At 51.7% G+C, this 71,145-nt stretch overlaps 1 pseudogene; it reads right to left on the bottom strand.

The window, feature by feature from the left end:
• Positions 1–29,051: 29,051 nt before the first annotated feature.
• On the bottom strand, positions 29,052–54,337 carry LOC144247011 (EF-hand and coiled-coil domain-containing protein 1-like; annotated as a pseudogene).
• Between the last annotated feature and the right edge of the window lie 16,808 nt (positions 54,338–71,145).

The following is a 71,145-nucleotide window of genomic DNA, read 5'->3' as shown; positions in this document are numbered from 1 at the left end:
CAACGCAGCATAAAATAAAGAGAAGCACAAGAAGAAGCATGCCTGCCATTAACCCTAGCCACCAGGCTGTTCCCTGACAGAATCCAATTCCGATGTCCTTCGGGGAATTGGGAACAGGTGCTGTGGGGCCGGCTGCATCTGTGGGAGCAATGAGGAGCGTGAGCCCGCGCTGTGCTGCACTGCTGAGCTGGCAGCACGGCGCATACGGCCAGGACGTTCTCTGTTTGCCCAGAGCTGGGGGCTGCAGGCACCTTGCCGCCCCTTGGCACAGTCTGTGCCCCCCAACAAAGCCCAGCAGGCCGGCAGGAGAGCCCGGGGCCAGTGCAGCTGCTTGGGCCGTCGTTCCTTGGAGTTACAGGGGCCAAACCCATCCCTGAGCAGCCCCTGCCAGCCCTGGCCCTCCCTGCCCCGTGACAGCTCCCCCAGCCCCAGGGGATATAGTCAGGCCCTCAGAAATTGATAGATTTAAAAGATTTGATCAGAGTACATGTCTGTCTGGTTCCTTGGCAGTGTTTTCAGATCTTCAGACCATCCAAGTGAGTTTGTAAAATCTTTCAGTAATTCTCTCCCCTTTAGTTTCATATTCTAGTTGAAACATGATCAGCACCTGGTGTTTTGTTATTTATTGCATGTATTTTGATTGCCTCTAAAATCTCTTGAAATTCTTCCACAAAAGGCTCAGCTTCTTAGGGAACAACCATTTATTGTTTGACGATTTCCATTTGTGTTCTTTCTCAGACTTACTCAGGTGTACTCGATATGTCTGTAAAATCACCTCCGATTCCTGGCGTGTGTATCCTGCTCCCATTCTCCAGCACACCGGGTAACCCTGAGAGGAGGTGTTTGCACTGTCTGTCCTGGCAGGAGGGCTGTGCTGACTCCTATGGATCTCACAGCAGCGCAGAAAGGAAAAGGGGAGCAGTGCAGCAACGCTGCTGAGTCAGCCCCTGATGTTTTAGTGACTCCTTCCTACCCCTGAGGCGGGGACTCCTCAGAGCACACACTGACTGCACTGGCTGCCTCCCAGCTCAGCCTCCTCTGGCCAAAAGAAATGCTAACCCATTGCTGCAATGCATGACTTACAATTCAAGGGAGCACACAATTCACTTGGTAATTTTACCATATAATGGAAGCTGTAGATTTGCTCATCAATGTCCCCTGCCTTACTCTGTTCTTAAAACCGCCAGGTATGCACTGAAAGATGTGTTGGATGTTTACTTGCAATACTTCACTGTCATGTTTCATCAATAAGCTTTAAGGTCCCAACTGCACCTTGCTGACCTTATGAAAATAACTCAAGTCTAAGAAGTATTTGTTACTGGAAAATTATTGTTCTCACATTGAATACTCATCACCACCGCTGCTGATGAGAGAAAGGAAATAAATTCTGAGATTGCACACTCTGCTTTTAAAGCTAGGAAGTATTAGGATACAGACCTCATTCACAACACAGGATGCAAAATACTCATTATCTACCTCTTATTTACTCAGTTGTAATTGTACTAACTGTAAACACATTGTACTCTTTAGTCATGGGCAATTTTATACATTCCTCCCTAATATCTCAGCCTTTACTGAACTTATCTTCTTAACATGTCTACAAAGAAAGCTTCCAACTTCACTGAGAGAAATAGTAAAGAAGATAAGCAACCCTCAGTATTTTGGGGAGCGATTTAAAGCGCAAGAGCTTGATTTGCCAACACCTTTAATATCACACATCTTTCTAGGCCCAGCTCCTATTAACTTAAATTGCAGCTGCATAGTTCAGCTCTTCTCTAAATCAGACCATACAATTTCATGATAGTTAATCAGAAAATGAGTAATACACGCACAGAAGCTGCAGGGAGAACTGAACTGTCCAGCAGCACACATTCCTCTGGGATAGAAAGTGGAACAGCATTGCTGAGGTACTGATAAATAAAACACGAGCTGAATAAATAGTGCAAAAAGTGCTCCTATGTAAAGAGAACGTCCTGTAAAAGTTTACTCGCTTAGAATAAATGAGAACTGGCTAACTTTGGAAATACCACCTAAATTAAAGCTGGGTAAACTTTTAGCCCATGTCCCTGGCTGGACAGCAAACTGATCTTCTGATAAGGATTTAAGGATCTTTTAAGGATCTCCAACATGCATGTGACCTTCCTGAAACCCATTCTCCTCATGCATACGTGTACCACGCTTCTGTCATAGGTAAGGACAAGCAGATCCTTCACACATGGAGCATCACTCATACAAGGAAAGGCTGGGACAATTGAGTTTGTTCAGCCTGGAGAAGCTTTAGGGTGACTTAATTGTGGCCTTCCAGTACCTTAAGGAATTGACAAAAACGATGGGGAGAGGCTATTTGCAAGGGCCTGGGGTTACAAGAAAAGGGAGGGTGGCTTCAAACTGAAAGAGAGGGGTTTGAGATTAGATGTTAAGAAGAAATTCCTCCCTGTGAGGGTGGAGAGGCCCTGGCACAGGTGCCCAGAGCAGCTGTGGCTGCCCCTGGATCCCTGGCAGTGCCCAAGGCCAGCGTGGACACTGGGGCTGGGAGCAGCCTGGGACTCTGGAAGGTGCCCAGGGCGGGGACGGGAGTCGGTGATTTAAGGCCCCTTCTGACGGAAACCATTCTGAGATGCTGTGGTAATGAATGAACAGTTTCTCAGCGTAGCTGCTAGCACCAGTGTGTCCGGGGAACAGGAAGGGGGCCAGGAAGGCCAATGGCACCTGGCTTGTTCCAGCACTGCTGCGGCAGCAGGACCAGGGCAGTGACCGTCCCTCCGTGCTGGGCTCAGCTGAAGCCACGCTTCGAGCCCTGTGTTCAACTTTGAAACCACAACATAACAGACATTGAGGTGCTGGAGCCTGGCCGGGGAAGGGGAAGGCTCTGGAGCACGACTCCTACGAGACACTTGGGGTCAGGCCCGGAGAAAAGGACATTTTTCAAACAGCCGGCGCCCAGCCATGGGTACCACGTGAGTTCCCCCGAGGGAGGGCGGCGTGGCCCCGGGGGTGGAGGGCAGGGGAGACCGTGCCCAGCCCCCGAGCCATCCTGCTCAGCCCCCAAGCCATCCTGCCCAGCCCCCGAGCCATCCTGCCCTGCCCGGTCCAGCCCAGCCCTGCCCTGCCCTGCCCGGCCCCACCGGTGGCAGCATGGCTCCCCCCGCGCCCGGGGCGCTGCCTCTCCTCCTCCTGAAGCGATGCGTGGAATAAATAAATAGACTCCACAACTCAATGTAGTTATGAAGTGGGTATGTATGACAACGCCCGGCACAAGTGAGATAGCTCTCCAAAATCTTGTGCCCCGAGCTGGAGTTTGTCTCACAATTTTATTCACAAAGGTGTTCCATATGCAATACATTACACAACTTTTCTATGCATATTCAACCCCTGGCCCCGCCTGTCTTCGCCTCTCATGCTAAATAGGTCCACGCCCTTCTGGGCATGCGTGGTTTTCTCTGGTGGTCTTTATGGGGATTTCTGGTGGTCTTCTGAGGCTGAAGCCATAGTCTTCCTCTGCATTGAACTTTTGAACTCTTCTCCTCTGCGCATGAGCTTTTGGTCTTCTGCTCTGTTATCTGGATAAGTCCATCATCCTTGACAGAGGGCCTCCTTATCTGAGTTCTTTGCATTCCTGGTCTTCTCTGGTATTTGTCTTTTTGCAAGAAGCTTTAAAGAATTTTTTCCTATGTCTTTTGCGCCATGGCAGAGGTTTTTTAAAATTCAACACATGATTCTACAAACATGATACATTCACTTTTGATACATTCATTTTGTTAGCTCAAGTGATCTCTGGAAGATCTCTTATTTCACTCCTCCTCCTGCACCTCGCTGCCTCCTCCAAGCTCAACACCCCAAGGTGCTGCTCCCTTTCACCTGCGGCGCCCGCGTCAACTTCACGCTAGAGGCCAGCGAGGGTTGCTACCCTTGGTGAGTGCGGGTGCCGCCGCCCTTGTCCGTTCTCCCCCGCCGGCACCTGCGGCGGCTCCCGGCCCGCGGCGGGGCCTGACGGCTCCCAGGCAGCCGGGCCCTCTCCCACCGCTCCCACCTCGCTGCCGGCGGGTTTGGGCGGCCCGGCAGTGCGGGAGCAGGCATGGAGATCACCCCGAAGGGGAAAGGTTGTTTGTTGTCTGCAGCAGGGGTTCAACCCGCTGGAGTGGGGCAGTGTCTGCAGGCCGGGCCCTGAGCAGGAGGTGCCTGCTTGTAAAGGAAGCTTCCCGCCATGGCTCCGTGCGCGACATGTGCCTCTCACTGCTGTGCACCCACCCACACACCCACACATATTCACCTGCCTCTCTCTGTACCTCACACACCCATCTCCTGCTCTCTGTACCCCACACACACACTGCCCCTGCTGCTCCAGGTACCGTGCCCACTGTGCCTCCACACCCGCACTGCTCACCCTGCCGCCCCGCACTCCCGCAGTGCCACCACACACATGGCCACAGTCCCAGGTGTGCGGGGACAGCGCCCAAAGTGCTGCTGCTCTGGAAATACCCCTTCCCTTGCTGTGCTCAGTCATGAAATACCCCTTCTCTTGCTGTGCTCAGTCATGAAATACCCCTTCTCTCACTGTGCTTAATCGTGAAATACCCCTTCTCTCGCTGTGCTCAGTCATGAAATACCCCTTCTCTCACTGTGCTCAGTCGTGAAATACCCCTTCTCTTGCTGTGCTCAGTCATGAAATACACCTTTTCTTGCTCTGCTCAGTCATGAAATACCCCTTCTCTTGCTGTGCTTGGTAATGAAATACCCCTTCTCTTGCTGTGCTCAGTAATGAAGGTCCTGCCAGCTTTGAGCTCAGGCTGTGGACATAAAGGAGTCATAGCTCAGTCAGGAGCCTCTCACCACTGCTGCAGGTGTAGGTAACAGCACCCTTAAGACTCCACCTGGGAACAGTGAAGTGGAGTTTCAAAAGTGAAAGCTGTCCCAGTTTTCTCAGTGTTGAGCACCTGGGATGTATTCCAGGAACTTCTGCCTGGGAACCCCCTTCCTGCCTGGCACAGGGGGGAGGACTGGGTAGTGTTGAGTCTGAGGCTGAAGCCAAATCCCACAGCATGGGCAAATTTAGAAAGCTCATGGTAGTCTTCATGTTAAGTGTTGCCAACTTGTTGTCCTTTCTTTCTGGGACTTGTTGTCCCAGAGCCCCGTGGTTCCAGAGCACCACCATGCCCGGGCAGGCAGTCCTGGAGCACAACTGCTGCAGCAGCAGTGGCAGTGGCAGCAGTGCTGCTCACAGTGGGACAGTGGTGGCAGCGAGAGCGGCGGGACTGGCACAGGGCAAGGCACCATGGCCCTTGCTCTGCACCTCCTCCTCCTGCTGCTCCTGGCCGTGGCCCTGCCTGCCAGGGATGCCAGGGCTGCTCCACTGGAAGTGCGGGGAGCAGGTGAGCCGGCAGCCTGGCTGCCCTTTCCCGGGACAGCGCTCCCTGCTCCCCGGGAAGAGCTGGGGATGGTTTTCCCATGGGCTTTAGGGAGGGTTTCCTCTGTGGGAGGGAGAGAGCCACCACGGGCTCTGGCTGCCCTAGTTTCCGCTCCAGGGATGTTGCACAGGGCAAGGAAATTGTGTGGAGAGTGGCCAGGAGCCAGCCCAGAGCTCCCCAGGCTCCTGTGCAGCTTTGGCCTTGTCCATTGCCACCTGGCTCCCACAGCCTTGCAGTGCCCACCTCCCTGAGGCAGAAGAGGATCCCAGCAAAACATTGAAATTGGTCTGATCTGGGTTCCTTTCTAGATTGGGATCATTACTTGGATGATTGGGAAATGTTTGTGAATGATGGTTTGGTGACCTTGCCAGATGCTGAACACAAATTCTCAATGTACCTTGTGTGACAGTGTAATCACTGTCAATCTGGCAAGAGCTCTCTTCTACCATTTCCCATAAGTTCTTCTAAAGGTTGATGGATTCAGGAAAATATGCTATGCTCCTTTCTCAAGTCCTGAATGATCCCACAGGATCACTGTCAGTGGGAGGAAGGAGAATTTAGCTGTCCATCTTCCTCCCATGTGCAATGCCAGAGTGTCCTTCCATGTGCTCTGTGCAGCCCCAGAGAAGAGCAGAGAGGGAAGGGGCTTGGGCCCAGGGCTGTGCCCCGGGGCTGAGCCTTGGATGCAGCCTGAGGATCTCTTACAGTGTCACAGGAGCTGTTCTGTCCTGCCTTTCTTTGAAGATAACCCTGCTGGTAAAAGTGATCTGGCTTCCCAACCCACGTTCAGGATTGAGCCTCTGGGAGATGCTGAGGGTAGGTCAAGGCCTTTCCCCCTGCGAGAGCTGCCAGCTCAGAGCCCAAAGCTCGGCCAGGGGGGCATCGCTGCAGGTGCCAGGACAGAACCATGCACGTGTGTGCCCTCGCCCTGGGCCATCCCCTCACCGCTCCTGTGGCTCAGTGCTGCCCGTGCAGATCTGCAGAGATGGCAGAAGCTTCTGTGGCTCTTGAGTTACAGGTGTGGCTGCAGAGAGGATATTTCCTGCTCATCTACTGATTCCTACACTGAAGCGTGGCTCCCATTGCAGGAGTGAGTAGTGTGTTCCTGCTGCCCCTCAGGTTGAACCATGGTTTTGTGGGATTCATTCCTGGGAAATGGAATTACATTTCTCTAAGGTCCTCCAATGGGAAAGAACAAAGCTACAAGAAACCCCATGAGCCATCTGAACACATGAGGCAAATGCTGAAGGAAATGGAAGAGGCCGGACAAGGTGGGTGCATTTCCCTCAGCCTTCCCCTGGGACTCAGCAGCCGGGGCCTTTCCCTGCACATCTGGACAGGCCGTGCCCGGCACAGCGGGAAGGGATCCATGGCAGCCTCGCTGCCCCGCTGCTGCTCTCACGGCTGCAGGGCTGTTTCCCAGCCTGGCCTGGCTGCAGCTTCTCCCCAGCCTCTGCAGGAAGGCATTTGGCACACGCTGACAGGGAGCCCCAACTGCACCACGAGCCATGCACACCCTGATGTCCCCTGCAATTTCCCAGTCTCCAGGAAGATCAGGAGGAGTGGTGGCTTGGAAAAGAGAGAGCCCTGTCACAGCCCCAAGAGCCTGGGCCTTTTCGTGATCCTTATCCATGTCTTTGACAAGTATTGCCTCCTGAAGTTTCCACCTCCCCAGTGTGTAATGCTTTCATCTGATTCAGCTGTGCTTCTTCCTTTCTCAAGGGATGGAAAGAGACGCTCCATGGAGGGCAGCATTTCCTGAAGGAAGGGAGGCAATTCCAGGTATGGGCACAGGCACAGGAGGTAATTGCTGTGCTGGCCTCAGCCCTTGGTGAAGCTGTGTGGCAGAAGCTCATCTCCAAGGGCCTGACCTGTGTGAGAGGTTCTGACTGTTCCTTGGCCTGTCTGAGCTGACCGAGCAGAGATAGGCAAGAAGGAATAGTTGTGGCACTGCCTGCTGCACATTTCCTCAGGAAATTAGTGAGGGTTTCCTCTGTGCGAGTCAGAGAACCACCATGGGCCCCGGGCAGGTTCAGCAACCCCTCCAGGGATGTTGCACAGGACCTGCAAAGAGGGTGGAGAGTGACCAGGAGCCAGTCCAGGGCTCTCCAGGCCCCTGTGCAGCTTTGGCCGTGGCCTTTCACATCTGGCTCCCACTGCCTTACCTGACCCCCTTGCAGTGCCCAGTTCCCAAAGGCAGAGGGAGACCCCAGAACACCATGGAAATGCTTCTGATCTGTGCTTCTGTCTAGATTGGGATCATGACATGGCTTATCTGGGAGGCCTAGCACAAGACAGTTTGAAATCTTAGGAGAATTTTGGAGGCAAGTCCTCAATGTCCCTTTTCCTGACAGAACAATCAATGTCCATGTTGGAAGACCTCAATCATGTGCCATTTTCTTAAGAGTCTGAAGGTTGTTGAGATTGGGAAACCCTGCCCTGCTCCCTTCACAAACTCTGAGTGATCCCACAGGATCACTGTCAGTGGGAGGAAGGAGCATTTAGCTGTCTGTTTTCTTCCTGTGTGCAATGCCAGTGTGTCCTTCCGTGTGCTCTGTGCAGCCACAGAGAAGAGCAGAGAGGGAAGGGGCTGGGCCCAGGGCTGTGCCCCAGGGCTGAGCCTTGGGTGCAGCCTGAGGATCTCCTACAATGTCACAGGAGTTGTTCTGTCCTGCCTTTCTTTGCAGATAACCCTGCTAGCAAAAGGGATCTGGCTTCACAGCCCACGTTCAGGATTAAGCCTCTGGGAGATGCTGAGGGTAGGTCAAGGCCTTTCCCCCTGCGAGAGCTGCCAGCTCAGAGCCCAAAGCTCGGCCAGGGGGGCATCGCTGCAGGTGCCAGGACAGAACCATGCACGTGTGTGCCCTCGCCCTGGGCCATCCTCTCACAACTTCTGCGGAGGCCTGGCAGGTGTTGGGAGAAGGCAGGGCCCTGGCCCAGTCTCAAAACCCAGCTAATTTTCTGATCCTTAACCATGACTTTGAAAAGCATTGCCTCCTGAAGGTGCCAGCTTCCTGAATGGTGGATGGTTCCATCTGATCCAGATGTCTCTCTTCCTTTCCCAAGTAGTGCAACAAACATCTCTGCAGAAGGAGGCACGTCCCGGAGGAAGCAGTGGCTCAGTGCCAACCTCTGCTGCAGGAGGGAAGGCGATGCCAGGCATGGGCACAGGCACAGGAGGTGATTGCTGGGCCCGAGCTGGCAGGGGCTGCTCAGGGATGGGTTTGGCCCCTGTCCCTCCAAGCAGCGACGGCCCAAGCAGCTGCGCTGGCCCCGGGCTCTCCTGCCAGCCTGCTGGGCTTTGTTGGGGGGCACAGCCTGTGCCAAGGGGCGGCAAGGTGCCTGCAGGCCCCAGCTCTGGGCAAACAGAGAACGTCCTGGCCGTATGCACCGTGCTGCCAGCTCAGCAGTGCAGCACAGCGCGGGCTCACGCTCCCCATTGCTCCCACAGACGCAGCCGGGCACACAACACCTGTTCCCGATGCCCAGAACAGCCTCATAAGTGGTTGCCATTGGGAAACACGTTGTTTTGTACAGTTAATGACAGGTCTTCTTTTTTTGGAGCTTTCCTTCATGTTCACCTGTGTTGGAGTCTTGTATTACTGGATGAGAATATGGTGAGTGTTTTGATATTCTCTCCTTCAAACAGCTTCTTTTAAAAGTCTAATGTAGATAGGAAGGATTTCAAGTGAGGCTGCAGTGGAGCTGTGGGCAGTCCATGGCTCTCCAAAGAACTCTGCTGAGGGTTCTCCTGCTGCCCAGTGCTTTCCTTGGCCTCTCCATTGCTGGGCCTTGTCCTGGGGGGCCGCTGGGGCTGCAGCCAGTGCTGGCTCCCCCTGAGGCTGCCTGGCCAGGAGCAGCCCCAGGGGCACAGGGCAGAGGCACAGCAAGTTCTCAACAGTGTTTGGGCAACACAGTTCAGGACAGGACACTGCTTTTTTACTAGTTCATGTAAAGCTTCATGGTAACAGTGACAAGCAAATTTAGTCCACTGCAGTGTTTAAAGAAATCCAACCAATGAAGGTTTGGCTTTGGCCCTGAGGCTTTGCACATTATGTGAGCTCTGCTCTGAATTGATTCCCACTCAGTCTTGGAGCCAGTTTTGGGTGAAGGCTCATCCCAGCCTTGACCCTTGGCAATTCTGGGCTCAAAGGGACCACCGAGGCTGCATTGCACATCACAGGGGTTCAGGGCTCTATTATCAAAGGGCTTTGAGACGTTTAAATAACTGCATTCTTTCTACATGGTTTTTTTCATGGACTTCCTTCCCTTTTTTAAAACTTAGTTTTAACAATCTTAGTTTTAAAAAAACCTGCTTTTCCAGAGGTTTTTCCTGTTATTTGATATAGTGAATGATGGCCTCATTACCCCATGGCTGAATTAGAAAGCAGTAGGTACAATAATATGAAATAATATTTACACTCTTATGTCTTTCACAGAGTCATGAAACGTATGTTGGTTTGATGTGACCAACAGAAGAGTTTTGCTCTGCTTTTAGTTCAAACAAGAAACAGCCCTAGAACCTGTTGAGAGGAGTCTCTTCACTTCATAGCTAAAGCAACCTGCCAGCGTTCTTTTTTTCCAGCCCTGGGCAGGAAGATAAAAATCTATCAGCAGACAATACCCAAGTGAAGTGACTGATAGGAATTCGGGATTTGGTCTGTTTGCTCCCTAACCCCGGAGTTCCTCAGAGCTGCAGCTCCCTGCTCTCTTTGCAGACAGAGGCTGGCTCTGGCTGACGGCCACGTGCCTGGCCTGGTGCACACCAGGTGCACACACGAGCTGAGGGATCCTCCCTGCACACCCCATCCTGGGAGAACCGAGTTCATTGAGGACTCTGGCACGGTGTTATGGCACGGCAGCAAAAGAAGGCAAAAGAAAGGCTAGAACTGGCACCATTCCAACCACTTTACACTTTGCCGTGTGTAATGGAGATAGGAACTACAAGGTTCCTGTTCATGCACAATTTGCTGTCTGAGAGCACTCAGTTCTCCAATCACAGGGGCTTGCAGGTCTGTGTCTGAGATAATTTTTAAAAACATAAACAACCTTTACGTGCAATACCTGTGTATCAAAACTTCACCATACAAATCACAAGGTCATTTCTACTGTTAAGGTTGATGAAAAAAAACCCAAAAAGCAAAAAACAAAAGCAAAACTGTGACCAAATAAAACAGGCAAACAAAACAAGCACCAAGAAAAAAAACAAAACCAACAGAAACATCCCCACAACTGCAGAAAAAGATAAAAATAGGTGAAGGAGGCAGAGATACAAGAGCAACCAATGGGCAGAGGAACTACCTGAAGGACAGCTAATGAAAAAGGAGCTAGTAAGTGGCTACGGCATCAAACTAGCTGGGGACCTGAGATACTGTTCTCACCCTTCTGAAAACAATCTGACATAAAAATGAACAGCAAATAAATGATGATGATTGTGATAACGGGAGTCTGCATGTTTAGCTTTAATATATCCATTGTGTGTGAGTTGTGTTTTCCTTGTTAAGTCACATCATCTGGCAAGGGTTTGTTTCTGTGCAAAGAAAAATACTGCAGTGGAAAAGGAGGCCGGCTTGGAAAACATTGAAAGCAAGAGCTAAAAAGGAAGTACCTGGTTTTAATATGTTGTTTGGTTGGTTTGCTGTTTGTTCATGGGTTTTTGGTCTGCCTTGGAAAGCAGCCCCTCAGATGTTAATGCACACAACATATTGTTTGTAAACGGCTGTCTTTGCAAAAAACCTGGCAGTTTTGTGATGCAAGACAGAAACAGCTTCCCTTGGGCTGCAGATGGAAGGCTTGGAAATGTGTTCCAGAAACTCCTGATAGGACAGAGTCGGATTAACACAATATAATGTGACAAAGTGCAAGATGTAAGTTATCCAATCAAATAATCAGAGTATTTAAATGCCAAGCAGCGGGAAAGGGCCCAGCACTGGAATGATAGGAAACAGACACAGAAGCTTAATGGACAAATTTCTCAGCCAAACCAGACCAGAAGCACTGGGAGCACAAAGGGAGACACCCAGGATGGTAGAAATAAATTCACTTTCATAGGAGGAGTTATTGATGGTTAATTATATGCCGTTATGGAATGTTAATTAATATAATGAGTTGACATATAATTAATATGGTACGTTATTGAGTTGAATGTACAGTTGTTTAAGTGTACGCATATGGCTACTAAACAGAGAAAGGGGGGTGTCAAGAAGGGGCAAGTGTAAGAATTTTCTAGAAAAGTTTACCACAAGGAGGCCAAGCAGTATTTTGATGAAGGCCCATGTCATCCAAGAACTGGCACTCCAAATATTAAATCAATTCAAAATGAAAGGGTAGGGGGAGGCGGCAGTGAGCTGGCCCCAAAGGTTCAACTCGGGTTTTGTCACGGACATTAGCCAAGTTCCTGTGCTTGTTTTCCCGGACAATTTGTAGTCAAAGAGCTTCAGTGCCTTTGATCAAATCAGTCCTAAGAGCAGCTTGGGTCTGGGTCAGCCATTTAGACCTGAGCAGGGACTGGGGTCTAGCCAACAAAAGAATATTAGCTGCAGGCCACCCATAGAGCTTTTCCTATTAATGAGCACAAAGCCTTGATTTTTGTAAACAGAGGGATGTTGGGAGGATTTTTGCACCATCAGGCCGAGGCACAAGGCTCTGTGCTCAGGGACAGTGGGCCCAAAGGTTTATAAGGTATTTTATCTCAGCTTTGAATAAACTTGGCCAAGTGTCCCTTTGCTGTGCTCAGAAGAGGAAAAAAACCCCCCTGCTGCTGCACAGCTCATGAGGGATCGCTGCACACCTTAGGAGAGGCCATAAATACTCCTGTGTGCCTCATGAGGGATCCCTGCACAGCTCAGCAGAGACCCCAGAATATCCCTGTGTTCCTCATGAAGCCCAGGCCCAGATGATCCCACTGAAGGAAATGTGTCCTCAGCCCAGGGACGCCCCATGGGCTCCCCCAGCCCCTCGGGGCCCCGCCGCCGGTCACAGCAGCTCCTGCCTGGCTCCTGCCTGCCCACACCGTGGGCATCCACGGCTGCTCCTGCCCATGGAGCTCAGCCAGTGCTGCTGCCGGGTGGGCTTTGCTGGTGGAACCACCTGGACATATCGCTGACAACTCAATTTCTTTATTTGAACATAAAACGTGGGCCAAGCCCTGCCCTGGCAGATGGGGCCTGCCCACCTTCAGTCATAGCAGGGGAGCAGGGCCAGGGGGCTCAGGGGCAGAGGGTCTCGTTGTGGAGGGGTGGGTTTTGGGAAGGGCTCAGGATGGTCCAGCAGCTCTGGAACACGGGTCAAGTTCTCTCTGCCTGAGTGGTTAGGCTCCTCTTCTGAAGATGCACTGGTGCTCCTCTGGAAAAGAGCAGTGGCTGAGGCCCCAGCTGCCAGTGGCACACAGGGACCCTCCTGCACAGCAGGGCCCAGAGCTGGCAAGGCTCCCCAGTGTGGTGGTGCGTGTTTTGGAAGTTGCTACAATGATTTATTATATCAGTTAGAAGTTCAATGTTAGGAAATATTGGTTGGTATATTCCTGGTACCCCCTATTTTTTGCCATCATAATGGTTTCTTCCAGGTTGTTCACTCCTAAATTTCCCCTACACTTAGCTGTCATTCAGAGTGTCAATCTTCCTGTTCCTCCCCTTTCAGCCTTAAATAGATGTGTCAATCCAAGTTGTGCTACCCACCTCCCCTGTCTGTCATTGTAGCCACCCCCATTTGGTTCTTGAAAATTCTCTGTCAATCATCCCTGTTCTTTTAGTTGGTTGGTCTTCTGAGGCTTCTCCCCTCCCCTTTCTCTTCCCCATTGGTTATAACCCATGATGTAATCACCCTGTACTCTGTCTCCATTGGTTATTCCATGTTGCCACCCTTTCACTCCCACACCCTTTATAAGTTGTAGCCAGCTCCCATTTGCCTCGGCACTTGTTCTTGACTTGTTTCGGTAATGCAGCCTCCTTGGACTGCATACAAGCGTCCTCTCCTTTATCCTTTTGTCTTGGCTCCTCGTAGCACCACAGTGCAAGCGTGACCATAGTGGAAACGTGACCCCTGCCGCTGCACACACTGCTACCTGGCAATCTCAGTAGAGACCCAGGGGCAGCCACTCTCCTAACACCCACCGGCCGCTCCGGGGGATTGTTAGCCGGCACTCTAATACCCAGGGGCTGCCAGAAGGTGTTACACCCCAGCACGGCTGGAGCGGCTGGCACACCTTGGCCCAGCTGCACAGCTGCCCCTCGAGGCCCCGGCGAGCAGGGGACGGCTCTGGGCAGCTCCCTGGCCAGGAGCGGCCCCCGAGCGCCTCTGCCTTTCAGGGGCAATCTCGTCCCCGCTCTTTCTCCTGCCCACCTTGCTGTGCCTCTGCCCTGTGCCCCTGGGGCTGCTCCTGGCCAGGCAGCCTCAGGGGGAGCCAGCACTGGCTGCAGCCCCAGCGGCCCCCCAGGACAAGGCCCAGCAATGGAGAGGCCAAGGAAAGCACTGGGCAGCAGCAGAACCCTCAGCAGAGTTCTTTGGAGAGCCATGGACTGGCCACAGCTCCACTGCAGCCTCTCTGGGAATCTTCCCTGTCTACCAGCATCCTCCACTGCAGCCTCACTGGGAATCTTCCCTGACTACCAGCAACCTTTAAAGGAAGTTTTTTGAGGTGGAGACCAGCAAAACAGTCTCCATTTTCTCTTCCAGCAATACCAGAATCGGGCAGAGCACATCATCAGGCAGAGTGCTGCTCCAGCCACAATGGCTGTAATCTTCATCAAAAAAGGTGTTCCCCAACAAAAATCTCTTTTCATGCTTTTCCAGATATTCTCAGCATATGTTGAGGTGCCAGCTGCATTTGTGGGAGCAATGGGGAGTGTGAGCCATCACTATTTTCCACTGCTGAGCTGGCAGTAGGGTGGATAGGGCCAGGATGTTCTCACTCTCTGTTTCCCCCAGAGCTGGGGCCTGCAGGCACCTTGCTGTCCCTTGGCACAGGACTGCTCAGTACCCAAAGCCCTGAGCCTGCATGCCATAATTGTTCTGTGCTGTGCTGCTCTGCTCCCAGCAATGTGTGACAAAGAGGTGGATAATGTCCTGTCAGCTGGTGCCAAATGCCTTCCTGCAGAGGCTGGGGAGAAGCTGCAGCCAGGCCAGGCTGGGAAACAGCCCTGCAGCTGTGAGAGCAGCAGCGGGGCAGCGAGGCTGCCATGGATCCCTTCCCGCTGTGCCGGGCACGGCCTGTCCAGATGTGCAGGGAAAGGCCCCGGCTGCTGAGTCCCAGGGGAAGGGGGAGGGAAATGCACCCACCACGGTGTCTCTCCAGATCACTCAGCATCTGGTCCAGATGTCTGGCTGCCTCCAGGGATTTCTTGTCTCCTATGTCTTGCTTCATCTCTCTAGGAGGACCTTAACAGAAAGGTGTTGCACATCTCCTTCAGGCCGCAGTGGCAGTGAGTGCCCCTGGGTGATTGGTGCCCTCCATAGCACTCCCTCAGCTCTGCCTTCCCACTCTGGAGCAGGGGAAGGGGCACCACGAGCCTGCGGTGGCCCCACACTGGGATGGAAGGAGCCCCTTGCGGGGTAGTCGGGGCAGAAAGGACTCCCTGGAGCTGCCAGCAGCTCTAAACCCAGCCCCAGCCAGGGCTGGGGCTTAGCAGCAGGAGCAGCTCAGGCTCCCTCGGGCTGGCAAAGGAGCTCTGAAAGGCTCAGCCTAGGGGCACAGACAGCCCTGGGCCTGGCCCCTTCCCTTTCTGCTCTTCTCTGGGGCTGCACAGAACACGGAATGACACTCCAGCATTGCACATGGATGGAAGATGGACAGCTAAATACTCCTTCCTCCCACTGACAGCAATGCTGTGGGATCACTCAGGGCTTGAGAAAAGAGCGGGACAAATTTTCCTGAATCCATCAACCTTAAGAAGAACTTAAGGGAAATTGTAGAAGAGAGCTCTTGCCACATTGACACTGATTATTCTGTCAGGAAAGGTACATTGAGAACTTGCCTTCAGCATCTGGCAAAATCTTCAGGCCATCATTCAGCAGCATTTCCAAACATCCAAGTCAGGATCCCAATCTAGAAGGGAGCAAAAACCAGAACCAGTTATTGGTGTGCTGGTATCCCCTCTTTCTGTGGGAACTGGGTGCTGCAAGGGGGTCGGGTAAGGCCGTGGGATCCAGATGTGGAAGGACAAGGCCAAAGCTGCACAGGGGCCTGGAGAGCAGGGAGTTTTGTGGGGAATGGGATCTGCCCTCTTTGGGAGGGAGCACACCCTGCCCAGCAGCTCTGTCCAAGGGCTGTGACACAGTCCCAGCCCAGCTGATCTCACAGCTTGGGGCATGAAGGGATTGGAGAGCAGCCCAGCCAAGAAGGACTTGGGGCTGCTGCCTGATGAGAGGCTGGACATGAGCCAGCCATGTGCATCCAAAGCACAGTGCCCAGTAGGTTGAAGGAGGTGATTGCACCACACTGCTCCGGTGAGACTCCACCTGGAATACTGTGGAAGATGTTTCATATTGCTGGCCGGGGATCTATGTACAAATCAGGAATGGGATAGGACTGCTGAGGAACACAAATCGACCTGTTTCTTTTCTAGCATCAGTCTCATTACATGGTTGTGACAATGGGCAGATGCCAGCAGCTCACATCCCTGGCAGCAGACAAAGAACTTAATGTTACAACGTACTTTGAAAGTTTTTTGACCTGTCATACAAAGCAAAAGTATAGTGACAATAGATTTATCCAACCACTATAAGCAGCACGTACCTTTTCTCTAAAAAATGCTTGCTTCTTTCCAATACAATACCTACTTGCATTTTAAGCCTTAAAACCCAATGTACAGAGCTCCATTAGTAAGCTTAGAACTTCCTACTATCTTGCTAGATATACTTTTCTGTAGCTTAGGGAGTTATTCTAGCCAAGTGTTAATACACAGAGCATTGTTCTATTTGTCCTTACTTTTCTATTTCTTATTTAATTTTTCTGCTGTTCTGTGGTTCTGTGACTCAAAACACACTCAAGCTAAGAAAGCCTCTGCAGATTTCATGACATGGGAAGGTTTGAATGATTCCACATGCTCATGGATAGCCAGGTTTGTCTCCACAAGTGAATTGTCCATGTGGCAGCTATGTCTTTTCCTTTGGGGGATTTATCAGAAATGCACAGAAAACTAACAAGCTAAGCATAAGCTTGAGGGATGCAATGAGTGCAACATATCACTAAAGGCATTGGTTCTGTTTTTGTAGTGTGTGTTGCAGGTGACCATAGTTTTTGCAGTTGGCAAGTAAAAATTTTCAGCTAAAGAACTAGCTGTGTGTCAGTGCTGTGAGCAAGCAAGGTGGCAGCTTGATCCTGGCCTGGATTCCTTCATGGGACTGTCTTAATGCTTCTTTTCTGTGGTTGTACTAGTCATGGAGTGACATGAGGAGTATACACAGTAACATCTGACTGTAGTTCAATACAAAAATTGAATACAGTTTGTCTTGCTCCAGTCTTTTGAGAAGACTCTTTTCCCTCCAGTCTTGAAAGTAACAGTTCTTGGTGCAGAACTGTTTTTTGATGACTTTTGTAGTCTTTGGCCATGGTCTGAAGAGCCGCTAGCCTTAAGTGACATGCTGGGCATCAAACCTGAGGCTTTGTGCAGGACACAGCATGGGGGCGGTTTCTCTGTGAAGGCTTTGGGGTTTATTTTTAAAGTCTTTAAAGGAGAAGGAAAATCTTTTCAGAGGCTTTGTACCAGGCATTAGATTTGGATTGGCATTATAGGCAGTGTCTTTGAGGTAGAGTAATTGTAAATTGACTTCACTCTTCACTGCTTCACTGTGAGAAGAGTGGTAACAGGAGAAGTTACTCTGGGGGATGTTTGGGATAAAGCATAAGAAGACAGGTGTGGAAGGACAAGAGATTTCCTAATAAGTTGTTGGTGTCTTTGGTACCAGGGCAAAAACACAAAAACAATGTGGAAACCCAATATAGAGAGAAAGGCACCCCCATACAAAATGTTCAGTACCCCATTTTATACACAAGTGGGTATCACAGAACAGAATGACAAAAGCAGTGCTGAAGTTTCATGCTTGTTATCCTCCTAACCTGAAAAGGCCTTGCAAGGATGTCTTTGGATTTTCAGATGCATTTTTTGATGGAAAATAGAGCCTTAGCTCCAGGCTTGAGCATTTGATTTGACTTTTATTTTTGCAATTGTTAGTAGGGGCTGTTTTTGTCTAAAGTAGTATCATTCCTGACACTGGTAACAGGGCATACAGTAGTTCCACTGTTGGGTGGGTATGCTGCCAGGGTTGTGCCCAGCATGGCTGGAGGACCTCCATGGAATCAGTTCTTTGTCACCTGTGGTTCAGTCAAATCAACCTGGCGTCTCTGCTGATGGTGCTCACGCCACTCCAAGGAGGTTGAGATGTCACATTCCCTCCTTAGATTCTCCCGCAGTGTTTAGAACTGTGTGCTGCGGGACCTCCCCCGGGATTGGCTCCTTGTCATCTGTGGTTCGATGAAAGAAGCTTGGCGTCCTTGCTGAAGGTGCTCACTCCTCCTTGGGGAGGCATGGATGCCCTGTTCAGTCTGTCTGTCATAGCATTCCATCCTCCTTGGATTCTCCATCAGGGGCAGCGTGCTGCAGAACCTCCGTGGGGTTCGGCTCCTTGTCATCTGTGGTTCTCTGTAAGAAAGCCGGCGCCTCTGCTGTTGGTGCCTGCTCCTCCCTGAAGAGGCACGGATGTACCAGTAATGCCTTAGAGCTCGTCCCTCATCGCGTTCCATCTCCCTTAGATACTCCGTCAATTTTTGGCTGGAAGATCTGTGTGACCTCTGCCGGGATCGTCTCCTTATTGCCCTCAGTTCTATGAAAGAAACCTGGTATTCTTGCTGACGGCGCTTACGCCGCCTTGAGGGGGCACGGACTTGCCGTTGGGTCCTTTGGCCCTTGTCACGAGCAGTGTTCTGAGCCCTGCTCTGCCGCTGTCTCCTGCTGCTTGAGTGGCTGTAGCCCTGGGCCTGCTGGACCCCGGTGCGGCCATTGTGATGCCTCCTTGGATACCTGCTTTGGCTCTTCTCTTGGGCCCTACCACGGCAGCTGCCACTGCGGCTGCCACCACGGCTACCACTACAGCTTCTGCTGCAAGACTTGTGGTGCTGTTGTCCTGGAGAATGATGCTGACATCCTTCTGTAGAGCGGGACCCAGCTCGCTCTCCTTGAATATGGCTGGCCGAGCTGACGGACTCCTCCATAGAGTGCACCTCAGAGTTACTGTCTCTCACCTTGTGGAATGTATGTGGGAAAGGTGACTGGCGTATCAGGCCTTCCACTCTTCTGTGGAACCACTCTACCACGCAGTAATAACAGAAAGGGCGCCAATGCCAGCTCACGGAGGCTCAGTCATTAATGCCAGCTCAGCAGATTGAGCACCTTTGGTTCTCAGAAGCACCTGGACGTGCAGCCCGGGACACCTGGATGGTGCTGGCAGCAGGGAAGAGGTGCTGCTTTCTGCCAGGTCTTCCTCTGAGGCTATTTTGCCCTGCAAACCAAAGAGATAAGCTGGTGTGGTTCCTGGTGCTGATGACAGTCTGCAGCCAGCAGCAAAGCTACTGAAGTTGAGCATTAAAGAACTGCCCACTCTGCCTCAGCACAGCACTTGGGCTGCCACCAATGCCAGGGACCATCCTGGGTCAGATGAGAAACACTTGAGTGTCTTGGCATGTTCTAGCTCTTGAGGCAAGATGGTAACTGACCTCTCTGATATGTGCAGGCAGGAGCTGGGACACTGGGAGAGGAATTCCTGGCCTCTCAGCAGCTGCAGACAGAGCCTGAGTGCATGGCAGATTGGGACCAGCACCCTAGACCCTGTCAGGATCCTTGTCCAGCAAATCCTCTCTGTGCCTTCAGAAAGCAGACAATGGGATGGAGGCCCTTTTTCTTCCCCCACATTCAGATGTCTGTACCCAGTGGAGGAGGCCAGACACTGTGGCCTTTTGGGGCTTCCCCAAGCATCCAGAAGGCTTGTTGTCACAGTGGGGCTTTCAGGTTCCACACCCAGAAGACACAAACTCCAGCCCTAAGAAATGAAAACTTCTAAGGCAGCTCATCTCACATGGCTGCTCCACTCAAGCAACATCCTAATGCCATATTTTTAATATAAATTCACAGGTTACACTGATGATACTCAGCCCTATGTTCTGTTTTAGAAATAAACCAACGCAAGGCATTTCTTACTTCTCAGTCTACTTTGCAGGTCAAAAGAGGTGACACTCCACTGGAGCAGTCTGTTCAGTGTGCAGCTCCCCACATAAGTAAAGATGGATATTCTGGAGTGTCCAGTAAGGGTTCAGAAGATGATGAAGGGTCCACGAAGACAGGCTAGGAGTGCTGCCTCCAGGCTGCTCAATCTGGAGAAGACTCTATAGGGGATCTTTTCCAATGTATACCAATAACTGAAGGGAAGGTACAAAGAAGCCAGACTCTTTTCAGGGGTGTCCAGAACACAGAATGTCTCTCAGAATATTGGGGAACTTTTTTTTACTGTGAGGGTGACCAAGCACTGTCAGGGTGCTTGTGAACTCTCCCTCCTTGGAGATGATACTCAAAAGCTGTCTGGCTATGGTCACGGGCTAGTCAGAAGTGCTTCCTGGCAGAAACCTGATGGCCCCAGTGTCCCTGCTGCCTTCTTCTGTGGTTCTGGGCTCACAGCTGGGCTCTCCTCACGATTCCTTCTCATTTGCTTTTCTCTCTGTGTTTGACCTTAAGTGCTGTGGGACCTCCCCTGAAATGGGCTCTCTGTTGCCTTTCATTCCCTGGAGGAAACTCAGTTCTCCATTACTGTTTCTTGTGCCTCCCATAATAAGCTGGGACTGGCTCTTCTGGGTTTAGAGTTCAGCCCTCATCATGGAGTGAAACCAATTAAAGTGCCACAGCTTGTCTCAGTCTTGGTAGATAAACAAACTGTTGTTCACATAAGTCTGATAAGCCCAGCTGAAGTAGTCTTTCATTAGCTTCAGCAAAGACGCTACTTTCATTCCGCAACTTCCGTGTACTCTCAGTCGAAAACAAAGCACGAGACTGGCACTGGTTGCACAGCATGGTAGACGATTCAAAGCATAGCATTGTTGTAGTAGATAGGGAGAGGCGAACGGAAGATTTCGGGATGTGACGGAAAGAAAGACCCCCATCCCCCTCTCACCCTGCAACATGTTATCCATTACCCCAAAGAATGTAACCACACCTAACCCAGTAGTCTTCCACTCCTGACTAACCCTAGAGACCCTGCCAACCCCCCCCTGACATAGCAGAGTCCCCAAGACTATTTAAACCCATGAGATAAGATAATAAAGGCTTTCGACCGTCCACCACATTGGTGTTCTGCGTGTGTTGTTAGCCCGAGTGGCCCAGGGGAGACTGGGCTGCCGTGCTGTTCCTTGCAACCAGGTCGCCGTTGTCTCCCATGAAGGCAACATAACTGGTGCCGAAACCTGGGAAAGATTAGCTCAGGTAGCGGGTGTCGCCTGGACAAGAGCAGCGGCCAGACCGGTGAAACCGTGTTCTCGGTGAGGGACACGTCCCCGGACCCGCAATCGTCATGGACGCCATCGCCAGGGTCGTAAGTGAGGTTCATAAGCAATGGGGAATTGAGTGTAAGCTCAAAGACTTTTATCTTGCTATAGCAAGGCTGCTTGAGCTTGGGGCAATTGAACGCCCTGTGGATGTTTTGCATCCGGAGATATGGGAAAAATGCACAGCCATGCTGGCCGAGGACACGAAATCCTCAGGCAGCGGCAAATGCCTTAAGGTGTGGGGCAAAGTAGAGAAAGCCCTACGCAAAGCACTAGAAGAGCAGGAGGCATGGAGCGCAGCGCGTACGTGTTTACTGGTTACACCCAAGCTAGGGGTAGGGGAGGCAACGCAAACCACCCCTGAGGGTGATCCGCCCGGGAGCAGGGATCCGGAGGGGCCCGGCGCGTCGCCCCCCTCCCCGGGCCGGGGCCCGGGGCCCCCCGCGGAAACCTCCCAAAAATCCGCGGCTTCCCCATCCGCCCCGCCACCGCCGGTCGGTGGCCCGCTGCCGGAGGTGCAGCAGCGCGCAGAGTTCTTTTGGTGGAGGCTGGCAAGGGAAGCCAGAGGCGCGGAGGCCACGGCTTGGGAGGAGATCCTACCCATGCCGCCCCCGTATCCCTTTGAAAATAGCACCGGCAGCCAAGGGGAGGGGCGGGGCACGGGCAGTCTCGGCACGAAGAGCCCAGAGGTGTGGAGTTTGACTAATGCGCGTGTGCGGGAGAAAGAGGAGGAGAGCGGCAGAGGGCACGGAGCCAATCGGCAGCCGTGCCTGACGCCGCCACCATGTAAGGGAGAAACCCCCCCCTGCAGGAGGCAGGGCGAGCCCAGGGGGCGGCAGTGGCGCCACCCCCGGGGGGAGGAGCGGGGTCGGAGCCGCACAAAACGGCACCGAGCCCCGGAAGTGCGCTGGCATTCGACTTCCGACTCGGAGTCCAGCAGCAGCTCCGGCAGCCCGGAAGAGCTGACGGAAGCCAGTTGGGAGTCTGAAATAGAGGGAACAGAGCCAACGCAATTTAAAACAAAACCAAGTAAAGCTTTAAGCTGCACCGAAAAGCAGCCACAATATGAACCAGCCCAGTTTACCGACTGGGGAGAAATAAAAATAGCCTGTGCTGAATGGTCCCCAGCGGCTGCCTTACAAGCCTTCCCGGTGAGGATCACCGGCCCGGAAGGGAACCAGCAGAGGGTATATACCCCGGTAAACCCAAAAGATGTACAGTCAATTGTCAAAGCCATTGCAGAAAAAGGAATTAATTTGGCCATGGTCTCCACATTAATCGATGGTCTTTTTAGTAATGACGACCTGCTTCCCTTTGATATTGAGCGAATAGGTCGCATGATACTTGATGGTGCCGGAATGATTGTGTTTAGACAGGAATGGGAGGATAATTGTACAAAGCTATTAGCCCAAGCATCTGGCGCGAGGCAGCCACTACGCGGATCGACTTTATCCAGGCTTATGGGAAAGCACGATGATATGATCACGCCTCAGCAACAAGCCACACAGATGCGGGCTGAGGAGGTCAGGGCGACCACTCGGGCTGCTAGGGAGGCTATTTGTGCAGCCTCCCGGGTCGTAGCCAAGCCGTCACCGTGGTCCACCGTGAGGCAAGCAGAGAGCGAAAGCTTCACGCAGTTTGTGGATCGCCTGCAGGCAGCGATAGACTCCTCTACCCTGCCGGCAGAGGCAAAGGGCCCCGTGGTAGCTGACTGCTTGCGCCAGCAGTGCAACTCTGTCACCAAAGATATCTTACGTTCCCTGCCAGCCGGAGCCAGCCTGGCTGACATGATCAGACATGTAGTGAGGGAAGAACACCTGACACCCATTCAGGCAGCCATACACACCCTGACCAGTGCCATGGCGTGTTTCAAGTGTGGTGAGGCAGGTCACATCGCGATGAGCTGTCCCCAGCCGGCACGGCAGCCCGCCACGGCGCCTCCACCCCAAACACGCCCGAGAGGAGCCTGTTGGAGCTACGGGAGGAAGGGGCACCTCGCCAAGGAATGCAGGTCCCGGCCCCAGGGAAACAGGAGAGGGAAGGGGCGTGCGGGCCGCACTCAGCCTCCTCCCGCCACGAATGCAAGGCGGCCCATCTATGCCAACCCCCAGTGGAACGGGGTGCCCTTATACCCCATACCCCCACAGGAGGCAGCCAGCTTCATACCCTCGCCAGCGAATTTCGCAACACAGCCTGCGGTACCTTCGTACCCACTACCGCCGCAAGCAGCACCCGTGCCGCAGGGTCAGCAGGGGACGCCCCAGAACGGGACCCCTGGGTGGCCCTGGCCATGAAAATAGGGAAGGAGCCCCCGAAGGTGTGGGGGACGTGCCGCCTTTATGGCAGTCAAGACCCCCATGTCATAGGGCTTCAGTTTTGGGCAGACACAGGAGCAGACTGCTCGATTTTTCCCCAAGCACTGTGGCCCCAACACTGGCAATGCAAAGAAGTCCCCCCAGTGAACAGAGTGAGAGGGCCGTCCCGGACTTAAAAATCACCAGACCCCGTATGGGTCGAGCAGTGGCCCCTGCCAAAGCCTCAGATGGCAGCCTTGCTAGAACTGGTCGACCTCGAGCTGCAAAAGGGTCACATAGAGCCCTCCACCAGCCCGTGGAACACCCCTGTGTTTATATGCTAGAAGCTACCTTTCTAACCCCAAATGAAACCAAACCAAACCGAACCTGACTAACTCCTGTTGACTTTGTTATGATGTTAAACCCCCTTTCTACGAAGGCATTGCTTTAGACACCCTCTTCAGTTACTCCACAGCCAGTGCCCCCGACCAGTGCAGATGGGACACTCCCTGCAGAGGAATCACCCTGAGTCAAATCACAGGACAAGGCAAATGTTTTGGCAATGCAACTTTAGCAAAGCAGAAAGGCAACTTCTGCACTAAAGTTGTCAAGCCCAACAGAAAGACCAATAAGTGGGTGGTCCCATCCGCATCTGGGATGTGGGTTTGCCAGCGATCCGGAGTGAGTCCTTGTGTGTTCCTTGCCAAATTTAATGACTCTATTGACTTCTGTGTCCAAGTTCTGATTGTTCCTAGGGTCCTGTACCACTCAGATGAAGAAGTGTACCACCTTTTCGAAGAACCTGACAGACTCCACAAAAGAGAAATAATCACAGGTATAACTATCGCAATGCTGCTCGGCCTGGGAGCAGCTGGTACAGCCACAGGTGTCTCAGCCATCGCAACCCAACAGCACGGACTCTCTCAGCTGCAAATGACCATCGATGAAGACCTGCAGAGGATCGAGAAATCCATCTCCTATCTAGAAAAATCAGTCTCTTCGCTTTCAGAAGTAGTTTTACAGAATAAGCGAGTACTGGACCTCTTGTTCATGCAACAAGGAGGACTGTGTGCAGCCTTGAAAGAGGAATGCTGCTTTCATGCAGATCATACGGAAGTCGTTAAAGACTCCATGGCAGAACTCCGAGATAGACTGGCTCAGAGAAAGAGAGACAGGGAAACCCAGCAGAGCTGGTTCGAATCCTGGTTCAATCAATCACCTTGGCTCACCACTTTAATTTCCGCCCTGGTAGGTCCACTGGCAATACTGCTTTTAACTGTTACCATAAAACCATGCCTGCTGAACAAGCTAGTCTCGTTTGTTCAGGCCCATCTAGAATGGGCGAACATTCTGTTCGTGGGCCAGCAACAAATGCTGTAAACCAAAAACTGCAAATACAGTCAGTTGCAAAAGCCTTCAAAACTCACCTTGCGAGATTTACTCAGATTTACCAAACCCCTTTTTTCCTCACCAAGTTACAAGTTTGTACCTCACTCCAGTGCCTATATCTATGACTACCTCATTTTATTTATGAAAAGGAGGGGGGAGATGCAGTAGATAGGGACAGGCGAACGGAAGATTTCGGGATGTGACGGAAAGAAAGACCCCCATCCCCCTCTCACCCTGCAACATGTTATCCATTACCCCAAAGAATGTAACCACACCTAACCCAGTAGTCTTCCACTGCTGACTAACCCTAGAGACCCTACCAACCCCTCCTGACGTAGCAGAGTCCCCCAAGACTATTTAAACCCATAAGATAATAAAGGCTTTCGACCATCCACCACATTGGTGTCCTGCGTGTGTCGTTAGCCCGAGTGGCCCAGGGGAGACTGGGCTGCCGTGCTGTTCCTTGCAACCAGGTCGCTGTTGTCTTCCATGAAGGCAACAGTATTTTATGACCTCCTTCACTGATCTATGTAATTACTGTGCTGCTGATTAATGCAGCAACATAAACCTTCTGTCAACATCTCTATTATGAAGTTTATTTCGATTCTAAATGACCTCACTTTTTATTTCTTACACTGGGATCAGAAATATGGTTGTTAAATTGTTCTATTCCCTCCAAGGCTTTTAAAGAGAAAAAGAATATGGACACTTGATTAAGTAATCCATTTCTAAGCCACCTTCAATGTAGTATAGAATACAGAACGAACTCATATTTGGCAAGAACAATTCTTGTCAAATCAATCCAATTTCCTTTTCTGACACGGCAAATGGCTCAATGGGTGAAAAAAGCAATAGATGTGACATTTTCACTGTAGTAATATCTCAATGTAAGGTGTTTTTATAAACAATACTTAGAAATCATGGGATTCTATTAGAATACATGGATGGTGTCACCTTGTGCTGCAGCAGAATTAGTGTGTGTGGGGGGGAAGGGAGACTAGGGAATAGTGGTTAATTATTTGCCCTCTGGGAATAATTCCTGGGCATTGCATAAAAATGGGACTTGCCTGACTTCCTAAACTGTCCTGTCATCAGGCACTGGCAATTACACACTTTTTATACAATACCAATGGTAAATATGCAATTTCTTGTGTCGTCTTTTTCCTCTGAAATGAATTGAGCTCAAGCTTTTCAGGAAGGAATTTACTGAAATTTACCTTTAAAGTTGAGCTGACTCACTAACTTGACCGGGAGTTAAAAAATAAAAGCTGAAAAACAGTCCAGACAGAAACCTGACACATGGATCAGAGCAGGAAGATCAGGATGGGCACCTGAAGAAAAGAACGATGAACTATTTGATCAACCAGGCTGGTTTAGGAACCCAATGATGTGACAGGGCCAGTTCAAACCCTGGCACAGGAACCTGTGCACTCAGAAAAAGTTCATGTTTAAGTCATACACATTTGCAGGAATATGAATCTGGAATATTAAATCAAGAATAGCTGATTTTAATTACACACTCCAATTTAGGACAATGTTTAATCACTTGCAGGTATTTAAACACCTTCTTGCCTGAATGCAAACTGTTGTTTCCTGCATTAGGGATTATAACTTCAGGTCATGGTTGGGATTTCAGATCTAAATTATAGCAAACAGGTCTCAGATGAAGGTCTAGAAGAGAGATTTAGATGCTAAAAGAGCTTTGAACATCTAAGCCTAAAGGAAGAAAGCATTTCCTTTATAAATATGAAACTATAAACAGGAGCAGTGTGTAAAGCTCATAGACTGGACTCATTCTTGAATATGATTCTCTCTGGACGAAACTGGACTTTAGCTGGAGGAAACCTGTGGCTCACCAAGCCAGTAAAGGTGAATTCTCAGGAGAGATACCTGCAATTGTCAATGCTTTCTGCAGGACACCCAAATCCCCCCCGTTCCTCTCCAGCACTACCTTGCAGCATTAGCTCTTGCCAAATCCAGACCCTGCTCACAAACTCTGTGTGGCACCTGGCAAGGGAGAAAACTGCTCACTGGAGTGGTGACTGAAACCCAGCCAGACTTTAACAGTACACATAAGAGCAACTGAAACACAAGCTGACTTAAACCAACAGGATGAGTGACACTCTGGCCAAGGGACAGGCAGAGCCTGTGGGCTCCCAGCTGTCCCTCCCTCTCCACACCTCAGCCAGCCCATCTCTTCCCGTCACCAAGCGCTTCCAGCAGCTCACCCGAGCCACAGCCATGGATGTCAGCTCCTGCACATCAGGAGAAAGGGATTGTCTCTGAGCAGGAGGCCTTTGGGCTGCCTGAGCAGCAGGGTGGGCAAGCAGAGGGAGTGGGACAAGCTGGGACAGCCAGGGCTGTGTGGGGCAGAGCTGCTGCTGAACCCTTTCCCCACCCTAACACACAGCTCTGCACTGCTCATTCACCATTTTCTGCCACTTGGGACACCTCTGTGCCACGCTGGGAACACGTGGAGCGATGGGATTCCATGTGTTATGGAATATGAGCACAGGCATGCAAGACACAATTATCATCATGCATCTCTAAGTTAAATTGTTTACACCAAGAGCTGTTTCACTGGATGGGGAGGTGCAGCTGCTTTGTGCCAACAGAGAATCTCAAAGGCTGGAAGCTGGCCTGGGCCTCTGCTCAATGTGCTACAGGGCTAAAAAAGGGGTGTACTTCCTAAATGGTCAGTCCAGCACCACTCCTGAGCTTGACAATCACTTTAAACGAGCATGCCATTTAAAACTAAGTATTATAAATGAAGGTTATTGTACAAGGAGCATATCATTTACATTTCTAAACTCACACTCTTTGTTTTGATGTAACCCACAAAGTTCCTGCTCTGCAAGGCCAGTGGACATAGTTTATTGCCTTTAAACCTGATCCAAGGTGATCTTTTTTATCCTTCACTGTACTTTGGAAAAGCAATTCCACGGGACAAGAACTCATCTTAAATCTTTGGTGCTCATGCCAAGGAGAACGTGACAGCCCTGACAAGCTGTGTGATCCCTTGTAGCACCAGGAGTTGTGTCATTCGTCCTTGACAGCCATCTTGAACATCACGTGTCCTCGCAATGGCTTTTAAATCCTACAGATGTTTAAAGAAATACTTATATTTTCTTTGATCTTCTCCAACCATGCAAGTATTAACATACACAATGCTGACAGAAAGACACTGGATAAAATGGTTATTTTTAGAATTTCCTCACTTCATTAAACAATACAATAGCTATGATGCCACAAATAACACACTATGAATTCTTCTTATAAGCAAACAGAGGAAGTGTGTGTTTAGGAAAAGGCAAGGACTTCAGAAGATGCAATTCATTAAACTACTAGATTTAGTACTGTAAGTAAAAATATATCTATAAATATGGTTTTGCTTTGGGTTAGTGAGAAGATAAACTAGATTTTATTCCATAGGTCAGTCTGAAACTTGGGCAGAAATGTCTTAACACTTAATAACCATCAGTGAGTCCGAGTTTTGTCGGAGATAAAAAGCAACAAAAGCACGTGACTATTAAATTAATGACCAACTTTCTGACTTCTGGAAGGATTTGTTGATGCTATTACAAAAGTGGGGTTTAGTTGGCTCTAGTGTTTTTCCTTTGAGATTCCCACTCTGTTAATTTTATGGGTTTAGGAACCTTTCAGCTCCTCTATTGCCTATTCTGTCAGCAAAGAAGCAATGAAGTCACAGCAAGTTTCAAAACACTGGCCAGAAGTTGTCCTTGTGTGCTTTTCCCCAATTCCGAGGACAAGTGGAAGAGCTTTCTATGAAATGGAGGGTCAGCCATCTGATTACAGCTGGCTTGGGATGGGACCTAAGGACCAGGAAATGCAGTGAAAAAAGGAAGTGTGTTGGAAATGGTTTCTGAAGAACTGTCAGCAATTTGCTTTGGGGCTTTCTTGAAGCATTACCATGTTGAGTTCTTGTGCTGTGTGTCTTGAGGAGTAACTTCAGCTCTCTGTAGATCAGTACCCTGACTTTGGCCTGGAAGACTCCCAGGTCTCCTGAAGACTCCTACCAAGAAAATGGATGAGCAGCTTCTAATTTCTCCCAGGCTAGATTTTACAAGGTGATTTGGAGACATCTAATAAGCCCCAACCAGTGATTCTCAAACTCACTTGTGTCCCAGCACAGTGATTTTATAGGCACTTTGTCAGACTCCAAACTACCTGTAGTGCTGCAGTTGTGATTCCAGCTGCTGGATGTATATTTGCAGATGTGGCACCTCGTTAGCTCTCACTTCCAGCTCCTTCACTTTGCCAAGACTGTTCAGGACAGCGTGTCTGGCCTCTTCCACCTTCCTCCTCATCTCTGCCTGCTCCCTCTTCAGGTTACGGTTGCAGTCTTCCAGGCTGACCAGAGCTTCCTGAGAGCTCTTCAGCTCCTTCTCCAGCTCCTGATTGGACCTGATGGCTTCTTCAATCTGCCCATCCCTGGAGCTCCGGATGAGCTCCATCTCCTCCAGGACACTTTGGAGGCACTTGGTCTGGGAGTGCTTCTGTGTTAATGGTCTCTTACCCCCTATGAAGCAGGATCCTTCTTCTGTATGGCTGGCATGGCTCTTCCGCAGCCCCACCTGCAATGACCAGGAGCACAAAGCAGGGAGAAAATGATAGGTTTTAATTAAGACTGAAAGTAGCTAGATTGGGCTTTGTTGGCTTTTTTTTTTTTAATCACATAGAGTTGATCAGCAACTAAAGCTACTTGACCTTTTGCCAAATACAAAAACAAGGAAACAATCTCTGGAAAGTAGTTTTTAATACCTAGCTATACATTCAATTTTCAAATTACTCACTATCATGTTATTGCACAAGTTTCTGTATAGCTTTAATGTCATCACTATGGTCTGTACTCAGGAGTCAAGAAGTCTGCTGAAAAAGATTTCCAATGAAGTTGTGTTCAGAAGAAGAGAGCAGGGAGCAGCTGGGGGTGTTCTGGAGCTCTCCTCTGTTGTTTTCATTTTTCCTGGAACCTCAGACTGGTGACTTCATGGCTGCTGCTGATTTCCTTTCCCTTTTTTAAAAACAAATGGTGGAAGTGTCTTTGACCTGCCTTGCTGGACATTGTGAAGAGAACTGTCATCTACTGCAAGTGAAGTTCTTACTTTAGGAAAAACCCTGTGGTGGTGCACATCCAGCATATGCTATCAGCACATCCTGACTGCACATGCAGTAGAAGAAGCAGCAGCATTGTACACGTGGGTTTGTTTAGCTGAGCTCCCCTACACTTTAAACAGAGTGCTCACCACAACTATAGCTAATGGCACACCGGTGCCATACCTTGCTCCTTAAAGCCTCCCTGTAACTCAACTTTGCAAAGCAAAGTTAATGCCGAGGCAGAACAGGCAACCGCGGTCTCGGTGCGGCAGTGGAGGGGCTATAAGCACCGACTTTCCGAGAGCAGCATCTCTCCCGAAGCACTCGGGCCCGGCCGAGCCGCCCCCGGGAGGCCGGTGCAGAAGCCGGCCCGGACTCACCTGCAGCGCCAGGCACCGCGCCCCGCTGCTCTGCAGGGCGGCGCGCAGGTCCTCCCGCAGCTCCCGCAGGTGCCGCTCTCCTCCCGCAGCCTGGCGATGCGCTCCTCGGCCGCTCCAGCGCCACCATCTCCTCGCAGCGCTCTGGGCAGCGGGGCCCCGGCGGCCGCCGCTCGGCGGGGGCTGCGCAGGCCGATCGGGGTCTCGATGTGCTCGCTCTCCCGGCCCGGCGGCAGCCGCGGCCCCGCGCGGGTGCTGAAGTGGCCGCAGAGCCGCGCGTGGAACTGGCGGAAGGTGAGCTCGGCCGAGAGCCCGTCCCACAGCCCCGCGCACTCCTCGGGCTCCGCCGCCTCCTCCAGCCCCAGCACCCGGCACAGCGTGCGGCAGTCCTCGCCGGGGATGCGGCCCGCCCCGGCGCGGTCCAGGCGGTGGGAGATCTCCTGCGGGTGCTGGTCCAGGCCGGTGGCCAGCACGGCGATCTCGTTCTCCACGCCGCGCTCCAGCCCGTAGTGGCAGGCAGGGCGCTGCCCAGCCACTGCGGGCGCCGGGCCGGCCGCCCGTAGGGGTCCCAGCCCTCCGGCGGCTCCATCGCCCCGCCCGGCCCGCGGCGCTGCCCGAGCATCCCGAGCGCCCGCCCGGCCGAGCGCTCGGCCCCGGCCCGCGGCGGGGCGGGACGGGCGGGGCGGGGCCGCCGCCGCTCCAGCGCCGCTCGCCGAGCGAGCGCCCGGCTCGCCCCGCAGCGGAGCCGCGTCCGCCTTTGTCCGGCACGGAAAGGGATTCCGGCAAAGCGGCCCGGTGCCGCCCCGCTCCGTTTGTCTGCCAGGCCCGCGACCCAAGTGCCTCTCTCATTTCTTAACTCCTTCCTCCCTTCTGCTTTCTCTTTAACGCAAGCAAGACAGCAGCATCACACAATCCACTTGGACAAGTAAAGCTCGTGAACGAGTCAGTGCTTCCACTAAATTAAAAACCCAATGTGCTTGAAAGCCGACCTTCTGTGCGCTCAGACCTCCTCAGCTCTGTCGATGAGGTGACTTTATGGTGCTGCTGTGTGGCTTTACAGAGGTCTGGGATAGAGAAGAGTAAGCGTTAAACTCGCTCAAAGGAGCTGCCCAAAGCAGTGACTTTAGTCTCTCTTTGGCTGGGGAGTACGATCGGCCTTGTGGAACGCAGGCAGCAGCACAAGCAGGGATCCTCCACCAGCACGGACATGCCACAAGCCAGGACAGAGGGGGACAGAGGGGACCATGGCCCCAGAGGGGACCGTGGCCCCAGAGGGGACTGTGGCACCAGCCATGCCCCGCTACCATGAACAGGGTGGCAAAGCCAGGTGCTGCTAACAGGCGGCATTAACAATCCAGGAAAGGCATCATGAGGAGCCAAGTTTGGGGACCATCCAAGGAGTCCTATCAAGAGGAAATAGTCTAATATTTTCTGTAGGCCAAAAAAGGAGCAAACCAAACCAGATGATATGTGACAAAAGTGAATTCAAGTTCATTTAAAGTGCTGCTCAATTCAGGGCTGGGTTTCTTTTGAGTGAACTGATGCTAAGAAATATTTTCTTTCATATGGTGGGGTTTCTCTGCAAACAGTCTTTGATGAGACATTTATGACCCCATTTGGTATTGCTCTTTTAAGATAAATCGAGAACCTGAGTAGCTTTGTTGAGGAATGAAGAATTGTTTGTAGCTCAGTTTTTTCTCAGGAAGAGCCTTACATTTTAGCACAGGAGGAAGGTAAGGTGAAGGTTTAAAAGCTTTCCCCTCCTGGAGTGAGACATTCTCAAGAGGAGTCTGTGAGGAGAAGTCCCCTCAAGAGAGGCCAGGGCTGTTTGCCTCCTCTGCAGGCTCAGTATTCTGGGAGTTCCACAAGCCTCAGCTGCGACTGTATTTTCCTCTGAATATTTCTTGTTGTGCAGTACACAGGGAGAATATTTTGTGCTAGATTCCCCTCTGGAATGGCTTTGAGGGAAATCTCAGTAATTCTGGTGATTTTTATGTCCAGATGAACATTTTATGACCAGTAAGGTAAAGGGAAGAAGTACTATGGAAAATTATTGCTAAAAATGTTAGTGGCACAAGCACACTAAAAACAAAGTTTAAAATGAAGATTTTTTTTTTTTTTTCCTGAAAAGTGGGGTAAAACATGCATTGCCAATAAAGTCTTTAAGAGATGTAGCCAGCAGCCAACTGTATGAAAACTGAAGTGGTAAAGGATGAGACAGGACAGGGAAGAAGCTTCAGCCCTTCCTGCTGAAGGTAGAACAGTATGAAAAGTGATTCTGCCTGATGTCTTAGGTAAGGCGTGTTATTTGTAAAGAAGAGCAGGTGCCCCAAGCTGTTGGTAGCCCATGCCCTGCCGTGGCTGGCCCAATTCCGGTCCTAGCTGGACCAGGGTGGTGGGCTCGGTGGGGGGAGGAGGTGGGGGGATCTCGGGAAGCTTCCGCATCACAGCCGGACTGGGGGACTGTGGGGCAGGCACGGAGTGCTAAGGCTCTGCTTTCTTGGGCAACTGCTGCTGCTCAGGCCATGTCTGACTGCTGCCAACTCAATGATCTCTGGGCTCCCTGGGGGCGAGGGGGAGTCACTCATTCTCGGCCAGGATGCTGGAGCTGCAGCAGCGCTGCTGTGGAGAGAGCAGTGGCTGAGGCCCCAGCTGCCAGTGGCACACAGGGACCCTCCTGCACAGCAGGGCCCAGAGCTGGCAAGGCTCCCCAGCACGGCTGGAGCGGCTGGCACACCTTGGCCCAGCTGCACAGCTGCCCCTCGAGGCCCCGGCGAGCAGGGGACGGCTCTGGGCAGCTCCCTGGCCAGGAGCGGGCCCCGAGCGCCTCTGCCTTTCAGGGGCAATCTCGTCCCCGCTCTTTCTCCTGCCCACCTTGCTGTGCCTCTGCCCTGTGTCCCTGGGGCTGCTCCTGGCCAGGCAGCCTCAGGGGGAGCCAGCACTGGCTGCAGCCCCAGCGGCCCCCCAGGACAAGGCCCAGCAATGGAGAGGCCAAGGAAAGCACTGGGCAGCAGCAGAACCCTCAGCAGAATTCTTTGGACAGCCATGGACTGCCCACAACTCCACTGCAGCCTCACTGGGAATCTTCCATGACTATCAGCAGCCTTTGAAGATGCTGGAGGGTAGAAATCTGCAACAACTTACTGTTTCTTTTCCTTCCACCATCGGAACCCAACACAGCACAGGACCATAGAAAGTGGCACAGTGATCAGTGTCACCACCTTGCCTATCATGCAGGACTTGCACACATCCTGGGGGCAGAAAACTCTTGGGGTGCTCGTTGCATTCTGGGCATTTGTTCTGGACTTGCCAAGCATTTCTGTGGGAGCAATGGGGAGCGTGAGCCCGCGCTGTGCTGCACTGCTGAGCTGGCAGCACGGTGCATACGGCCAGGACGTTCTCTGTTTGCCCAGAGCTGGGGCCTGCAGGCACCTTGCCGCCCCTTGGCACAGGCTGTGCCCCCCAACAAAGCCCAGCAGGCCGGCAGGAGAGCCCGGGGCCAGCGCAGCTGCTTGGGCCGTCGCTGCTTGGAGGGACAGGGGCCAAACCCATCCCTGAGCAGCCCCTGCCAGCCCTGGCCCTCCCTGCCCTGTGACAGCTCTAGGGGACAGTGTCAGGCCCTGTCAGGACACACTGGAGCAGTTACCTCCTGTGCCAGTGCCTGGAACATCCTGCCCTCCTGCAGTAAAGGCTGGCACTAGGCCACTGCTTCTTTCTGGAACAGCCACCTTCTTTACGGACTTTTGGTTCATTGCTTGGGAAAGAAAAGGCACAGCTGGATGAGATGGGACGGTTCCCCATCGGGGAGGTGCCATCTTCATAAGCCAATAATGGTCAAAGTCATGGACAAGGATCAGAAAATCAGATGAGCTTTTGGGATTGGACAGGACCTTCCCTTCTCCAATCCACCACCCCTCCTGATCTGCCTGGGGACTGGGAAATTGCAGGGGACATCAGGGTGTGCATGACCCATGGTGCAGTTGGGGCTACCTGTCAGCTGCTGCCAAATGCCTTCCTGCAGAGGCTGGGGAGAAGCTGCAGCCAGGCCAGGCTGGGAAACAGCCCTGCAGGCCGTGAGAGCAGCAGCGGGGCAGCGAGGCTGCCATGGATCCCTTCCCGCTGTGCCGGGCACGGCCTGTCCAGATGTGCAGGGAAAGGCCCCGGCTGCTGAATCCCAGGGGGAAGGCTGAGGGAAATGCACCCACCACGGCGTCTCTCCAGATCACTCAGCATCTGGTCCAGATGTCTGGCTGCCTCCAGGGATTTCTTGTCTCCTATGTCTTGGTTCATCTCTCTAGGAGGACCTTAACAGAAAGGTTTTGCATGTCTCCTTCAGGCCGCAGTGGCAGTGAGTGCCCCTGGGTGATTGGTGCCCTCCAAGGCACTCCCTCAGCTCTGCCTTCCACCCTGGAGCAGGGGCAGGGGGACCACGAGCCTGTGGTGGCCCCACACTGGGATGGAAGGAGCCCCTTGCGGGGCAGTCGGGGCAGAAAGGACTCCCTGGAGCTGCCAGCAGCTCTAAACCCAGCCCCAGCCAGGGCCAGGGCTTGGCAGCAGCAGCAGGAGCAGCTCAGGCTCCCTGGGGCTGGCAAAGGAGCTGTGAAAGGCTCAGCCTAGGGGCACAGACAGCCCTGGGCCCGGCCCCTTCCCTCTCTGCTCTTCTCTGGGGCTGCACAGAGCACAGGGAAGGAGACACTGGCATTGCACATGGGTGGAAGATGGACAGCTAAATGCTCCTTCCTCTCCCTGACAGCGATCATATGGGATCACTGTTGGGCTCTAGAAAGGAACAGGGTAAGTCTTCCAGAATCTTTCAGCCCTGAGATAATGTTAAGTCAAGTGGATCATAGGTGAGCTCTCGTCAGAATGACATTGATTATTCTGCCAGGAAATGCACACGGAGTACTTGCCTCCACCATGATCTACATTCTTCAAACTGTCCTTCACCAGATTTTCCATGTAAGCCATGTCACGATACCAGTCTAGAAGAGAGCAAAGACCAGAACCGTTTCCATGGTGAGCTGGGATCCCCCTCTTCCTGTGGGAACTGGGCACTGCGAGGGGGTCGGGTAAGGCTGTGGGAGCCTGATGTGAAAGAACACAGCCAAAGCTGCACAGGGGCCTGGGGAGTGCTGGGCTGGCTCCTGGTCACTCTCCACCCTCTTTGCAGACCCTGTGCAACATCCCTGGAGGGGTGGCAGGAGTACCCCAAGGGCCCTGGGGCCCTCTCCCTCCCACAGAGGGAAATGTCCCTAAAGTCCTGGGGAGAAGTGCAGCATGTAGTGCCGGAACCATTCCTTCCCTCCTGCACTCCCTCTCTGCCCCCCTCTGTTGGAACTGCTGCCCCAGCCCCAGGGCTCATACCCAGGCCCTCGCAGGACACCCTGGAGCCTTGCTCTCCCCCTCTGCCCTTTCCCCACCACGGGCACCCTGTGCAGTCGCTCCCAGGTTTCGGGAGGTGTCTCCCACAGAGGGACCCCAGCAGGACTGCTCAGTACCCGAGTGCCCTGAGCATAACAATTCCTCTGGGCTGTGCCGGCCTTGTCCGGCTGTGCCCGCACTGCCAAGCAGCAGAGAGGGCAGCTCAAGGCTCAGCAGGGCTCAGGCCCAGAGGCACAGCAATTTCCTCCTGTGACTGTGCCTGGCAGCGCCTCCCTTCCTGCAGCAGAGGCTGCCAACGAGCCACTGCTTCCTCTGGGAAACTCAGCCTTCAGCACAGCTTTTTGGTCCTCTGGAGCACGGAAATAGCACAACTGGATCACATGGAACCATTACACAGATGGGAGGGCGCATGTTCAGGAGGCAGTGCTTGTGAAAATCTTTTCTATGGATCAGGAACTCATATAAACTATTTGGGTAGTCCAGGGCCCTCCCTTTTCCAAGCTGCCATCCCACAGGATGTGCCTGGAGAAAGGGAAATTGCAGGGGATGTCAGGTTGTGCACGGCCCAAGGTGCAGCTGGGGCTCCCTGTCAGCTGGTGCCAAATGCCTTGCTGCAGAGGCTGGGGAGAAGCTGCAGCCAGGCCAGGCTGGGAAACAGCCCTGCAGCCGTGAGAGCAGCAGCGGGGCAGTGAGGCTGCCATGGATCCCTTCCCGCTGTGCCAGGCACAGCCTGTCCAGATGTGCAGGGAAAGGCCCCGGCTGCTGAGTCCCAGGGGAAGGCTGAGGGAAATGCACCCACCTTGTCCAGCCTTTTCCATTTCCTTCAGCATTTTCCCCATGTGTTTAGATGGATCATGGGGCTTCTTGTATGCTGGAGCTTTACTGTTCCCTGTCGGAGGACCTTAGAGCAAAACATTTCCATTTCCCAGCAAGGGATCCCACAAAACCTGTGTTCAGCCTGTGGTGTCAGCAGGGACACACTACTCACCCCTGTGATGGAAGCTGGGCTTGTGAGCAACATCCACCAAAGGACCTGGGAATGTTATTTGTGCAGCCACACCTGTAACTCAAGAGCCACAGAAGCTTCTGCCATCTCTGCAGATCTACACGGGCAGCACTGAGCCGCAGGAGTGGTGAGGGGATGGCCCAGGGCAAGGGCACACACGTGCATGGTTCTGTGCTGGCACCTGCAGCGATGCCCCCCTGGCCGAGCTTTGGGCTCTGAGCTGGCAGCTCTCGCAGGGGGAAAGGCCTTGACCTACCCTCAGCATCTCCCAGAAGCTCAGTGATGGGGATGGGTTGGGAAGCTGCACCACCTTCACCGACAGGTTCAGCTGCAAAGAAAGGCAGGACAGAACAGCTCCGTGACACTGTAGGAGATCCTCAGGCTGCACCCAAGGCTCTTCCCCGTGTCAGCACATAGCACACGGAATGACACTCTGGCATTGCACATGCCAGATGAGCAGCCAAATGCTCCTTCCTCTTACTGACAGTGATCCTGTGAGATCACTCAGGGCTTGAGAAAGGAGCAGAGCAAATTTTCCTGAACCCATCAACCTTTAGGGGAACGTATTGGTAGAAGGGAGCTGTTGCCACATTGACACTGATTATTCTGTCAGGCAAGGTACATTGAGAACTTGCCTTCAGCATCTGCCAAGGTCATCAAATCATCATTCACCAGCATTTCCAAATCATCCAAGTCACGATCCCAATCTAGAAAGGAACCCAGATCAGAGCCATTTCAATGTTGTGCTGGGATCCCCTTCTGCCTCAGGGAACTGGGCACTGCAAGGGGATCAGTAAGGCTGTGGGATCCAGGTGGCAATGGACAAGGCCAAAGCTGGACAGGGGCTTGTGAAGCTCTGGGCTGGCACCTGGTCACTGCCCACCCTCTTTGCAGTCCCTGTGCAACATCCCTGGGTGGGCAGATGGAGCTGCCTGGGGCCCATGGTGGCTCTCTCCCTCCCTAAAGCCCATGGGAAATCCATGCCCAGCTCTTCCCGGGGAGCAGGGAGCGCTGTCCCGGGAAAGGGCAGCCAGGCTGCCGGCTCACCTGCTCCCTGCGCTTGCAGTGGAGCAGCCCTGGCATCCCTGGCAGGCAGGGCCACGGCCAGGAGCAGAAGGAGGAGGAGGCGCAGAGCAAGGGCCATGGTGCCTCGCCCTGTGCCAGTCTTGCCACTCTCGCTGCCACCGCTGTTCCAATGTCGGCACTACTGCTGCCACCGCTGCTGTTGCCACAGCAGTTGTGCTCAAGCACTGCCTGCTCGGGCGTGGTGGTGCTCTGGAACCACGGGGCTCTGGGACATCTGTGACCTCAGAGCCTGCTCAGACCTCAGCCTGCTGTGACCCCAGAGCCTGCTGTGAGCTCATGGCCTTAGCTGTAGCCCCAGATTGTACCCCCTTCTATAAAAATGGAGTGCTCTGATTGTAAATGTTTTGCTTTATCCGAGGACCACTATTCAGCAAAACCTTTGTTTTGCCTGCTGATATTCCTGGTCAGGCTGTGTCCCTGCAGATGCTCTTAAACGCTTCCCTCTTTTCCCGGGCATGCCACTGGAAGAGGTCCAGGCCCAGATGATCCCACTGAAGGATATGTGCCCTCAGCCCAGGGATGCTCAGCATGGGCTCCCCCAGCCCCTCGGGGCCCCGCCGGCGGTCACAGCATCCCCTCGAGGCCCCGGCGAGCAGGGGACGGCTCTGGGCATCTCCCTGGCCAGGAGCGGGCCCCCGAGCGCCTCTGCCTTTCAGGGGCAATCTCGTCCCCGCTCTTTCTCCTGCCCACCTTGCTGTGCCTCTGCCCTGTGCCCCTGGGGCTGCTCCTGGCCAGGCAGCCTCAGGGGGAGCCAGCACTGGCTGCAGCCCCAGCGGCCCCCCAGGACAAGGCCCAGCAATGGAGAGGCCAAGGAAAGCACTGGGCAGCAGCAGAACCCTCAGCAGAGTGTTTTGGACAGCCATGGACTGGCCACAGCTCTACTGGATACTCACTGGAAATGTTTCCCACCTACATTAGACTTTTTAAAGAAGCTGTTTGAGAGAAAGATGATCAAAACACTCACCATTTTATCTTCCAGTAACACCAGATTACAACGCAGCATAAAATAAAGAGAAGCACAAGAAGAAGCATGCCTGCCATTAACCCTAGCCACCAGCCTGTTCCCTGACAGAATCCAATTCCGATGTCCTTCGGGGAATTGGGAACAGGTGCTGTGGGGCCGGCTGCATCTGTGGGAGCAATGGGGAGCGTGAGCCCGCGCTGTGCTGCACTGCTGAGCTGGCAGCACGGCGCATACGCCCAGGACGTTCTCTGTTTGCCCAGAGCTGGGGCCTGCAGGCACCTTGCCGCCCCTTGGCACAGTCTGTGCCCCCCAACAAAGCCCAGCAGGCCGGCAGGAGAGCCTGGGGCCAGCACAGCTGCTTGGGCCGTCGTTCCTTGGAGGGACAGGGGCCAAACCCATCCCTGAGCAGCCCCTGCCAGCCCTGGCCCTCCCTGCCCCGTGACAGCTCCCCCAGCCCCTGGGGATATAGTCAGGCCCTCAGAAATTGATAGATTTAAAAGATTTGATCAGAGTACATGTCTGTCTGGTTCCTTGGCAGTGTTTTCAGATCTTCAGACCATCCAAGTGAGTTTGTAAAATCTTTCAGTAATTCTCTCCCCTTTAGTTTCATATTCTAGTTGAAACATGATCAGCACCTGGTGTTTTGTTATTTATTGCATGTATTTTGATTGCCTCTAAAATCTCTTGAAATTCTTCCACAAAAGGCTCAGCTTCTTAGGGAACAACCATTTATTGTTTGACAATTTCCATTTGTGTTCTTTCTCAGACTTACTCAGGTGTACTCGATATGTCTGTAAAATCACCTCCGATTCCTGGCGTGTGTATCCTGCTCCCATTCTCCAGCACACCGGGTAACCCTGAGAGGAGGTGTTTGCACTGTCTGTCCTGGCAGGAGGGCTGTGCTGACTCCTATGGATCTCACAGCAGCGCAGAAAGGAAAAGGGGAGCAGTGCAGCAACGCTGCTGAGTCAGCCCCTGATGTTTTAGTGACTCCTTCCTACCCCTGAGGCGGGGACTCCTCAGAGCACACACTGACTGCACTGGCTGCCTCCCAGCTCAGCCTCCTCTGGCCAAAAGAAATGCTAACCCATTGCTGCAATGCATGACTTACAATTCAAGGGAGCACACAATTCACTTGGTAATTTTACCATATAATGGGAACTGTAGATTTGCTCATTAATGTCCCCTGCCTTACTCTGTTCTTAAAACCGCCAGGTTTGCACTGAAAGATGTGTTGGATGTTTACTTGCAATACTTCACTGTCATGTTTCATCAATAAGCTTTAAGGTCCCAACTGCACCTTGCTGACCTTATGAAAATAACTCAAGTCTAAGAAGTATTTGTTACTGGAAAATTATTGTTCTCACATTGAATACTCATCACCACCGCTGCTGATGAGAGAAAGGAAATAAATTCTGAGATTGCACACTCTGCTTTTAAAGCTAGGAAGTATTAGGATACAGACCTCATTCACAACACAGGATGCAAAATACTCATTATCTACCTCTTATTTACTCCGTTTGAATTGTACTAACTGTAAACACATTGTACTCTTTAGTCATGGGCAATTTTATACATTCCTCCCTAATATCTCAGCCTTTACTGAACTTATCTTCTTAACATGTCTACAAAGAAAGCTTCCAACTTCACTGAGAGAAATAGTAAAGAAGATAAGCAACCCTCAGTATTTTGGGGAGCGATTTAAAGCGCAAGAGCTTGATTTGCCAACACCTTTAATATCACACATCTTTCTAGGCCCAGCTCCTATTAACTTAAATTGCAGCTGCATAGTTCAGCTCTTCTCTAAATCAGACCATACAATTTCATGATAGTTAATCAGAAAATGAGTAATACACGCACAGAAGCTGCAGGGAGAAGTGAACTGTCCAGCAGCACACATTCCTCTGGGATAGAAAGTGGAACAGCATTGCTGAGGTACTGATAAATAAAACACGAGCTGAATAAATAGTGCAAAAAGTGCTCCTATGTAAAGAGAACGTCCTGTAAAAGTTTACTCGCTTAGAATAAATGAGAACTGGCTAACTTCGGAAATACCACCTAAATTAAAGCTGGGTAAACTTTTAGCCCATGTCCCTGGCTGGACAGCAAACTGATCTTCTGATAAGGATTTAAGGATCTTTTAAGGATCTCCAACATGCATGTGACCTTCCTGAAACCCATTCTCCTCATGCACACGTGTACCATGCTTCTGTCATAGGTAAGGACAAGCAGATCCTTCACACATGGAGCATCACTCATACAAGGAAAGGCTGGGACAATTGGGTTTGTTCAGCCTGGAGAAGCTTTAGGGTGACTTAATTGTGGCCTTCCAGTACCTTAAGGAATTGACAAAAACAATGGGGAGAGGCTATTTGCAAGGGCCTGGGGTTACAAGAAAAGGGAGGGTGGCTTCAAACTGAAAGAGAGGGGTTTGAGATTAGATGTTAAGAAGAAATTCCTCCCTGTGAGGGTGGAGAGGCCCTGGCACAGGTGCCCAGAGCAGCTGTGGCTGCCCCTGGATCCCTGGCAGTGCCCAAGGCCAGCGTGGACACTGGGGCTGGGAGCAGCCTGGGACTCTGGAAGGTGCCCAGGGCGGGGACGGGAGTCGGTGATTTAAGGCCCCTTCTGACGGAAACCATTCTGAGATGCTGTGGTAATGAATGAACAGTTTCTCAGCGTAGCTGCTAGCACCAGTGTGTCCGGGGAACAGGAAGGGGGCCAGGAAGGCCAATGGCACCTGGCTTGTTCCAGCACTGCTGCGGCAGCAGGACCAGGGCAGTGACCGTCCCTCCGTGCTGGGCTCAGCTGAAGCCACGCTTCGAGCCCTGTGTTCAGCTTTGAAACCACGACATAACAGACATTGAGGTGCTGGAGCCTGGCCGGGGAAGGGGAAGGCTCTGGAGCACGACTCCTACGAGACACTTGGGGTCAGGCCCGGAGAAAAGGACATTTTTCAAACAGCTGGCGCCCAGCCATGGGCGCCACGTGAGTTCCCCCGAGGGAGGGCAGCGTGGCCCCGGGGGTGGAGGGCAGGGGAGACCGTGCCCAGCCCCCGAGCCATCCTGCTCAGCCCCCTAGCCATCCTGCCCAGCCCCCGAGCCATCCTGCCCTGCCCGGCCCAGCCCAGCCCTGCCCTGCCCTGCCCGGCCCCACCGGTGGCAGCATGGCTCCCCCCGCGCCCGGGGCGCTGCCTCTCCTCCTCCTGAAGCGATGCGTGGAATAAATAAATAGACTCCACAACTCAATGTAGTTATGAAGTGGGTATGTATGACAACGCCCGGCACAAGTGAGATAGCTCTCCAAAATCTTGTGCCCCGAGCTGGAGTTTGTCTCACAATTTTATTCACAAAGGTGTTCCATATGCAATACATTACACAACTTTTCTATGCATATTCAACCCCTGGCCCCGCCTGTCTTCGCCTCTCATGCTAAATAGGTCCACGCCCTTCTGGGCATGCGTGGTTTTCTCTGGTGGACTTTATGGGGATTTCTGGTGGTCTTCTGAGGCTGAAACCATAGTCTTCCTCTGCATTGAACTTTTGAACTCTTCTCCTCTGCGCATGAGCTTTTGGTCTTCTGCTCTGTTATCTGGATAAGTCCATCATCCTTGACAGAGGGCCTCCTTATCTGAGTTCCTTGCATTCCTGGTCTTCTCTGGTATTTGTCTTTTTGCAAGAAGCTTTAAAGAATTTTTTCCTATCCAATGCCAGGGACCATCCTGGGTCAGATGAGAAACACTTGAGTGTCTTGGCATGTTCTAGCTCTTGAGGCAAGATGGTAACTGACCTCTCTGATATGTGCAGGCAGGAGCTGGGACACTGGGAGAGGAATTCCTGGCCTCTCAGCAGCTGCAGACAGAGCCTGAGTGCATGGCAGATTGGGACCAGCACCCTAGACCCTGTCAGGATCCTTGTCCAGCAAATCTTCTCTGTGCCTTCAGAAAGCAGACAATGGGATGGAGGCCCTTTTTCTTCCCCCACATTCAGATGTCTGTACCCAGTGGAGGAGGCCAGACACTGTGGCCTTTTGGGGCTTCCCCAAGCATCCAGAAGGCTTGTTGTCACAGGTGTCACAATGACTCCCCAGTGACTACGTGGGGCTTTCAGGTTCCACACCCAGAAGACACAAACTCCAGCCCTAAGAAATGAAAACTTCTAAGGCAGCTCATCTCACATGGCTGCTCCACTCAAGCAACATCCTAATGCCATATTTTTAATATAAATTCACAGGTTACACTGATGATACTCAGCCCTATGTTCTGTTTTAGAAATAAACCAACGCAAGGCATTTCTTACTTCTCAGTCTACTTTGCAGGTCAAAAGAGGTGACACTCCACTGGAGCAGTCTGTTCAGTGTGCAGCTCCCCACATAAGTAAAGATGGACATTCTGGAGTGTCCAGTAAGGGTTCAGAAGATGATGAAGGGTCCACGAAGACAGGCTAGGAGTGCTGCCTCCAGGCTGCTCAATCTGGAGAAGACTCTATAGGGGATCTTTTCCAATGTATACCAATAACTGAAGGGAAGGTACAAAGAAGCCAGACTCTTTTCAGGGGTGTCCAGAACACAGAACGTCTCTCAGAATATTGGGGAACTTTTTTTTACTGTGAGGGTGACCAAGCACTGTCAGGGTGCTTGTGAACTCTCCCTCCTTGGAGATGATACTCAAAAGCTGTCTGGCTATGGTCACGGGCTAGTCAGAAGTGCTTCCTGGCAGAAACCTGATGGCCCCAGTGTCCCTGCTGCCTTCTTCTGTGGTTCTGGGCTCACAGCTGGGCTCTCCTCACGATTCCTTCTCATTTGCTTTTCTCTCTGTGTTTGACCTTAAGTGCTGTGGGACCTTCCCTGAAATGGGCTCTCTGTTGCCTTTCATTCCATGGAGGAAACTCAGTTCTCCATTACTGTTTCTTGTGCCTCCCATAATAAGCTGGGACTGGCTCTTCTGGGTTTAGAGTTCAGCCCTCATCATGGAGTGAAACCAATTAAAGTGCCACAGCTTGTCTCAGTCTTGGTAGATAAACAAACTGTTGTTCACATAAGTCTGATAAGCCCAGCTGAAGTAGTCTTTCATTAGCTTCAGCAAAGACGCTACTTTCATTCCGCAACTTCCGTGTACTCTCAGTCGAAAACAAAGCACGAGACTGGCACTGGTTGCACAGCATGGTAGACGATTCAAAGCATAGCATTGTTGTAGTAGATAGGGAGAGGCGAACGGAAGATTTCGGGATGTGACGGAAAGAAAGACCCCCATCCCCCTCTCACCCTGCAACATGTTATCCATTACCCCAAAGAATGTAACCACACCTAACCCAGTAGTCTTCCACTCCTGACTAACCCTAGAGACCCTGCCAACCCCCCCCTGACATAGCAGAGTCCCCAAGACTATTTAAACCCATGAGATAAGATAATAAAGGCTTTCGACCGTCCACCACATTGGTGTCCTGCGTGTGTTGTTAGCCCGAGTGGCCCAGGGGAGACTGGGCTGCCGTGCTGTTCCTTGCAACCAGGTCGCCGTTGTCTCCCATGAAGGCAACATAACTGGTGCCGAAACCTGGGAAAGATTAGCTCGGGTAGCGGGTGTCGCCTGGACAAGAGCAGCGGCCAGACCGGTGAAACCGTGTTCTCGGCGAGGGACACGTCCCCGGACCCGCGATCGTCATGGACGCCATCGCCAGGGTCGTAAGTGAGGTTCATAAGCAATGGGGGATTGAGTGTAAGCTCAAAGACTTTTATCTTGCTATAGCAAGGCTGCTTGAGCTTGGGGCAATTGAACGCCCTGTGGATGTTTTGCATCCGGAGATATGGGAAAAATGCACAGCCATGCTGGCCGAGGACACGAAATCCTCAGGCAGCAGCAAATGCCTTAAGGTGTGGGGCAAAGTAGAGAAAGCCCTACGCAAAGCAATAGAAGAGCAGGAGGCATGGAGCGCAGCGCATACGTGTTTACTGGTTACACCCAAGCTAGGGGTAGGGGCGGCAATGCAAACCGCCCCTGAGGACGATCCGCCCGGGAGCAGGGATCCGGGGGGGCCCGGCGCGTCGCCCCCCTCCCCAGGCCGGGGCCCGGGGCCCCCCGCGGAAACCTCCCAAAAATCCGCGGCTTCCCCATCCGCCCCGCCACCGCCGGTCGGTGGCCCGCTGCCGGAGGTGCAGCAGAGCGCAGAGTTCTTTTGGTGGAGGCTGGCAAGGGAAGCCAGAGGCGCGGAGGCCACGGCTTGGGAGGAGATCCTACCCACGCCGCCCCCGTATCCCTTTGTAAATGGCACCGGCAGCCAAGCGGAGGGGCGGGGCACGGGCAGTCTCGTCACGAAGAGCCCAGAGGTGCGGAGTTTGACTAATGCGCGTGTGCGGGAGAAAGAGGAGGAGAGCGGCAGAGGGCACGGAGCCAATCGGCAGCCGTGCCTGACGCCGCCACCATGTAAGGGAGAAACCCCCCCCTGCAGGAGGCAGGGCGAGCCCGGGGGGCGGCAGTGGCGCCACCCCCGGGGGGAGGAGCGGGGTCGGAGCCGCACAAAACGGCACCGAGCCCCGGAAGTGCGCTGGCATTCGACTTCCGACTCGGAGTCCAGCAGCAGCTCCGGCAGCCCGGAAGAGCTGACGGAAGCCAGTTGGGAGTCTGAAATAGAGGGAACAGAGCCAACGCAATTTAAAACAAAACCAAGTAAAGCTTTAAGCTGCACCGAAAAGCAGCCACAATACGAACCAGCCCAGTTTACCGACTGGGGAGAAATAAAAATAGCCTGTGCTGAATGGTCCCCAGCGGCTGCCTTACAAGCCTTCCCGGTGAGGATCACCGGCCCGGAAGGGAGCCAGCAGAGGGTATATACCCCGGTAAACCCAAAAGATGTACAGTCAATTGTCAAAGCCATTGCAGAAAAAGGAATTAATTCGGCCGTGGTCTCCACATTAATCGATGGTCTTTTTAGTAATGACGACCTGCTTCCCTTTGATATTGAGCGAATAGGTCGCATGATACTTGATGGTGCCGGAATGATTGTGTTTAGACAGGAATGGGAGGATAATTGTACAAAGCTATTAGCCCAAGCATCTGGCGCGAGGCAGCCACTACGCGGATCGACTTTATCCAGGCTTATGGGAAAGCACGATGATATGATCATGCCTCAGCAACAAGCCACACAGATGCGGGCTGAGGAGGTCAGGGCGACCACTCGGGCTGCTAGGGAGGCTATTTGTGCAGCCTCCCGGGTCGTAGCCAAGCCGTCGCCGTGGTCCACCGTGAGGCAAGCAGAGAGCGAAAGCTTCACGCAGTTTGTGGATCGCCTGCAGGCAGCGATAGACTCCTCTACCCTGCCGGCAGAGGCAAAGGGCCCCGTGGTAGCTGACTGCTTGCGCCAGCAGTGCAACTCTGTCACCGAAGATATCTTACGTTCCCTGCCAGCCGGAGCCAGCCTGGCTGACATGATCAGACATGTAGTGAGGGAAGAACACCTGACACCCATTCAGGCAGCCATACACACCCTGACCAGTGCCATGGTGTGTTTCAAGTGTGGTGAGGCAGGTCACATCGCGATGAGCTGTCCCCACCCGGCATGGCAGCCCGCCGCGGCGCCTCCACCCCAAACACGCCCGAGAGGAGCCTGTTGGAGCTACGGGAGGAAGGGGCACCTCGCCAAGGAATGCAGGTCCCGGCCCCAGGGAAACAGGAGAGGGAAGGGGCATGCGGGCCGCACTCAGCCTCCTCCCGCCGCGAATGCAAGGCGGCCCATCTATGCCAACCCCCAGTGGAACGGGGTGCCCTTATACCCCATACCCCCACAGGAGGCAGCCAGCTTCATACCCTCGCCAGCGAATTTCGCAACACAGCCTGCGGTACCTTCGTACCCACTACCGCCGCAAGTAGCGCCCGTGCCGCAGGGTCAGCAGGGGACGCCCCAGAACGGGACCCCTGGGTGGCCCTGGCCATGAAAATAGGGAAGGAGCCCCCGAAGGTGTGGGGGATGTGCCGCCTTTATGGCAGTCAAGACCCCCATGTCATAGGGCTTCAGTTTTGGGCAGACACAGGAGCAGACTGCTCGATTTTTCCCCAAGCACTGTGGCCCCGACACTGGCAATGCAAAGAAGTCCCCCCAGTGAACAGAGTGAGAGGGCCGTCCCGGACTTAAAAATCACCAGACCCCGTATGGGTCGAGCAGTGGCCCCTGCCAAAGCCTCAGATGGCAGCCTTGCTAGAACTGGTTGACCTCGAGCTGCAAAAGGGTCACATAGAGCCCTCCACCAGCCCATGGAACACCCCTGTGTTTATATGCTAGAAGCTACCTTTCTAACCCCAAACGAAACCAAACCGAACCTGACTAACTCCTGTTGACTTTGTTATGATGTTAAACCCCCTTTCTACGAAGGCATTGCTTTAGACACCCCCTTCAGTTACTCCACAGCCAGTGCCCCCGACCAGTGCAGATGGGACACTCCCTGCAGAGGAATCACCCTGAGTCAAATCACAGGACAAGGCAAATGTTTTGGCAATGCAACTTTAGCAAAGCAGAAAGGCAACTTCTGCACTAAAGTTGTCAAGCCCAACAGAAAGACCAATAAGTGGGTGGTCCCATCCACATCTGGGATGTGGGTTTGCCAGCGATCCGGAGTGAGTCCTTGTGTGTTCCTTGCCAAATTCAATGACTCTATTGACTTCTGTGTCCAAGTTCTGATTGTTCCTAGGGTCCTGTACCACTCAGATGAAGAAGTGTACCACCTTTTCGAAGAACCTGACAGACTCCACAAAAGAGAAATAATCACAGGTATAACTATCGCAATGCTGCTCGGCCTGGGAGCAGCTGGTACAGCCACAGGTGTCTCAGCCATCGCAACCCAACAGCACGGACTCTCTCAGCTGCAAATGACCATCGATGAAGACCTGCAGAGGATCGAGAAATCCATCTCCTATCTAGAAAAATCAGTCTCTTCGCTTTCAGAAGTAGTTTTACAGAATAAGCGAGTACTGGACCTCTTGTTCATGCAACAAGGAGGACTGTGTGCAGCCTTGAAAGAGGAATGCTGCTTTCATGCAGATCATACGGAAGTCGTTAAAGACTCCATGGCAGAACTCCGAGATAGACTGGCTCAGAGAAAGAGAGACAGGGAAACCCAGCAGAGCTGGTTCGAATCCTGGTTCAATCAATCACCTTGGCTCACCACTTTAATTTCCGCCCTGGTAGGTCCACTGGCAATACTGCTTTTAACTGTTACCATAAAACCATGCCTGCTGAACAAGCTAGTCTCGTTTGTTCAGGCCCATCTAGAATGGGCGAACATTCTGTTCGTGGGCCAGCAACAAATGCTGTAAACCAAAAACTGCAAATACAGTCAGTTGCAAAAGCCTTCAAAACTCACCTTGCGAGATTTACTCAGGTTTACCAAACCCCTTTTTTCCTCACCAAGTTACAAGTTTGTACCTCACTCCAGTGCCTATATCTACGACTACCTCATTTTATTTATGAAAAGGAGGGGGGAGATGCAGTAGATAGGGACAGGCGAACGGAAGATTTCGGGATGTGACGGAAAGAAAGACCCCCATCCCCCTCTCACCCTGCAACATGTTATCCATTACCCCAAAGAATGTAACCACACCTAACCCAGTAGTCTTCCACTGCTGACTAACCCTAGAGACCCTACCAACCCCTCCTGACGTAGCAGAGTCCCCCAAGACTATTTAAACCCATGAGATAAGATAATAAAGGCTTTCGACCATCCACCACATTGGTGTCCTGCGTGTGTCGTTAGCCCGAGTGGCCCAGGGGAGACTGGGCTGCCGTGCTGTTCCTTGCAACCAGGTCGCTGTTGTCTTCCATGAAGGCAACAGTATTTTATGACCTCCTTCACTGATCTATTTAATTACTGTGCTGCTGATTAATGCAGCAACATAAACCTTCTGTCAACATCTCTATTATGAAGTTTATTTCGATTCTAAATGACCTCACTTTTTATTTCTTACACTGGGATCAGAAATATGGTTGTTAAATTGTTCTATTCCCTCCAAGGCTTTTAAAGAGAAAAAGAATATGGACACTTGATTAAGTAATCCATTTCTAAGCCACCTTCAATGTAGTATAGAATACAGAACGAAGTCATATTTGGCAAGAACAATTCTTGTCAAATCAATCCAATTTCCTTTTCTGACACGGCAAATGGCTCAATGGGTGAAAAAAGCAATAGATGTGACATTTTCACTGTAGTAATATCTCAATGTAAGGTGTTTTTATAAACAATACTTAGAAATCATGGGATTCTATTAGAATACATGGATGGTGTCACCTTGTGCTGCAGCAGAATTAGTGTGGGGGGGGGGGGGAAGGGAGACTAGGGAATAGTGGTTAATTATTTGCCCTCTGGGAATAATTCCTGGGCATTGCATAAAAATGGGACTTGCCTGACTTCCTAAACTGTCCTGTCATCAGGCACTGGCAATTACACACTTTTTATACAATACCAATGGTAAATATGCAATTTCTTGTGTCGTCTTTTTCCTCTGAAATGAATTGAGCTCAAGCTTTTCAGGAAGGAATTTACTGAAATTTACCTTTAAAGTTGAGCTGACTCACTAACTTGACCGGGAGTTAAAAAATAAAAGCTGAAAGACAGTCCAGACAGAAACCTGACACATGGATCAGAGCAGGAAGATCAGGATGGGCACCTGAAGAAAAGAACGATGAACTATTTGATCAACCAGGCTGGTTTAGGAACCCAATGATGTGACAGGGCCAGTTCAAACCCTGGCACAGGAACCTGTGCACTCAGAAAAAGTTCATGTTTAAGTCATACACATTTGCAGGAATATGAATCTGGAATATTAAATCAAGAATAGCTGATTTTAATTACACACTCCAATTTAGGACAATGTTTAATCACTTGCAGGTATTTAAACACCTTCTTGCCTGAATGCAAACTGTTGTTTCCTGCATTAGGGATTATAACTTAAGGTCATGGTTGGGATTTCAGATCTAAATGATAGCAAACAGGTCTCAGATGAAGGTCTAGAAGAGAGATTTAGATGCTAAAAGAGCTTTGAACATCTAAGCCTAAAGGAAGAAAGCATTTCCTTTATAAATATGAAACTATAAACAGGAGCAGTGTGTAAAGCTCATAGACTGGACTCATTCTTGAATATGATTCTCTCTGGACAAAACTGGACTTTAGCTGGAGGAAACCTGTGGCTCACCAAGCCAGTAAAGGTGAATTCTCAGGAGAGATACCTGCAATTGTCAATGCTTTCTGCAGGACACCCAAATCCCCCCCGTTCCTCTCCAGCACTACCTTGCAGCATTAGCTCTTGCCAAATCCAGACCCTGCTCACAAACTCTGTGTGGCACCTGGCAAGGGAGAAAACTGCTCACTGGAGTGGTGACTGAAACCCAGCCAGACTTTAACAGTACACATAAGAGCAACTGAAACACAAGCTGACTTAAACCAACAGGATGAGCGACACTCTGGCCAAGGGACAGGCAGAGCCTGTGGGCTCCCAGCTGTCCCTCCCTCTCCACACCTCAGCCAGCCCATCTCTTCCCCTCACCAAGCGCTCCCAGCAGCTCACCCGAGCCACAGCCATGGATGTCAGCTCCTGCACATCAGGAGAAAGGGATTGTCTCTGAGCAGGAGGCCTTTGGGCTGCCTGAGCAGCAGGGTGGGCAAGCAGAGGGAGTGGGACAAGCTGGGACAGCCAGGGCTGTGTGGGGCAGAGCTGCTGCTGAACCCTTTCCCCACCCTAACACACAGCTCTGCACTGCTCATTCACCATTTTCTGCCACTTGGGACACCTCTGTGCCACGCTGGGAACACGTGGAGCGATGGGATTCCATGTGTTATGGAATATGAGCACAGGCATGCAAGACACAATTATCATCATGCATCTCTAAGTTAAATTGTTTACACCAAGAGCTGTTTCACTGGATGGGGAGGTGCAGCTGCTTTGTGCCAACAGAGAATCTCAAAGGCTGGAAGCTGGCCTGGGCCTCTGCTGAATGTGCTACAGGGCTAAAAAAGGGGTGTACTTCCTAAATGGTCAGTCCAGCACCACTCCTGAGCTTGACAATCACTTTAAACGAGCATGCCATTTAAAACTAAGTATTATAAATGAAGGTTATTGTACAAGGAGCATATAATTTACATTTCTAAACTCACACTCTTTGTTTTGATGTAACCCACAAAGTTCCTGCTCTGCAAGGCCAGTGGACATAGTTTATTGCCTTTAAACCTGATCCAAGGTGATCTTTTTTATCCTTCACTGTACTTTGGAAAAGCAATTCCACGGGACAAGAACTCATCTTAAATCTTTGGTGCTCATGCCAAGGAGAACGTGACAGCCCTGACAAGCTGTGTGACCCTTTGTAGCACCAGGAGTTGTGTCATTCGTCCTTGACAGCCATCTTGAACATCACGTGTCCTCGCAATGGCTTTTAAATCCTACAGATGTTTAAAGAAATACTTATATTTTCTTTGATCTTCTCCAACCATGCAAGTATTAACATACACAATGCTGACAGAAAGACACTGGATAAAATGGTTATTTTTAGAATTTCCTCACTTCATTAAACAATACAATAGCTATGATGCCACAAATAACACACTATGAATTCTTCTTATCAGCAAACAGAGGAAGTGTGTGTTTAGGAAAAGGCAAGGACTTCAGAAGATGCAATTCATTAAACTACTAGATTTAGTACTGTAAGTAAAAATATATCTATAAATATGGTTTTGCTTTGGGTTAGTGAGAAGATAAACTAGATTTTATTCCATAGGTCAGTCTGAAACTTGGGCAGAAATGTCTTAACACTTAATAACCATCAGTGAGTCCGAGTTTTGTCGGAGATAAAAAGCAACAAAAGCACGTGACTATTAAATTAATGACCAACTTTCTGACTTCTGGAAGGATTTGTTGATGCTATTACAAAAGTGGGGTTTAGTTGGCTCTAGTGTTTTTCCTTTGAGATTCCCACTCTGTTAATTTTATGGGTTTAGGAACCTTTCAGCTCCTCTATTGCCTATTCTGTCAGCAAAGAAGCAATGAAGTCACAGCAAGTTTCAAAACACTGGCCAGAAGTTGTCCTTGTGTGCTTTTCCCCAATTCCGAGGACAAGTGGAAGAGCTTTCTATGAAATGGAGGGTCAGCCATCTGATTACAGCTGGCTTGGGATGGGACCTAAGGACCAGGAAATGCAGTGAAAAAAGGAAGTGTGTTGGAAATGGTTTCTGAAGAACTGTCAGCAATTTGCTTTGGGGCTTTCTTGAAGCATTACCATGTTGAGTTCTTGTGCTGTGTGTCTTGAGGAGTAACTTCAGCTCTCTGTAGATCAGTACCCTGACTTTGGCCTGGAAGACTCCCAGGTCTCCTGAAGACTCCTACCAAGAAAATGGATGAGCAGCTTCTAATTTCCCCCAGGCTAGATTTTACAAGGTGATTTGGAGACATCTAATAAGCCCCAACCAGTGATTCTCAAACTCACTTGTGTCCCAGCACAGTGATTTTATAGGCACTTTGTCAGACTCCAACCTACCTGTAGTGCTGCAGTTGTGATTCCAGCTGCTGGATGTATATTTGCAGATGTGGCACCTCGTTAGCTCTCACTTCCAGCTCCTTCACTTTGCCAAGACTGTTCAGGACAGTGTGTCTGGCCTCTTCCACCTTCCTCCTCATCTCTGCCTGCTCCCTCTTCAGGTTACGGTTGCAGTCTTCCAGGCTGACCAGAGCTTCCTGAGAGCTCTTCAGCTCCTTCTCCAGCTCCTGATTGGACCTGATGGCTTCTTCAATCTGCCCATCCCTGGAGCTCTGGATGAGCTCCATCTCCTCCAGGACACTTTGGAGGCACTTGGTCTGGGAGTGCTTCTGTGTTAATGGTCTCTTACCCCCTATGAAGCAGGATCCTTCTTCTGTATGGCTGGCATGGCTCTTCCGCAGCCCCACCTGCAATGACCAGGAGCACAAAGCAGGGAGAAAATGATAGGTTTTAATTAAGACTGAAAGTAGCTAGATTGGGCTTTGTTGGCTTTTTTTTTTTTAATCACATCGAGTTGATCAGCAACTAAAGCTACTTGACCTTTTGCCAAATACAAAAACAAGGAAACAATCTCTGGAAAGTAGTTTTTAATACCTAGCTATACATTCAATTTTCAAATTACTCACTATCATGTTATTGCACAAGTTTCTGTATAGCTTTAATGTCATCACTATGGTCTGTACTCAGGAGTCAAGAAGTCTGCTGAAAAAGATTTCCAATGAAGTTGTGTTCAGAAGAAGAGAGCAGGGAGCAGCTGGGGGTGTTCTGGAGCTCTCCTCTGTTGTTTTCATTTTTCCTGGAACCTCAGACTGGTGACTTCATGGCTGCTGCTGATTTCCTTTCCCTTTTTTAAAAACAAATAGTGGAAGTGTCTTTGACCTGCCTTGCTGGACATTGTGAAGAGAACTGTCATCTACTGCAAGTGGAAGTGTCACAGGTGGAGCAGGATTCTGTGAGTGCTGTGTGAGTATCAAATCAGAGCTGGTCAGAGCTGCCAGAACAATCGGTCCACGCTGCCCTTCCCTGCTCTGCCTGTTCCACGCTGTTTCATGCCAGAGTAATGGAACTGCTGTTAAGTGTGTCACTCGAGCCAGGACAGCAGAACCAGCAGAAGCCAGCCCCGGAATTAATGGTGCTCTGCAGAGGAGCCCCAGAATATTCATCAGCCTGCCTGCAGAACTGGCTCCAACTCTGAACTCTTGTGACCACACTCTGAAGAAAACATCCTTCTGATATTTCTTGTAGGCACTTCTGACTCAGACACTGCATCTGCTTGTGCACGTAAGAATCCGAAAGTTCTTACTTTAGGAAAAACCCTGCGGTGGTGCACATCCAGCATATGCTATCAGCACATCCTGACTGCACATGCAGTAGAAGAAGCAGCAGCATTGTACACGTGGGTTTGTTTAGCTGAGCTCCCCTACACTTTAAACAGAGTGCTCACCACAACTATAGCTAATGGCACACCGGTGCCATACCTTGCTCCTTAAAGCCTCCCTGTAACTCAACTTTGCAAAGCAAAGTTAATGCCGAGGCAGAACAGGCAACCGCGGTCTCGGTGCGGCAGTGGAGGGGCTATAAGCACCGACTTTCCGAGAGCAGCATCTCTCCCGAAGCACTCGGGCCCGGCCGAGCCGCCCCCGGGAGGCCGGTGCAGAAGCCGGCCCGGACTCACCTGCAGCGCCAGGCACCGCGCCCCGCTGCTCTGCAGGGCGGCGCGCAGGTCCTCCCGCAGCTCCCGCAGGTGCCGCTCTCCTCCCGCAGCCTGGCGATGCGCTCCTCGGCCGCTCCAGCGCCACCATCTCCTCGCAGCGCTCTGGGCAGCGGGGCCCCGGCGGCCGCCGCTCGGCGGGGGCTGCGCAGGCGGATCGGGGTCTCGATGTGCTCGCTCTCCCGGCCCGGCGGCAGCCGCGGCCCCGCGCGGGTGCTGAAGTGGCCGCAGAGCCGCGCGTGGAACTGGCGGAAGGGGAGCTCGGCCGAGAGCCCGTCCCACAGCCCCGCGCACTCCTCGGGCTCCGCCGCCTCCTCCAGCCCCAGCACCCGGCACAGCGTGCGGCAGTCCTCGCCGGGGATGCGGCCCGCCCCGGCGCGGTCCAGGCGGTGGGAGATCTCCTGCGGGTGCTGGTCCAGGCCGGTGGCCAGCACGGCGATCTCGTTCTCCACGCCGCGCTCCAGCCCGTAGTGGCAGGCAGGGCGCTGCCCAGCCACTGCGTGCGCCGGGCCGGCCGCCCGTAGGGGTCCCAGCCCTCCGGCGGCTCCATCGCCCCGCCCGGCCCGCGGCGCTGCCCGAGCATCCCGAGCGCCCGCCCGGCCGAGCGCTCGGCCCCGGCCCGCGGCGGGGCGGGACGGGCGGGGCGGGGCCGCCGCCGCTCCAGCGCCGCTCGCCGAGCGAGCGCCCGGCTCGCCCCGCAGCGGAGCCGCGTCCGCCTTTGTCCGGCACGGAAAGGGATTCCGGCAAAGCGGCCCGGTGCCGCCCCGCTCCGTTTGTCTGCCAGGCCCGCGCCCCAAGTGCCTCTCTCATTTCTTAACTCCTTCCTCCCTTCTGCTTTCTCTTTAACGCGAGCAGGACAGCAGTATCGCACAATCCACTTGGACAAGTAAAGCTCGTGAACGAGTCAGTGCTTCCACTAAATTAAAAACCCAATGTGCTTGAAAGCCGACCTTCTGTGCGCTCAGACCTCCTCAGCTCTGTCGATGAGGTGACTTTATGGTGCTGCTGTGTGGCTTTTCTGAGGTCTGGGATAGAGAAGAGTAAGCGTTAAACTCGCTCAAAGGAGCTGCCCAAAGCAGTGACTTTAGTCTCTCTTTGGCTGGGGAGTACGATAGGCCTTGTGGAACGCAGGCAGCAGCACAAGCAGGGATCCTCCACCAGCACGGACATGCCACAAGCCAGGACAGAGGGGGACAGAGGGGACCATGGCCCCAGAGGGGACCGTGGCCCCAGAGGGGACTGTGGCACCAGCCATGCCCCGCTACCATGAACAGGGTGGCAAAGCCAGGTGCTGCTAACAGGCGGCATTAACAATCCAGGAAAGGCATCATGAGGAGCCAAGTTTGGGGACCATCCAAGGAGTCCTATCAAGAGGAAATAGTCTAATATTTTCTGTAGGCCAAAAAAGGAGCAAACCAAACCAGATGATATGTGACAAAAGTGAATTCAAGTTCATTTAAAGTGCTGCTCAATTCAGGGCTGGGTTTCTTTTGAGTGAACTGATGCTAAGAAATATTTTCTTTCATATGGTGGGGTTTCTCTGCAAACAGTCTTTGATGAGACATTTATGACCCCATTTGGTATTGCTCTTTTAAGATAAATCGAGAACCTGAGTAGCTTTGTTGAGGAATGAAGAATTGTTTGTAGCTCAGTTTTTTCTCAGGAAGAGCCTTACATTTTAGCACAGGAGGAAGGTAAGGTGAAGGTTTAAAAGCTTTCCCCTCCTGGAGTGAGACATTCTCAAGAGGAGTCTGTGAGGAGAAGTCCCCTCAAGAGAGGCCAGGGCTGTTTGCCTCCTCTGCAGGCTCAGTATTCTGGGAGTTCCACAAGCCTCAGCTGCGACTGTATTTTCCTCTGAATATTTCTTGTTGTGCAGTACACAGGGAGAATATTTTGTGCTAGATTCCCCTCTGGAATGGCTTTGAGGGAAATCTCAGTAATTCTGGTGATTTTTATGTCCAGATGAACATTTTATGACCAGTAAGGTAAAGGGAAGAAGTACTATGGAAAATTATTGCTAAAAATGTTAGTGGCACAAGCACACTAAAAACAAAGTTTAAAATGAAGAATTTATTTTTTTTTTCCTGAAAAGTGGGGTAAAACATGCATTGCCAATAAAGTCTTTAAGAGATGTAGCCAGCAGCCAACTGTATGAAAACTGAAGTGGTAAAGGATGAGACAGGACAGGGAAGAAGCTTCAGCCCTTCCTGTTGAAGGTAGAACAGTATGAAAAGTGATTCTGCCTGATGTCTTAGGTAAGGCGTGTTATTTGTAAAGAAGAGCAGGTGCCCCAAGCTGTTGGTAGCCCATGCCCTGCCGTGGCTGGCCCAATTCCGGTCCTAGCTGGACCAGGGTGGTGGGCTCGGTGGGGGGAGGAGGTGGGGGGATCTCGGGAAGCTTCTGCATCACAGCCGGACTGGGGGACCGTGGGGCAGGCACGGAGTGCTAAGGCTCTGCTTTCTTGGGCAACTGCTGCTGCTCAGGCCATGTCTGAGAGCTGCCAAACCTGATGCTCTCTGGGCTCCCTGGGGATGACGGGGAGTCACTCATTCTCGGCCAGGATGCTGGAGCTGCAGCAGCGCTGCTGTGGAGAGAGCAGTGGCTGAGGCCCCAGCTGCCAGTGGCACACAGGGACCCTCCTGCACAGCAGGGCCCAGAGCTGGCAAGGCTCCCCAGCACGGCTGGAGCGGCTGGCACACCTTGGCCCAGCTGCACAGCTGCCCCTCGAGGCCCCGGCGAGCAGGGGACGGCTCTGGGCAGCTCCCTGGCCAGGAGCGGCCCCCGAGCGCCTCTGCCTTTCAGGGGCAATCTCGTCCCCGCTCTTTCTCCTGCCCACCTTGCTGTGCCTCTGCCCTGTGCCCCTGGGGCTGCTCCTGGCCAGGCAGCCTCAGGGGGAGCCAGCACTGGCTGCAGCCCCAGCGGCCCCCAGGACAAGGCCCAGCAATGGAGAGGCCAAGGAAAGCACTGGGCAGCAGCAGAACCCTCAGCAGAGTTCTTTGGAGAGCCATGGACTGGCCACAGCTCCACTGCAGCCTCTCTGGGAATCTTCCCTGTCTACCAGCATCCTCCACTGCAGCCTCACTGGGAATCTTCCCTGACTACCAGCAACCTTTAAAGGAAGTTTTTTGAGGTGGAGACCAGCAAAACAGTCTCCATTTTCTCTTCCAGCAATACCAGAATCAGGCAGAGCACATCATCAGGCAGAGTGCTGCTCCAGCCACAATGGCTGTAATCTTAATCAAAAAAGGTGTTCCCCAACAAAAATCTCTTTTCATGCTTTTCCAGATATTCTCAGCATATGTTGAGGTGCCAGCCGCATTTGTGGGAGCAATGGGGAGTGTGAGCCATCACTATTTTCCACTGCTGAGCTGGCAGTAGGGTGGATAGGGCCAGGATGTTCTCACTCTCTGTTTCCCCCAGAGCTGGGGCCTGCAGGCACCTTGCTGTCCCTTGGCACAGGACTGCTCAGTACCCAAAGCCCTGAGCCTGCATGCCGTAATTGTTCTGTGCTGTGCTGCTCTGCTCCCAGCAATGTGTGACAAAGAGGTGGATAATGTCCTGTCAGCTGGTGCCAAATGCCTTCCTGCAGAGGCTGGGGAGAAGCTGCAGCCAGGCCAGGCTGGGAAACAGCCCTGCAGCTGTGAGAGCAGCAGCGGGGCAGCGAGGCTGCCATGGATCCCTTCCCGCTGTGCCAGGCACGGCCTGTCCAGATGTGCAGGGAAAGGCCCTGGCTGCTGAGTCCCAGGGGAAGGCTGAGGGAAATGCACCCACCACGGCGTCTCTCCAGATCACTCAGCATCTGGTCTAGATGTCTGGCTGCCTCCAGGGATTTCTTGTCTCCTATGTCTTGGTTCATCTCTCTAGGAGGACCTTAACAGAAAGGTTTTGCATGTCTCCTTCAGGCCGCAGTGGCAGTGAGTGCCCCTGGGTGATTGGTGCCCTCCAAGGCACTCCCTCAGCTCTGCCTTCCCACTCAGGAGCAGGGGCAGGGGGACCACGAGCCTGCGGTGGCCCCACACTGGCATGGAAGGAGCCCCTTGCGGGGCAGTCGGGGCAGAAAGGACTCCCTGGAGCTGCCAGCAGCTCTAAACCCAGCCCCAGCCAGGGCCAGGGCTTGGCAGCAGCAGCAGGAGCAGCTCAGGCTCCCTGGGGCTGGCAAAGGAGCTGTGAAAGGCTCAGCCCCGGGGCACAGACAGCCCGGGGCCCGGCCCCTTCCCACTCTGCTCTTCTCTGGGGCTGCACAGAGCACGGAATGACACTCCGGCATTGCACATGGATGGAAGATGGACAGCTAAATACTCCTTCCTCCCACTGACAGCAATCCTGTGGGGTCACTCAGGGCTTGAGAAAAGAGTAGGGCAAATTTTCCTGAATCCATCAACCTTCAGAGGAACTTAAGGGAAATGGTAGAAGAGAGCTCTTGCCACATTGACACTGATTATTCTGTCAGGAAAGGTACATTGAGAACTTGCCTTCAGCATCTGGCAAAATCTTCAGGCCATCATTCAGCAGCATTTCCAAACATCCAAGTCAGGATCCCAATCTAGAAGGGAGCAAAAACCAGAACCAGTTATTGGTGTGCTGGTATCCCCTCTTTCTGTGGGAACTGGGTGCTGCAAGGGGGTTGGGTAAGGCCGTGGGATCCAGATGTGGAAGGACAAGGCCAAAGCTGCACAGGGGCCTGGAGAGCAGGGAGTTTTGTGGGGAATGGGATCTGCCCTCTTTGGGAGGGAGCTCACCCTGCCCAGCAGCTCTGTCCAAGGGCTGTGACACAGTCCCAGCCCAGCTGATCTCACAGCTTGGGGCATGAAGGGATGGAGAGCAGCCCGGCCAAGAAGGACTTGGGGCTGCTGCCTGATGAGAGGCTGGACATGAGCCAGCCATGTGCATCCAAAGGACAGTGCCCAGCAGGTTGAGGGAGGTGATTGCACTGCTCTGCTCTGGTGAGACTCCACCTGGAATACTGTGGAAGATGTTTTATATTGCTGGCCGGGGATCTATGTACAAATCAGGAATGGGATAGGACTGCTGAGGAACACAAATCGACCTGTTTCTTTTCTAGCATCAGTCTCATTACATGGTTGTGACAATGGGCAGATGCCAGCTGCTCACATCCCTGGCAGCAGACAAAGAACTTAATGTTACAACGTACTTTGAAAGTTTTTTGACCTGTCATACAAAGCAAAAGTATAGTGACAATAGATTTATCCAACCACTAAAAGCACCACGTACCTTTTCTCTAAAAAAGGCTTGCTTCTTTCCAATACAATACCTACTTGCATTTTAAGCCTTAAAACCCAATGTACAGAGCTCCATTAGTAAGCTTAGAACGTCCTACTATCTTGCTAGATATACTTTTCTGTAGCTTAGGGAGTTATTCTAGCCAAGTGTTAATACACAGAGCATTGTTCTATTTGTCCTTACTTTTCTATTTCTTCTTTAATTTTTCTGCTGCAAAATCTTAATGCGTAGCTTTAGTCTGTTGTCTGTTGTTTCTGAGGCCTGCTTTTTGCAACTTTCCCAAAACCCTCTAATTTTAATGATTCCCACAATTTACAGTGACTTCGGCGAGACAGAGAGGAGTTTGATAAAAGGATCCGTGTCTACCCCAAAAGAATTTTCTACCAAGGGCGTTGACATACAAACCAAGAAAGAAAGAAGGATAAATAAGAGAAACCTGCAACTGCCTTATTCCAATAAGTACTTTGCTTGTCTCTTGTGACCAGTGAGCCAAGTGTAAACTTATGTGCTTTGTCAGAATGTAGAAAAAGCATGCATGCTAGAATAAAAACAGGCTCTGAAGCCTTCTGGAAATGGAGCGTGTTGCTTTGCATTGTCTCTGTCTCCACCACAGCCGAGTACTGCATCCAGCTCTGGGTCCCCAACTCAGGAAGGACATGGTTCTGTTGGGTCTAGTCCAGAGGAGGGACAAAATGTTGTGAGGCTGGAGCCCTTCTGCTTTGGAGATAGGCTGGGAGAGCTGGGGCTGGTCAGCCTGGAAGAGAGAAGATTCCAGGGACACCTGATTGCTGCCTTTCAGTACCTTAAGGAGGCTTGCAAAACTGATGGGACAGAATTTTTAGTAAGGACTTTTGTGACCTGAGCGAGGGGGATTGGTTTTAATCTAAAAGAGGGTCAATTCAGACTAGACAAAAGAAACCCATTCTTTGCATGTAGGTTTTGAAACCCTGGCACAGGTTGCCCAGAGAGGTGGACATCTGCCCTGCAGACATTCAAGCTCGTGCTCTGAGCAGCCTGACCTAGTTAAAGTTGTCCTTGCTCACTGCAGGGCATGGGACAAGATGGCCTTTAAATGTCCCTTCCAACCCCAGCCATTCCGTGCTCCTGTGCACCATCAAAGCAGTGCTGGATTAGTGCTGGGCTGATTATGCTGACACCTGTATTTTGGTAGTTGTGCCATTTAGCACATGGCCAAGAGAGGATTGATAAGCTGGGCACTGAAGTCTGCAAATAACACACAGTGTGCTCTAGGCGAAACAAGAGAGGAGCATGGCTTCCAGTTCAGATAAATGCCAACATTTTTCTGCCCATTCCATGTTAAGAAATAAGAGGAATGTCCTGAACATTGCTTTGTTGTGTGGGTGTACTATTGGCTGTATCAGTACTTGTGTTCTGTAAACAGGTAAGTTGATTCTTGCCCCATTTTATCACTGGATAAAACCCAAATACTGCATTGCTCCATGTCTACTTTCTTCCAAGTCAAGGCAAATTTTGCTCGTTATTGAGAGGGACATGTTCAGCTGTTCACAAGCAAATTCTTCTTGCCATTCACACAACATTGATTTGCTCTAATCAGACTGCTGCAGCAAAACCCCAAAGTTCTAAAGCCACAACAGAGACCCCTGCCACGCCTGCGTGCTGGCGTGTCCCTCCGTGGGAGCATGGGATCCTACCTCCAGTCTCCTGGCCGGACCCCTCCCCGCCAGTACCAAGACTTGCCACCGCCGTTCTTTAGATAACACGCTGCAGCAGCGGTTCCTGACTCCCGCAGACAGTCTCCCGGGTGTTATGAAGGTGCCGCCCGCATCCGCAAACACCATGCTGGACAGAAATTGGCGTCTCTGTGTCCACGGTGACAGTCCTGCCAGGCTGCATGGAAGGGCGAGTGCCCACACCACCAGCGTGGTCCGCAAGCTTCTCCCTGTGGAGCTGACATCCTGCGTGGGGATTTTTCGCACAGCTCACCACTCTGTCACTGGCGGTGACACTGATCGCAAAGCGTCCGGAAAAGCTCCTAACTGGCGAACTGCCGACGGCGGCCTCAGCTCGCTCGCTCAAAACGGTGCAAATCCCCACGTTGGGCACCACTTGTGGCTCTCGGCGGTCACTTGCGGCTGTCCCCCGTCCCTCCCCGGGACCCCTCCGGCTGGCTTTCCCCTCAGGGGACCGGGGTTTTGCTGTGGTCCCGCTGCACTGGGCTTACCAGGCAGCGGCTGGGTTAGCATGGTCCGAGCGGCAGCGCGCCTAGGTCGCCACAAGGGATCGAGATAAAAGAGATGAAGAGAGGTCAATGGGAAGCAGTCCAGAGAGATTGTATTGCCTGAACGGTTGCAGGGACCAAAGACCCTGGGCTACTGCCCAGATACAGTTTTATATAGCAAAATTAAGAGATAAGGTCTAAACAATAGAGACAGTGTCCAGCCTGGGCACATCAGAACCACCCCAGGGGTCAGGTCCAATGGGAGCTGCTCAGGGGTGGGGAGAAGGGGGTTTACAGAGAAATGCTGAAGTGAAACTTTCCTGAAACAATGGGGCATACATAAATGTATCTTTTCCTCAGTTTCCCATTCCCAAGGGCTTTCTAAAACCCTTCCTCCACACTACCATGCCAGCATGATAGCAACAGCCTGCCTCTCACTAGAATTAATGTTAATGCATTGTGAGGCAAAGTGACAAGTAATTTGTCCTGGTGTCTGGCACTGTAGACAGTTTTGATGTAGCTAACTGATATTTGAAGACAGGTGTTGTCTACCATAATTATAGCATCCTAGGATTGAAGAAACAGTCTTTGAAACAGGATTTTATCCTTTCTTCCTCCTCCTCCTCCTCCCAGGAATTTTAATCTCTGAGGCCTAAGCTCTTCAGCTGCCTCACAAACATTGTTTTAATTCAGACAGGCATCCAGGCACTGAGCCACAAATCAGGACTGCCGCTGTGAAGCTTGAAGCAATGCAGGATTATAGCACTAAACATAATAATCCGTTAGCCAGGTTAAGTCAAGCACTTCCCAAATAACTCTACCAATCCTCAGGGATGTTTTCAAAAGGATTGCTGTAAAACTTAGGAGTGGGTGTTTGAAAAAGGATCACTCCCTTGTAAAAGCTGGGAGCGGAGAGAGAGAGTGTCATGAAAATTAAAAATACAGCTTTCTGAGATCTTTACATTCCTAGAAAAAGAGACTTAGAATTGTTCATGTATGGAACATTAACTAAGAAGTGAATGACAGATTGCCAAAATAATTGCTTGGGGAACAAAGAAAACATAAATAAAAATAAGTTTACATGTAGATAAGAAGCAAACCATCATGCTAAGAGAAAAATCAGACCTGGCAAAACCAAAACCAATAAGGCTTTTTTATTTGTCTTAGTAAAATAACATGACTGAATAGAATCAGAGATCCTCAAGGCCATTGCTAGATACAGGAACTTCCAGGTATTGGGAAAAACTGAAGAAAACTCAAGTGTGCAATTCACAGCGGTAACCGGGAATTTATTAGTCGACTTGTTGGAAAATTTTGGACAGCACACTGGAAAATCATACGGACTGATCAGACCATGTGTGGGCATTTGCAGCAGTGTGAGGGATGTTTCTGGGACCAGCAGCAGAGAAGAAAAGCAGCACACAATTACAGGGACGATCTCTTTGCTGGCTGTAGACTTTATGATGGTCTGTCCCCGTGGGGCTGGGGGAGCTGTCACGGGGCAGGGAGGGCCAGGGCTGGCAGGGGCTGCTCAGGGATGGGTTTGGCCCCTGTCCCTCCAAGCAGCGACGGCCCAAGCAGCTGCGCTGGCCCCGGGCTCTCCTGCCGGCCTGCTGGGCTTTGTTGGGGGGCACAGCCTGTGCCAAGGGGCGGCAAGGTGCCTGCAGGCCCCAGCTCTGGGCAAGCAGAGAACGTCCTGGCCGTATGCACCGTGCTGCCAGCTCAGCAGTGCAGCACAGCGCGGGCTCACGCTCCCCATTGCTCCCACAGATGCAGCCGGCCACACAAGACCTGTTTTCGATGCCCAGAAGGGAATTGGTTTCTGTCAGGGAACACACTGCTGGCTAGAGTTAATGGCAGGCCTGGCTTTTCTACGGCATGCAGGTGATGGGGGACCCCCTGTAAGGCTGGCAGATGACCGGCGTCCGTCATGAGGCACACGAGGTGGCGGGGAGGTGTTGTGGGTGCAGGGTTTTACAGTAGGACATGCGGGGCTTTGGGTCCTGTGTAAGCAGTGCATGTGGCTGGGGTTCCTCATAAGGTTCTTAGGGGATTTGGGATCTCTTCTGTGGCGTACAGGTGACTGGGAAAATCTGTAAGGCTGGCAGGGGCTTGAGTTCCTCGTGATTAATGTGGCCATTTAGTGCTTGGTGTCAAGGCCTGGAGAGGAGCCGAGTCCTTCCGAAGGTGGGCAGGAGGCGGGATTCTTTTGTGAGGCACACAGGACTATTTTGGGGTCTCTGCTTTGGTGTGTATGGATTCCTCCTGAGGCACACAGGGCTATTTTGGGGTGTCTGCTGAGGGGTGCAGGGATCCCTCCTGAGGCACAAAGGAGTATCGATAGTCTCTGCTATGTGATGCAGGGATCCCTCATGAGGTGTGCACCGGGGTTAAACTCGAGGGGATTTTTCCGTTTTCTCAGCACAGCAAAGGGCACTCTCGGTCCAGCTGGTGCAAAGTTGGCAGGAGCTTCCTGCAAAGCCTTGAGCCCGGCCTGGGGCCAGGCGGGCGGGCAGAGCCCACCCTTGGGGGCCAGGCAGGGCCCCTGGAGCCGCCGCGCCCTTGTCGGGGCAGCTCTGGCTCCGGTGGGGAAGGGTCGCGGCCCCGGGGTGCCATGGGGCTACTCGGCAACGCCGGAGGCACAACAAGGGCCTCGCTACGCCCTGACCCTGTGCTGCAGCCCAAAACCTTTACAGCCACAGCCGTTCCCTGGGGCACAGGAGGCACCCGGAGCTACAACTCAGGCCGTGCCTTCCCGCACTGAGGAAGGAGCTCCCTGCATTGCCCAGTTCCCTAAAGCACCTGGGGACCCAGCACAGCATGAAAACGCTTCTGGACTGCGCTCCCGCCTTCACTGCGATCGAGATACGGCTTGCCTGAAAGTGCTGGCAGGTAACAGTGTGAAGATCATGGTGCATGCTGGAGGCAACTTCTCCATGTCCCTTTCCTAACAGAACAGTCATGGATTATAATTCTGGCCAAGAGCAGCCCCAGGGGCACAGGGCAGAGGCACAGCAAGGTGGGCAGGAGAAAGAGCGGGGACGAGATTGCCCCTGAAAGGCAGAGGCGCTCTGGGCCCGCTCCTGGCCAGGGAGCTGCCCAGAGCCGTCCCCTGCTCGCCGGGGCCTCGAGGGGCAGCTGTGCAGCTGGGCCAAGGTGTGCCAGCCGCTCCAGCCGTGCTGGGGAGCCTTGCCAGCTCTGGGCCCTGCTGTGCAGGAGGGTCCCTGTGTGCCACTGGCAGCTGGGGCCTCAGCCACTGCTCTCTCCACAGCAGCGCCTCTGCAGCTTCACAAGGTCCATCAAAACCTTCTTGCATGGAGATCTGGACCCGTCATCTTCCATATTCCAGCATGTCTCCATTGTCCCTGCCACGGCCGCATTTTTATTGCTGAGGGTGTTAGCGTTCATGAACACACATAATCATGGGTTATGATTATATGATGGTGCTTTTATTGAGAGCTTTGGCAATCAGTGGTACAGACCCAAATCTGACTCCAACATGGCTTTTGAGCTGAACGTAATTTATACTCTTTCGTTATATCACTTATATATTAATTATGAAACTTATATTGTTCTATTTTATACATTGACATGAGTTTCACGTGATCTTTCTTAGGTCCCTGACCACAGTTTCTCATGATTATTCTTATGATTAAACAGTAATTACATTTAATTACTAAGTAATCATCATATCTAACGATTATATCATTTATCATGTACTAGCTACACAGGTGCAGTTCTAGCAAGGTATGAAGTCTTCCTGTACTTAGGGTATTTATTTTCTTTTCAGGGCCTACTAAGCTTAATTTTCCTTTTAACCCTAAATCCCCATGATTTAAAACCCTTTTACTATCAGGGATATGCTACCACCACCCAGAACAGGACCCTCTGTCCCCAAAGGCGCTGGCCCTGTTGTCCAACCATGACAAGAGGTGCAGCCCTCCTGCCAGGCTAGGGCCTGGCTCCAGCCACATCTTTGGGCTTTAGCTCAGGTGTCTGTGCACTGCCACCTGCACTGGCTGCTCTTGGCATGACTGGGGTGGGCAGGCAGCAGCCACACGTGGGGCTCCTGAGAAAAGTGACCCCATTTTGTCTTCGTTTTTCTTTTTTACACATTAGAAATTTTTGTTGGAAAAAATCCTCAAATATTTCTTCCCTTTTCACACAAAAGCTCAGTATATTTCAAAGTAGATTTAGAATTCAGATCAATTCGGAACCCTTTTAAACTTCTAGAGTAAAAACTAAAATTGCATTTAATTGGTAATCTTTACTCTAAGAAGAACTAATTCATCACAAGACACCCAGCATACTGGAGAGGCTCTTTTCCCACTGAAGATTTGTACCTCGTGACATCTAACTTAAAACCTTTTCCCAGACATTTTCCAGGATTTTTGAAAAGCTCACCTCTTAGTCTTCAGAGATAAACTTTGAGCACAGTGGGAATCTCCTCCTATGCAGGAGGGTGCCTGTGTGCCAGCTGCAGCTGGGGCCTCAGCCTCCTCCTCTCTCAAGAGGTGTCCCTCTGCAGCTTCACAGGAACGGCCAAACAACTCAGTCTGGGGCCCCTGTGCCAGACATTTCCCATCTCCATGTCCATGTGTGAAGGCCCTCTGACAGCTGCTTTACCAGCTTGCTGTCTGCAGATGCTGCCACCACCCAAACAAGGTCCTCTCCCCCTGAAGGAGCTTCTGCAAATGTTTTGCATCTCCAAGGGTCAAGTAAAAGCCATTATTGGTGCTTGCCCACTTCTACACCTCCTGTTTCTACGGGAGCTGTTAGCCCTCAAGGACTGCAAAATTTGCAACTATGGCAAACCATAGATAGTACCAAATACCCATCTTTTGGAAAGTTCAAAACTATTAATGCATCTGTTGATGCTTTTTCAAGTGCAGTTTTTGCTTCTGCACACACAGGGGAAACAGCCAGTCATGCTTGCCCACATTTTCTTCAATCTTTTGCTTCATCAGATGTACCCCAATGTTGGAACTCAAAATGTCTCTCAGACATTTTTAGAGGTTCCAGGCCTTGGTCAGAAGCATTTTAGACCCTGGCAGGCAGCTGGAAACAGCTGTGATTTTGAGTTTGAGCCATGGAATGAGTTACCAACTTTAGAAGTAGAACAAGCAGTCACAAAAAGGTTAGATAATATGGTAAAAGTAGTTACAAAACAGAGGGGAAATTTTTTTAGAATTGTACAGGGGGGTTTTAATACTTAGACAAGGGAGTTTGTACATGGGGGTCAGAAGTTCTAAGATGAAGGAAAGTGGGCTGATCCTGTTCTTCCTCCTTCTTTTTCCTTACCTCCATGTTCTTGGTAATGTTAGCAGTCACAGATTGGTTTAGAGTAGAAAAGCACTTTGTAATATAAGTAGTAGGTATTGGGGGAAAACTATAAACATGTAATACGTAATATATCATATAAAAGATAGCAACAGCCCTGGGTGAGGAGAGAGAAGAAGAAGACAGCAGACAGAGAGGATGTCAGGGTGTGTGTGTGCCTCTGCCTGGGCCGCTGACCAAGCAGCCGCAGCCCAAGAAGACAATCTTTTAGGTAACTAACAATAAACTGCCTTGAGACCAAACAGCAAGAGCCTACGCAGATTTCTTTGGAATCATGGGTTTGAAGAGAAATTTCACCACCACATGGGACCCCAGGGCAAGGCTGGGGTTCTCACACCCCAAGAAGTAAAAACTGACAATGGCCCCACATAGACAGCTCAGAAATTGGCCACATTTTTGATGGATTAGGGTGTTCACCACACTTTTAGAATTCCCTATTCCCCCACAAGTCAGGCAATCATTAAAAAGACACACCACACTCTAAAACGCATTCTAGATCAAGAGAAGGAGGAAGTGGTCCAAGCAAAACTTCAGATGAGGTTTGAGCGAAGCTTTATATGCCTTCCATTTTTTGAATCACTCATTTGCAGAACCTAATTCTCCAATTTTTGGGCACTTTTCAAATAGCACACAGGCAAAATTGAAGAAAATCCTCCAGTTTTAATCAGAAACTCTGAGACAGGACTGATTGAAGGACCATTTCTACTAGTAACCTGGGGCAAAGGGTATGCCTGTGTTTCTACAGGTGCCGGACCTAAGTGGGTCCAAGCAAGAAACGTGAAACCATATCACACACAAGAGTGCACCGCCAATTCCACAAGCAGGGAAATGAGCACACAGACGTGAGCTGCACAGAGACTATGGTTCATGCCAGACATTCCCTGTTCAAGCCACAAAAACTACAAATCTTGAGTCTTATGTTGATGTTTGGACTGTGGAAATTGTTAATATCATAGAGCTTTTCTGGCAAGAGCATGTTGCCCATCGTGCTAAAAAGAATCCTAAGATATCCAAATTTGTAAAAATTGAATGTTAGAGGGACAGTTTAGTGCCTTATAGTTAGCCAGTGCCTAAACAGATGCTAAAAGATTTTCTTGAGAACTATATGAGAAAGCTTTTACCAAAAAGCAGCTGAACAAGAACATAGAGTTTGATCAAATTATATACTGGCGCTTACTCGTTTTACTTACTTAGTTTTACAGTGCAGATATGTCTGTAGATCAACTAAAATGAATGTTTAGGTTGCTTTAGCCAAGTCAGCAGGCTCAGACACCACATTTGACCAATTTGAAGCCAGACAAACCCTTTGCGACCTGTTCACTCAGTGTACCAATACCAGTTAAGAGTGGCCAATACCTAATTGTAACAAATATTAATGTGAAGCTACCAACAAGACAAATCACATCATCAATTAATATCATTAGGCCCCTGATCTTCTTAAAGCACCTTCTGAACCTCAAGAATTAGAAATTTTTGGTTCTTTAGCAACAGAGTGTCGTGCTGAGTTTCAGTACCAGGGAGATCCACAATAAAATGTTACGCGTCATCATCCTGTATACAGCAACTCCAGTTTGTGGTGCAATTGTACTACCCCAGTGGCCTCTAAGGGTGAAATTGCTGGCCTAGATGAATCCCCACAGCAACTGCCTAAAAGATATCAGCTCATTTACAGAAATAGAGCCTAACAGGGCATTCCCTCAAAAATTAAAAGTAGCCCATGTAGCCATGTAGCATCAGACAGCTCACTGAAATAGCACCTACCTAATGTTAAAAAACCTATCAAGAGAAAACATAGGGAAAAAAACAGATTTACCCATCCTTATAAAGAAAACTGTAATAACAATTTCAATCTCTGGGGCCCTGCAAAACAAATTACAGCAGCTTTATTTCTACCTCAAATTACCTCAAGCAAAGCATTAAAACAATTATACCAATTAGGGTGTTAGCTGAGTAAAAAGGTCAATATTACTTCCATTACAATTAGTGACATAATGACAGACATTAGTGCTGTCAAACATTCAACCTTACAAAACAGAACTACCATCAATTTTCTTTTACTAGCATATAGACGGTTGTGAAGATTTTGAAAGACTGTGTTACATAAACTTATCTGACCATTCAGTGTCCATCCACCAACAACTTCAAAACCTGAGAGATCTGACAAATCCAATTAAAGCAAATGATAGATCCTGTAGGGTTGCCTGCTGAACTGGCGACATCTCCACCCCAGGCCCAACAAACAGCTCCCCCAGCGGACCAGACGCCCATGCCTGGAAGTTGAAATTCTTCTTCACCAGCAAAAGACGGGAGCGCACTCCGTATGGTAATCCAGCTGGGTTTATTGTAGGGTAAGGTTGAGGGTCCAGAGGGGTATGAGGAAGGCAGGGAGGCTGGGAGGCCGGTAGGTGAAGCAGGCGAGGAAACAACCACAGTCGAAGGGAACCAGCAACGGAGAGCAGGCAGAAAAGAAAGTGTCCCCCCAGGGGGTGGGTTCAGGGTATGTAAACTGGGGGAAGGTAGGAGGGGACAGGGTACAATGAACCAATGGGGATAGGGGGTAGAAGGAGGAGTTGAGGTGGGGTGACACACAATCAACCAATAGCAGAACAGCAGGGGAGTGACTACAACGTGTGAGCCACTGGAAGAAATGGGGACAGAACATTCTGGAGTGTGGGAGTGAGCCCTGGGAGACAGGCAGTCAACCATTTACATGCAGGACCTTGGGAAATTGGCTGAGGACACCCATAAGATGTGCAGTGGGTTTGGGTGTCCCCAAAAGCATGCAGCTACCGTGATGGCTTGTGTTGCAATATTTTTCTAAGCTATGGCATCAAGTCCTTCACTTTTTAAATACAGACCAAAGGTCAGGAGAGCACACAACACGGTCTCGGTGTCTGTGGCAGGGCTGCTACTGCCTGTAATAGTGGGAATCACCAACATGAGTTGAACTTTGGACTTGACATTGCTGTTGCATGTAGAACCATGAAATGTCTTATTTGTCCAATGCCAAATAATGCAATTCTTGTGAAAAAAACTATATTGCACAGAGATGACTGCAGGGACATAGTCTCCTCACTGGAAGGGCAGCTCTTGAGATCCATTCTCACAAAATCCAGCCCAGCCATGAGGTCACAGCAGGCTCTGGGGTCACAGCAGGCTGAGGTCACAGCAGGCTCTGAGGTCACAGAGGTCCCAGAGCCCCGTGGTTCCAGAGCACCACCACGCCCGAGCAGGCAGTCCTTGAGCACAACTGCTGCGGCAGCAGCGGCGGTGGCAGCAGTGGTGCTGAGATTGGGACAGCGGTGTCAGGAGAGTGGTGGCAGCGAGAGCGGCAGGACTGGCACAGGGCAAGGCACCATGGCCCTTGCTCTGCACCCCCTCCTCCTGCTGCTCCTGGCCGTGGCCCTGCCTGCCAGGGATGCCAGGGCTGCTCCACTGGAAGTGCGGGGAGCAGGTGAGCCGGCAGCCTGGCTGCCCTTTCCCGGGACAGCGCTCCCTGCTCCCTGGGAAATGCCGGGGATGGTTTTCCCATGGGCTTTAGGGAGGGTTTCCTCTGTGGGAGGGAGAGAGCCCCCGTGGGTCCTGGGCAGCCCCTCTTTCCACTCCAGGGATGTTACACAGGGCAAGGAAAGAGTGTGGAGAATGACCAGGAAACAGCCCAGAGATACCCAGGCCTCTGTGCATCTTTGGTCTTGCCCATTGCCACCTGGCTTCCACAGCCTTATTGATCCCCTTGAAGTGCCCAGTTCCCTGAGGCCGAAGGGGATCCCAGCACAATGGAAATGGGTCTGGTCTCTGCTTCCCTCTAGATTTGGATCGTGACTTGAATTATTTGCAAGTGCTAGTGAATGACACTTTAAATATCTTGGAGAATGCTGGAGGCAAGTTCTGCATTTCCCTTTTTCCTGACAGAATAATCACTATCAGTGTGGCAAGGCGTTACTCATCTTCCATTTTTATTAAGGTTAAGTCAAGGTTGAAGGATTCTGAAAACCTTGCACTGCTCCCTTTCCGGAGCCCTGAGTGATCCCACAGGATCACTGTCAGTGGGAGGAAGGAGCATTTAACAGTCCATCTTCCTCCCATGTCCAGTGCCAGAGTGTCCTTCCCTGTGCTCTGTGCAGCCGCAGAGAAGAGCAGAGAGGGAAGGGGCCGGGCCCAGGGCTGTGCCCCGGGGCTGAGCCTTGGGTGCAGCCTGAGGATCTCCTACAGTGTCACAGGAGCTGTTCTGTCCTGCCTTTCTTTGCAGCTGAACCTGTTGGTGAAGGTGGTGCAGCTTCCCAACCCATCCCCATCACTGAGCCTCTGGGAGATGCTGAGGGTAGGTCAAGGCCTTTCCCCCTGCGAGAGCTGCCAGCTCAGAGCCCAAAGCTCGGCCAGGGGGGCATCGCTGCAGGTGCCAGCACAGAACCATGCACGTGTGTGCCCTGGCCCTGGGCCATCCCCTCACCGCTCCTGCGGCTCAGTGCTGCCCGTGCAGATCTGCAGAGATGGCAGAAGCTTCTGTGGCTGTTGGGTTACAGGTGTGGCTGCAGGGAGGACTTCTCCAGCTCCTTTGCTGGTTACTGCTCGCAAGCCCGGCTCCCACCGCAGGGGTGAGTAACGTGTCC

Source organism: Lonchura striata, chromosome 12 (assembly GCF_046129695.1).
Source record: "Lonchura striata isolate bLonStr1 chromosome 12, bLonStr1.mat, whole genome shotgun sequence".
Classification (NCBI taxonomy): Eukaryota; Metazoa; Chordata; class Aves; order Passeriformes; family Estrildidae; genus Lonchura; species Lonchura striata.
This window is presented reverse-complemented; position numbering and strand designations above follow the sequence as displayed.